Source organism: Melopsittacus undulatus, chromosome 2, assembly GCF_012275295.1.
Source record: "Melopsittacus undulatus isolate bMelUnd1 chromosome 2, bMelUnd1.mat.Z, whole genome shotgun sequence".
Classification (NCBI taxonomy): Eukaryota; Metazoa; Chordata; class Aves; order Psittaciformes; family Psittaculidae; genus Melopsittacus; species Melopsittacus undulatus.
In genome coordinates, this window is record NC_047528.1 from 7,063,608 (window position 1) to 7,126,265 (window position 62,658).

The window sequence follows — 62,658 nt, forward strand, 5'->3', positions numbered from 1 at the left end:
AACCAATGCTGTAATAAAGCCACGTCGGCTTTAACCCCTCGTTCTTTCTTTACCCAGTCATTCTTTCACCCACCACTAACCATTACCGAGTTTATGTCCCGGAGCTCGGGGACACCCACAACAAGGCCTTACAAACACCTCAATGTGAAGGACACCGGCGCTCCCCACACACACCTGCAGCTCCTCCTCTCCGCATGGCGGCGCAGCCTTCTCCTTGCTGCTGAAGGACTACAATACCCATCATGCCCCGCGGGAGGCTGACCGGAAAGGCGTCTCCGCTGCGCTTGCGCAGTGAAGGACGGTGGGTGGTGGTGCGTGCCGGAAGCGGAGTGTCCGTGCCGCAATGAGGGGAGCTCGGTGTGGGGCCTCGGTACTGGGCCGGGCCCTGCGGCCTCCGGGTGTGCGGAGAGGTGAGAGCCACCCCCCGGGGCACGGAGCCAGCCCCCGGGACACGGAGCCAGCCCCCGGGGCACGGAGCCAGAGCGGCAGAGCCGCCGGCTGCGGTAGGGGTAGCCTCAGCCTTGGTGGGGCTGTACTGGAGGCCGCGCGGGTGGTTGGTGGGCTGTGCGCTTGGGGCCGGTCCCTGAGGTGATGTGTGGCGGAGCGCACTGAAATAAGGCCCAGGCAGGGGTGAGGTGTATGGGCAAGAGCAGTGGGTTGAGTAGCTCATGGGGACTGAGCTATTTTGAACTAGTTAAGCTGGCAGAGAGTGGATTTAGATGAGATATTAAGAAGAGGATCTTCCCTGTGAGGGTGCTGAGGCGCTGGCACAGGGTGCACAGAGAAGCTGTGGCTGCCCCATCCCTGGCAGTGTTCAAGGCCAGGTTGGACACAGGGGCTTGGAGCACCCTGCTCTAGTGCAAGATGTCCCTGCCCGTGGCAGGGGATTGAACTGGATGAGCTTTAAGGTCCTTTCTAACCCAGACCATTCTGTGATTCTGTGAAGATAGATACATGAGTCCTAGTTGGTGTATATTTCCTATGGAAAAAGGGATTGGTGTTTTTTTACATAACCCAGCAATCAAAGGAACCCAGCTTTTTGTTGCAACATCGGTGCATCTTTGCTGTGATGCAAGGCATTAAAATGAGATATGCCATGATAACACAATCAGGCTAAGTTTAAGGTACATGTTGTCTCTCCCAGGTTTTGCTGCCACGCTGGTTAGGAACTCGTACGATGTCAGAAATGTTGAAATCACTCCCCCGGAGCAGAGGAAGGTGACTTTTGATACTCACGCTTTAGTGCAGGATCTGGAAGCCCATGGTAAGTGTTACCAGACAGATCATTCAATGGAAGACACTTAGGTTCAGTACTATAACTTTGAGTGCCTTGTTTTCCCAAAGTGCCAAACCTGATGTTATAAGATGGTTTGGCAGCCCATTGAGGAGGATGGTGAAGGAGGCACCTGACCCTGATGCCTCTGTAACCATACAAATAACTATTACATTCGATTTACCTTATCTGTAGGTATAGGCAAGTTTAGATAGTGTTTGCCAGCTGGAACATGATACACTTATCAAATGTAAAGTAACAATAACACTTACAAGAACTGTTTTCTCGCAAAAAAAATGAAGCTTTTTTGCAAGTGGAAAGAGATGATCCTACCCCTTTACTCTGCTCTTGTGAGACCCCACTTGCAGCACTGTGTACAATTCTGGTGTCCTCAATGTAAGGACATGGAGCTGTTGGAACAAGTCCTGAGGAGGCCACGAGGATGATCAGGGGCTGGAGCAGCTCCTGTATGAAGACAGTGGAAGTTCATTATAAAGTTAATTTTGGCTGAATTATTTTTATAGTGTATGAACAGTTCAGCATTATACAGAAACCCTGTCAGCTGCATGCACAGGGAACTTCAGTATGTTAAAAGTTAACATGCTTTTAGATGTTGGCAGCATTAGAACTGTGGGGTTTGTAGTTAAAAGTCACAGTGACTGGCTCCTCACTGTCATTTCTCAGTGATTGTGTGACTTCCCATTTACCACTGTAGTTGGGTACAGCACTTGAGTGTCCCTGTTCATTATGTACCACTTGCTCTTGTTCCCATCCAGCTTTCTAATACTACCTTAACTTGTCACCTTACAACTGTCTCCCAGGCTTTGGGAAGGAACAAGCAGAGACCATCTTGAGGACATTAGTAAACCTGTCGAATGTCAGCTTGGACACAGTCTATAAGGATATGGTTACTCAGACTCAGCAGGTAAAAGACACTCAATGGTGTACATGCACTTTTATAGAGGCACAGTGTTGTGTAAGGTCTCATGGCTGGATGTTTGAAAGGCAAGTGAGCATCTCTCTAGGACAATAAAGACTTCACTGAGGAAGGTTTTCCCAAGTTTCAGGGTGGTGGTAAGAAGAGTAATATCTCATAGAATATCAGATTGGAAGGGACCACAAGGATCATCTGGTCCAAAAGTCTTAAACCCTTTCATCTCACAGGAGTGTTTTCCAAATGCAACCACAAATAAGCAGTGTAATGCAGAGTTTGCTTCATTTGCTGCTGCAAAGCTCAGAGGTGAAGCCAAACTCTTCACTGGGCTTTCCAACAGGTTAGGGCAGAAGAAAGGCTCAAGAAGAGGTTCCAGAAGAGAACAGGAGAGAGAACAGCATTACCTAAAATAGCAGAAAATTGGCAGTTGGCTTTACTGAATGGCATGGCCTTGAGCTGTCTCCTTCCCTTAGATACTGGGGTTTGTGAGCATACCTGGAGGCAGTGAGTCAGTTCTGTAGCACAGCTGGTTTTCTGCTGATAACAGAGGTGGTGACAAGTTTGAGTTGAACAAATTGCCAGAATGAAAAGAACTTCAGTTTTTCTTGAGGGCTGCACATCTGGGCCAAGCTCTGATGCATGGTGATGGTTTTAATGACTGAGGAAGGCTGTGCCATTCTTCAGCGGCTTAATGCAGTTAAGCATTGCTGTTTCATTTAAACTGCTGAGCCATACATCCTAGAGTTTTATCTTGATAATCATTTTTAATACAAGTTATCTGACCTCATTTTTCTGTAACCCTGAGAAGACAACAAGAACTTTGTTCTTTGTCTATTTTGGTTTCGGTCATCAAAATGGAAGCTTTTGAGAAACCCTATTATATGTAGAAGTCAGGATGCTCAATATAACTTGCATGGAATTGTGTTATGCAGAAACACTTGATTTTTATAGTGCAGTCAGTGTTGAGACTGAATGTTTTAAGATGGGATGAAGCAAATGAGCTCCACTGTGTAAATGCAGCTGAAGTTTACCCAGGAAATGTAAAAACTTCCTTGTGTTCAAGTCAGATGTCAGTGGAAGCTGGATCAGGGAATACTTTCATACAATCACAAAATGGTTTTGGTTGGAAGGGGCCTTAAAGTTCATCCATTTCCAACCCCTGCCACATGCAGGGACATCTTCCACTAGACCAGGCTACTCCAAGCCCTGTCCAGCCTGGCCTTAAACAGTGCCAGGGATGGGGGAGCCACAGCTTCTCTAGGCAAAAACATGATAACGAATTTAGTTAAATGCAGGATCTGAGAAACGCTGTTTGCTTCAGGTCTGAGTGAGAGCTCTTCATTATTCTGGTGCTCAGCCTTAACAGCAGAATCCCACAGCAACGTGTTATTTTCCATGCTAAGTAGCAGGTAACTTCCTTACAGTAGCTAAAGGAATGTTGCTTTCAGGAGTCTCAATTATAAAGTTTATTTATCTTCACAGGGTTTTTTACTCTAGTTGATAAAGAGAAGTTGAATCTGAACTTGTTGGTCCAAACATTAGTAAGAGTTTTTTCTGTGACTTTTAGCAATGTTTAACTATTGGCTGTCAGGCTTTAAGGCTGGGTGGACAGCATGATACTTGGACTAATCATAGAATCACAGACTGGTTTGGATTGGAAAGGACCTTAAGATCATCCAATGCCAGCCCCCTGCCATGGGCAGGGACGCCTTCCACTAGAGCAGGTTGCTCCAAGCCCTCTCCAATCTGGCCTTGAACACCACCAGGATGGAGCATTCACAGCTTCCTTGGGCAACCCATTCCAGTGCCTCACCACCCTTTACAATAAGGAACTTCTTCCTTATATCCAATTTAAACTTCCCCTGTTTAAGTTTTAACCCATTATTCCCTCTGTTGTTTTTGCTTAAGTTCAGAGTCAGTGTAATAAAGCAACAGAAAAAAGTACAAATCCTCTGAAGTCTCTTTAACAAATTGCAGCTATGAAGTCCTGTGTTTCTGTCACTTCTTGGTGGAGTCTCCCCAGTTTTGTGCTTTAGAGCAGCTAGTTTCATCATTTCAGACCTCAAAGTCTTTACTTGGTAGAAAGTGTGCAACTTAATGATATGTTTTATTGTTTCTAAGGAAATAACTTTGAAGCAGATAATGGCACATTTGGACTCCATTCGAAAAGACATGGTCATCCTGGAGAAAAGTGAATTTGCAAACTTGAGAGCTGAGAATGAGGTACTAAATAATACTTTTAGTTAAGCAGTTAAATTGTAATGTTGGGTTGTACCTGTTGAATATGTTTGTGGAAAAAATATGAACATAAAAGTAATTTTGGATACTTCTATCATAGAATCAAAGAATGGTTTGGGTGGAAAGGGAACTTAAAGCTCACCCAGTTCCAGCCCCTGCCACAGGCAGGGACACCTTCCACTAGAGCAGGTTGCTCCAAGCCCCTGTGTCCAACCTGGCCTTGAACACTGACAGGGATGGGGCAGCCACAGCTTCTCTGGGCACCCTGTGCCAGCGCCTCAGCACCCTCACAGGGAAGAGCTTCTGCCTAAGAGCTCATCTCAGTCTCCCCTCTGTCAGGTTAAAGCATTTCCCTTTGTCCTGTTCCTACAGGCCCTTGTCCAAAGCCCCTCTCCAGGTTTCCTGTAGCCCCTTTAGGCACTGGAGCTGCTCTCAGGTCTCCCCTTAAGGAGCCTTCTCTTCTCCAGTCTGTACCAGCCCAGCTGTCTCCAGAACAGGGCTGCTCCAGCATCTCTGTGTTGAACTGTTGTAGATTACAGCTTCTGTGATCACATAAAACATATTTCATGTGATCAGGCTTGCTCAGTTTTCTTAGAATCATCTCCTGTAAGTTTATTTCAGGGTGATTCTGGTACAGTCTTGTCTCCATTAACCACACAATGCACAGCGAGTAGTTGGTCATTTCTCTGCAGGGTTTAATTAAACTGGTGATGGAGACATGTTCCAGTTCTGCTTGATGGCATTTTGGTATTTTCCTGCTATCTAGTCTCAATAACAAGATAATCATTGTTACAAAAGAATCCCTTTACTTTGATCACAATTCCCAGCAGATTATATACGGCTATAGGAATTGAATACACCAGTAAGGATGTTTAGGCAAGAACAAATGGTCCCATTGGGAGAAAACTGATGGCAGAGTAATTGCATGCACGTGGTGGCAGCGCTCCCATGAGTGATGGGCTTTTGTCAGCAGGGTTCTGGCCTTGTCAAATCATTTGTGTTCTTTTTTCTCTTCTGCACTTAGAAAATGAAAATCGAATTAGATCAAGTCAAACAGCAGCTGTTGGTAAGTAAACAGCAAGTACCTGCACACTCCTTTTAGGGAGAATAAATAGGGAGTTTCATAATCTTTATTTGCTTTCAAGAATGAAACGGGTAAGATCCGAACTGACAGCAAGCTGGACATTAACCTGGAAAGGAGCAGGGTGACAGATATGGTAAGCTGGTCTGTGAACATAGCCTGACCATTGCTGTGTGATGTTTTGTGTTGGTACAGTTGTAATTTCTCTGTTATCCCACAGTTCACAGACCAGGAGAGGAAATTGATGGAAGTGACTACAGAGTTTCATAAAAAAGTAAGTGTTGAACTAGGTTTGTTTTACCACAGAATCCCAGACTGGTTTTGGTTGGAAGGGACCTTAAAGATCATGGGCAGGGACACCTCCTACTAGAGCAAGTTGCTTCAAGCCCCATCCAACCTGCCCTTGAATACTTCCAGGCCTCTTAGGCTGAAGTCTGAGAGCAGATGTGTCCCTTCTTCAGCATCTCCTTTAATACCTGGATATGGCTTGTGAATGCTTAAACCTTTTTGTGCAAGACTTTAGTGATACTCTGTATGTGCTGTGGAATGCCTCCTTCAGGAGGCACTGGCATAGCAGAGATAAAAGTGTATCACCCAAGTTGGGGTCTTTTTTTGCTCTCTTCCCCTTCAATATTCTTCCTGGGTTGTACTAAACATTGTTCTGTGTTTTCTAAGGTCTTTTATCAGTTATGTATTTTACTCCAGTGATAGGCTGGAAGTTTATGTCTGTCTTGCCTGGAGCATGGTGCGCTTGTTTGGGATTACGAAGCTGAAAGAGCTAGAGATTGTTGTTAAACACAGGCTCTCTTTTCACGTTTCAGGATGCCAGTACCAACAGTGTTATCTCAGAAATCAGTAATAAGATTGACACTGAAATAGCTTCCTTAAAAACACTCATGGAATCGAATAAACTTGACACAATACGTTATTTGGCAGGTATGTGATGGGCAGGGGGCAAGTACCAGTAGTTTGGATGTATAAAATCTTAAGAGTATTTGCTAAGTGAACTGAAGGAGTCAGTTGTATAGCAGTAGACAGCTGGGATTGAGCTGGGGAGATCCTTCCAACTGGAAGAGACGGGACACAGCATAGAAGGGATGGGGGCATGCAGACTGCTGCTGCTTTGGACTGGGATTGTGCCCAGAGCTGGGATTAGGATGAATATGAACATGATTAACAAATAAAAGCCTGAATACCTTGTGTAGTCTGACAGTACCTCAGCTTGCTGCAGGGCTACAAAACTTCTCCTGAGGTGATGCAGGTTATGCTGGAAGTGAGCTGTCTTTTGGGGCTGAACTGGGAGTGACAGCTCTGCCTCCAGACCTGGAGTGCTTTCCCCTGCTAAGCAGAACAAACTTCTGTCAACATACACATAACCAGTGACATTTGTACTGTGTTGGAGATGGATTAAAAGGGGATAATGCTTTATATTTGGAATCGAGAACAAGTTCAAATGGAAACATAATTAGCTTTCCTCTAATGCTAACTGAAACAGCAGTTTAACAAATGTGAAAGACAAATCCTCAGGCTTCAGACATGCAGCCTGGGTATAATAGGATAGTTTGGGTTGGAAGGGACCTTAAAGCTCATCCAGTTTCAGCCCTGTGCCATGGACAGGGACACCTTCCACTAGAGCAGCTTGCTCCAAGCCCCATCAAACCTGGCCCTGAAAACTGCCAGGGCACCCTGTGGGGCAGCCACAGCTTCTCTGGGCACCCTGTGCCAGCGCCTCAGCACCCTCACAGGGAAGAACTTCTGCCTAATATATAACCTGAACTTCCCCTGTTTAAGATTAAACTGGCTGACAGAATCAAGCATCCAGCTAATTATTTCCTTCCTTTATTTTTTTAACAGCTTCAGTATTCACTTGCTTAGCGATAGCACTGGGATTTTACAGGTTCTGGAAATAGATCCACGTGGAATGACTGCATCACAGAGATGGAGAAAAGGCTACGCAGGCAGCATCAGTTGGACGATGGTGTTTGTGCTGTAGATAACCTTGGTACCTTTTTGTTTTGATACCCTTACTGTGCACTATTTGCTGAATATGTAATACTAAAGATCAAAGTAATTGGGAGGGAAGTAGCCAAACAGGAATACTACATTGTCCTTCATGGAATACTGTATTTATTTCCAAGGACGACTTATGCTAAAGCAGAAAGAGTTTCCTGATGTGTTTTAGGATTAATTTTGTTTTCTTTTTGGAACATTCTCAGTGGAACATTCTCATTCTCACCTCCTTTTGGAATGGAAATATTAAACATTTGATCTGCCCTTGAACTGAGAATACCTTTCCCATGTTAGTATTCCCAATATGGGAACACTAATGCCAGATTCCACAGATCTGCTCTGATCCAAGTATAAATTGGATTTTTGCCTTCAATCTGTTCCCCTCTTCTGACAGATTGAAGCCTGGCCCTTTGGGATTTTTAATGTATGTATATATATGTATATACAAACCCACACTGCAACGGCCTTTACTAGAGAATCCTTGGTTTTTTCCTGAGAACTGGTTTACATATATTTCAAATCTCATGTAGAACTAAAATGTCTTCTTAGACTGGGGGTTTCTTCAGCATCTCTTGCAATTTCCATAACCCTGGAGGTCAATGGAATGGGAGAACTTACCTGTGTCTTTCCAAGGGGAAACCCCTCTGCTCACAGCAGCCCCGGGGCAGATTAAGTGCTCTTAACTCCTCCCTTCAGGTAGCACAGAGTATTTCCAGTAAACCCTGGTGTATGTTCTGGGCGTAGGATATGGCTTGTAACATGGAAATACTCAGCATCCCAGTGGTGTCCTCCTCCTCCTCCCATCTCCTCCGGACTGTCCTGTGATCCTGTGGGATGTGTTACCTCTCCTCCCTCCTGGTGATGATTCCTCTGCCTCCTACAAGGACTTCACACCTCTCGCTGCAGAGCTGGGGCATAGCTGGTGACTGCTTCCAAAGCTGAAGCGCGGCATCTGGAGTGCAAATGCGTGGGTTTGGTTTGGGTCTGCTAATAAAATAGGATTGAAAAAACAGCCTCCCTGGATTGCACTTTGAGAGTAGTTCCTTTATGGGTTACACAGTGTGTAGTGCTGGTTAGTGGCAATTCATTTTTATTGCAGTATTAGTCTGTTTGCAGTTTAAGTCGCTGGTACGCTACCGAGGCTTCTCTGCTGTGCATTAAGTTATTTATCATCTTCAGTTAAGAAAATAAAATCAGTTTCTTATATTTGTTATCAGACTGGCTGAGACACCTGAACACAAATAAGCAGGCTGTGAAAATGGGCTTTTACAACAGGTGCAGTGCTCATACAGTGAGAGCTGAAGCTGCTTTTGTTGTCATCTTTGTGTTGGACAGGTAGGCAAATGTACAAATCCATCTTCTCAAAGCTATCAGCATTTCTGAGGTTTTCTGGATCACAGAATTGTTTCGATCGGAAAAGGGCTTTAAGATCATAAACCCAGCACTGCTAAGTCCAGCACTAAATTATGTCCCCAAGCACCACATCTACACATCTTTGAATACCTCAAGAGATGGTGACTCCATCACTGCCCTGGGCAGCCTGTTCCAATGCCTGACAACCCTTTCTGGGAAGAAGTTGTTCCAAATCTCCAATCTAAACCTCCCCTGGTGCAGCTTGAGGCTGTTTTCTTGTTACTTGAGAGAAGAGGCCAGTCCCTTCCTGGCTCCATCCTCCTATCAGGCAGCTGTAGAGAGCGATAGTGTCTGTCCTGTGTCCCCCCCCCTCCAGGTCCCTCAGCTGTTGTACATCATAGTTGCACTCCAGGCCCTGCACCAGCTCTATTGCCCTTTGGACACATAGTGACTCGGGTTGATCTGTTGCACTGTTCCTATCTGAGAGTTTAGCCCCAACAGACACATAGGAAATGGCTCATCTACTGCAGCTTCTCACTGCCCTCATCCCTCCACTGAAGTGGGCTCTAGAGCCTGAGTTTCTCCTCTAGCTCAGAAGCAAGGCCCGTGCTGTCAGTGGGCCTGTCCCTCAGCCTGTGTGCACAAAAGCACTGATTTCTTTTCAGCACCTTTGGAATTCTCAGAGATTAAGCTTCCTTTGGTAACTGAGGAGGGGGCAGAGCAGGATTCAAACACTAAAACAACTTTTAAGCGCATGGATTTCTTATGGAAATCAAAACTCAAAATATGCAAGGTTCCAAAGGGAAAAGAAATTTACAATAGCACAGAGGAAAACCTTTGTATGTGAAGTCACGAGCTGGTTTTAGGCCTGGAGGAGAGGTCAGGATTGCTGCTACTATGATGTGAACTCTTCAACCCTGATCCAGGCTCAAGTCACTGCTGCAGCTCAGCTGGCACCTTACAACAGAGCTGCTGCCTGGCTTATTTAGGAATGACCTGAAGAGCCATGTGTCTGCAGCCAAGAAGTACTTCTCACAGAGACTATTCTGATTCCACACTGAAGATCCTCTCTTTCAGGAGATAAGGTGTTGGTTTTTTGCTGCTCCTAATGCAGCAGTACAGGATAGACCAGGCAATAGGAATACCCGTCTCAGACCTGGGAGGACCGTGACATTGCTGCAGGTAACTCTTGAAATGTCCCCTTACAATTTGCAGCGTTGTTGCTGAACTGTTACCTGGACAGGAAGAGGAGTCTTGATGCCTTTTTTTTCTCTTAATAAAAAAATGATGATGCTGTGATTAAAGAGTATTTTCTATCCCAGAGAACTAACAGTTCAGAGAAGGCTCCAAGGAGATCTTAGAGCAGAAATCTGGAGAGGGACTTTTTACAAGGGCCTGCAGGGACAGGACAAAGAAGTGTTGCTTTAAACTGACAGGGGAGATTGAGATATAGGATGATATTCTTTACTAATGAGGGTGCTGAGGCGCTGGCACAGGGTGCCCAGAGAAGCTGTGGCTGCCCCATCCCTGGCAGTGTTCAAGGCCAGGTTGGATGGGGCTTGGAGCAACCTGCTCTAGTGGCAGGGGTTGCACCTGGATGAGCATTAAGGTCCCTTCCAACCCAAACCATTCCATGATTAAATGCAGAGAACCATGACTCCTCTGTGGAGCTGGGCTATGCAAACACTTCGTGTTGTCTGGAATATTGCCATTGTCCTTCCTCAGGCTGCCCCTACTTGGAGCTTCACCCCTCAGCGTAGTCTCACAAACACTCCCCCAGGGCTGCAGGCTGGTTTCTTCTTTACTTTCGTTTTCTCTTTGCAAGGCTTGGAGATGGTCTCAGGTTCCTGAAACAAATTACATCATTGCAGCCATTAAACAGCAATCATAGAGTCATAGAATGGTTTGGGTTGGATGTACCTGAGTAACCCTTTAGATGGTGACAAACACCTCCTGAAGCATGATCCAGCCTCAGATACCAGCCAGGATGAGCTGTCAGTCACTGCATATGCAGTGTGGATCAGTCCACTTCCTCCACTTAACAGGAAGATAAAGAATATTGGTGTTTCTTTGCCAGGGTACAAAGAGAAACTGATACCCCTTAATAGCAGAGACATTGTCAGGACACAAAAAGGGCTACTATCAACTCCTGTACCCCATGCTAATAGCTGCTGGCACATTTATTCCACTATTTGGAATACTCGCTCTGGAGCAAGTCCAGAAGAGACCACGAGGATGCTCCAAGGGCTGGAGCAGCTCTGCTCTGGAGCCAGGTTGAGACAGCTGAGCTGGTTCAGCCTGGAGAAGAGAAGGCTCCTTAAGCAGAGATCTTAGAGCAGCTCCAGTGCCTAAAGGGGCTACAGGAAACCTGCAGAGGGGCTTGGGACAAGGGCCTGTAGGGACAGGACAAGGGGAATGGCTTTAACCTAACAGAGGGGAGATTGAGATGAGCTCTTAGGCAGAAGCTCTTCCCTGTGAGGGTGCTGAGGCGCTGGCACAGGGTGCCCAGAGAAGCTGTGGCTGCCCCATCCCTGGCAGTGTTCAAGGCCAAGTTGGACACAGGGGCTTGGAGCAAGCTGCTCCAGTGGAAGGTGTCCGTGCCCATGGCAGGTGGTTGGAACTGGACGAGCTTCAAGGTCCCTTCCAACACAAACCATTCCATGATTTCCCAGCACAGTGCCTAACAATGGGCAGTAGCCTCTGTCCCACACACTGGAGGTGTTCATGTCACACTCACCATGGGGGGAGCAGGAGAGCTGTATTGTTTCTCTTGTTTCTCCAGGCTCACTCTCATGTGGTTTATCTTGGCATGGCACTCATCCAGCTGACTCTCCAGCTTCTCCCGCCTCACCCGCTCATATTCCAGCTGGGCCTCCAGCTCCCTCACAGCCCTGCCGAAAGCAAACGCAAGGAGTAGGGGGAGAAGTCCATCCCAACCTGCCCTGGCCACTCCACAGGGTCCTGTGCCTTTGCTGAGGAAGGGGTTGGTCACAGCAGAGAGCAGAACACCCCACAGCAGCCGTGCTGGGGTACGCTCCTGGCTCAAACCCTTAGTAACAGCTCTGAAGAGCCGGTTTCCTCCTCCGCTGCCAGCCGCGCTCAGCGCAGTGTGACCACGAGGTGGAGATGTCTTCCCGCACACCGAGCCCGTCAGCAGGGGCTTGGGCAGGCTGTAACCCGGGTCCCTCTCCAGCTGTGGGCGACGGAGAAGTGCCCAAGGAGCACGAAGGTTAGTGTGAAACAGCAAAAAGGCATTGAACTGGGATTCTGAAAGGGGCAGCTTTTCGTTTATGCCTTCCTAGTGATTGGCTTAGCCATAGATGAGGAATACTCAAATGATAGCCCGCATGGAGTCCTGCATTCTGCTCTGGGGCAGCAACACAAGAGGGACATGGAGCTGTTGGAGTGAGTCCAGAAGTGGCCACGAAGATGTTGCAAGGGCTGAAGCAGCTCTTCTCTGGACAGTCCAGGAGAGTTGGGCTGGTAAAGACTGGAGAAGAGAAGGCTCCTTAAGGGGAGACCTTAGAGCAGCTCCAGTGCCTAAAAGGGGTACAAGAAAACTGGAGAGGGGCTTTGGACAAGGGCCTGTAGGGACAGGACAAGGGGAATGGCTTTAAACAAAAAGAGGAGAGATTGAGGTTAAGTATTGAGAATAAAATCTTCCCTGTGAGGGTGCTGAGGTGCTGGCACAGGGTGCCCAGAGAAGCTGTGGCTGCCCCATCCCTGGCAGTGTTCAAGGCCAGGTTGGACACAGGGGCTTGGAGCAACCTGCTCCAGTGGAAGGTGTCTCTGCCCGTGGCAGGAGGTTATAATGCGATGAGCTTTAAGTTCTCTTCCAACTCAACCAATCTGTGATTCTGTGACACTGACTAAAGAGAAACTGAAGCACTGGCTGCTAAACAGTTGCACAAGATCATATCAGTCACACCCACCACAGCTCCTAAATTAACTGAGATTCCTGGAACTGTTTTGCTGAGACATAATTCACGCATATTTTTACTACATAAGCAACTGACCTCAGCAACTGAGTCATCTGGAGTCGAGCTGCTCTCCTCTGTATTGAAAAGAATTAGCACAGCTATGACAATAGGAGCTTGGTTAAAAGGAAAAGGGAAACATCTGTCCTGTGCATTCATAGAAACACAGACTGGTTTGGGTTGGAAAGGACCTTAAGATTATCCAGTTCCAACCCACTGCTATGGGAAGGGACACCTCACATTTTGCCCAAGGCTCTGTCCAACCTGGCCTTGACCACTGCCAGGGATGGAGCATTTAAGTATACTACAGTGGCCTTCCCAAGTGGCAGCTCCTGCTTTTCATCCAGCAAAATGGTGTTGTCACAGTTATTTTGAAGTAATGAGGTTTTCTGGCATATGACACATGCCTCTTGGGATTTATCCATATGTGGGTGCCCTGAGAAGGGGAGGTGGGTACACTGAGAGGTGCTATTCCCATTTCCAAAGGCCAGTGTGGAGCTAGGGATGTTTTTAGCCTCCACAGGTCAGAGACCCTTCAGAGAGCCCCACAGTTTTCCTAGTTTAGCCACACATGCCGCAGAAAGCAAAATCCCTTAAAGAGCCTTATCAGAGCCCTCTAACAGGTACTGACAGCTTCTGAGTAGCTGCTCTTTCCAAAATGAACTCTAACTACTGCCATTAGTCAACAGTGACCTTTTCTGTCACTGCAGACAGATTGTTCTGACCTTCTAATGCAACATCAACATCAACCTCCTTAAAGCCAGGAGAGACAAGCCTCAAGGAAGATGAAGGATCTCATCCTGAAGTACATGTCAAATTATGCCTGGAAGTGCCTGCATCTCTCCAAGAAGTCTAAAGAGGAGCTCAAGGTAACTAACTTGGATGCAGCTATCTACATTGCAGACATATCAAGTCATTTTTGACAGGTAGAGGTGGACACAGGCCTGTCCTGTGGATGCTGCATTGTTGCTAAAGCACTAAATCTTTGGTAGACAGAAGGGCTTTTCTTTGAAACCTAGTCTGCCCATCAAATCACCAGTCTGACAGGATGCTTTCATTTAATGGGAGACCCTGAGAATCAGACATTATGAAAAGTGCTTCATGTGCAAGAGCAGGTTTGCTGAGATTTCTATTTTCTGTGTTCTGGATATGAGCTAATGCTTTCTTGAGTGCAGATATATACAGCCCCTGCCACGAAAATGTAGCAGGTCACTGAATAATTTCTGCTGGGTATGCACTTCCATCCAAGCCATGCTATGACTAATGCCTTGTGTTAAAGTACACCCATGTATTTGGCATCCTCAGCGCAAACAGAACAGCCAGGACTTATCAGACCTACTGCACATATGCTGCAGGAGAGCCTGAAGGCAGAACAGGTGGTTTTGCACAAAAGGCGTGGGCCTATCAAACACTTGTGTTGTGTTGTGGGGCTGATCCTGGTGGCAGTAGTTTAGAAATGGTCAAATTGCTGAAGTTCATTTCTTTTTGGCCTTTTGGAAGTGGAAAAGGCAGAGTGGGCAAAGTAATCTGAGCGTAAGTTAGCCTTAAAGAAAGCTTTAAAATGGACCTCACAGAGTTAAACCTTAGCAGGGCAGATTAACCTTACTTCTCAGCTTCCTTTTCTTCTTTCTTTGTCTTCTTTTCCTCTTCAATTATTCCTCCCAGCTGCCTGTAGTTGCTGTAGGCAATTTCTAGCAGTTGCTGAAGTTCTTGAATCTTGTGATAGGCTCTCACTGTAAGACAGAGTTCTCCAGGTAGGTAAAATACATGGAGAAAAGTCATGCTGGAATCCTATCGTCTAGAACACAGTCTCAAAATCACAGTGCTCAGCAAACACTGAGCTACACCTGACACCTATACAGCAAACAGGTCTCAAAACCAAGCAGAATCCAACATGGTTTCACCAATATGGATTGAAACAGCGTGAAAATTGTGTTCTGATTGCTTTTACTGTGCTTTCTGATCTTCCAGTTTGCTGTGGTACAGATGTCCTGTCAACTGTCTCTCCTTACAAGAGAAAAGACACAGCAGTTGACAGAAACTGTGCAACTAGGGCTATAATGTCTCAAGACCAACTCTTTCAAACAAGGAGTGATGGAAAAAGTACTTACTGCGTGCATCCCTCTTCTCTGCTTTACCCAGTGTTACATCTGCTTTGCTATCTGTGCTCCCTTCCACACCATGGCTTTCAAAGAACTTTATGTTGTTTGCATCTAGTTCTTCATCACTTGAGTTACTGTCCCCAGCTCTCTGTGTCAGAAGTTCCACAGCTGCCAGCTGGGCAAATCTGCAGGGAGAACAGTGAATCTGCACTGAAATATCCCCATCGCCTGGAAAAGGCTTGTGAGAGAAACTCCCTGAAACTTCTCATGTTTCCATTTATCAGAGAGGGGGTCAGGATTAAAGGAAGCAGAAGCTATGAGCAGCTCATCTGCTTTTATAGCATTCTGATGGCATGAGCTCTGCCTCCATGGAATCTTAGGACAGTAACTCCAACATCAGAGGTATCTTTTCCTTTGCAGGGTTTTGTAATTGAATCCCATCAGAAAATGCATTCTTTTTATTCATGCAAAAACTTAGGTGGCCTGAGCTGCTTCTCATTTACTTTGTAGAGCAAACTGTGAGTATACTAGCTCACAACCTTTTGCAGGTCAGCTGGTTTCCATCTTTCATGTCTGACCTTGCTAAAATATCTAACTAAAGTGAAAATGAAATCCTTTTATAGCTAAGCACAGCTTTGCTTATCACTCAGAACTAGAATACATGGGCCTGATCTGTTCTTGCTTCATCACTGAAAATCAGGATTAATCCCAAGAAAGCTGACACGATATTGATATATAAATAGTAAGGAAATAAATGGCAGAGCTACAGGATATGGACTGCTACCTCTTGGCTACATCCTTTGGAGTCTCTCCAGCATCATTTGTAATGTCGCAGTCAGCTCCCATTTCAATCAACCACTGTAGGCACTGGATCTGCCCCTGTCCAGCAGCTAAGGGAAGGAAGGTGCCCACAAGTCAGGCATATGCAACTGAAGCATTCCAAATCTAAAACGTTCTCCTCTTGTCATTATCTGACATGCCAGAGGCTGGGATCACTAGAACACCACAGTGGAGATACTATTGCAAGGGAAGCCTCTATGTCAAGATGCTCAAGTCACACAGAACCATTGGGGAAGCCCATGCAGTGTGGTTCTGTGACTCTTTCTAGTTCTAGATATTTACTGGCAGCTCTTCCTGGACACAAGTTAAATTAAACTTCCCAATTTCATGCACTGAGCATGAGACACAGAAGTAACTGCTGCCTCACACTCTCTTGCAGTAAGGCCGGTGTGTCATAGACCTGCAGCAAAGCACTGTCACCTCTCTCCAGCTTTGCACTCCCATCTATCCGGGATGGACAGACTGTGTGTGATGCTGTCTTATGGAGGAGAGAGGCCAAGGCTTTGTGCTGCAGCTATAGGGACATCATTTCTTGGGCCAGATACTGAAGTCAAAACTTCTCAGCTTCAGCATAACACAACAGCTTGGCCTTTTCATATGACCTGGCATGACCGCTGCCCACACCACATGGTGCCAGGAATGGTGTCTCACATACAGAAGAAAGCATTTGGCATGTCTAGCTGGAACCTAGAAGCTGCTTTCACAAGCTTATTCTTTTCAAGGAAGAATAAATCCATTTCTTCATAACAGCCCCTTGCTATGTTTGTTTACTTCCTGAGAAAGAAAATGAAATTACAGTATCAACCATAGTACTTCCCCATAACACCAACACTGCATGCAAAGACTGGTGATGAAACAATGGGTTAGCATCCCTCCAAGAAAAGAGGGTGGGAAAGAATACAGAAATAACTTTTTAAATCACTACATATCCATTTATTTTAATGAGAACTTCAATTATGTTTTCCAAAATTCTACCATTTAGATCTAGACAAAAAGAAATAGTGTTAAAAGCATGTTACAGAAATACCTCCCTCTTTCTTTCCTCTTCTATTTCTCCTATTCTCCCTGGAGAAAAGAAGCTGCATGGAGATCTCAGAGCAGTTTCCAGTATCTAAAGGTGGCCTACAGGGATGCTGGAGAGGGATTCTTCATCAGGGACTATAGTGATAGGACAAGGGGTGATGGGTTTAAATTGAAACAGGGGAAGTTCAGGTTAGATATAGGGAAGAAGTTGTTTACTGTAAGGGTGGTGAGGTACTGGAATAGGTTGCCCAGGGAAGTGGTAAATGCTTCATCCCCAGCAGTTTTCAAGGGAAGGCTGGACAGAGCCTTGGGTGACACAGTTTAGTGTGAGGTGCCCCTGCCCATGGCAGGGGGTTGGAACTGGATGATCTTTAGGTCCTTTCCAAACCAAACCATTCTATGATTCTGTGTCTTTTTTCAGACATTATCATGAATCCCCCAGACACAAGAGGACCATTCTTCTGTAATGCTAGCATTCCACTACTTATCAAGGTGGTAGATACCAGAAGTTCACCTTCCTTCCCAGCTCCTACCAAATAACTTTGTTGTGGTTTCCACAGTACTGATATGTTCTGTAAATAAAGGCCCAGGCCACACCACAGACAACTCTCATACCCAGCTGGCCAGTGCTTCCAGAAGTCACATCTCTCCTGATTAAAAGAAACTATTTAGTTTTCATCTTAGATGTTGTTTTCTCTTTAACATAAACTCTTCTCTCTTGACTTCAGCTCAGGCATGTTGTTTTAGAAGTGACACTTACACACGCATGCATCACAAAATCTGTTTTGGGGTTGCCCTTTCGAGCCCTCAGGAAATGAGATGCTGTTTTCATGGAGTTATCTGAGGAGGAGCTGCTCGAAAACCTTCCCCATGCACAACAACAAACAGCAACAAGCTGAAACACAGATCGTAGTTACTGACCTTTGTGCATGAGAGTGGATCCCTCATCATCCCGCTCATTCATATTGATCACTCCACTTCCCACTAATCCTTTAAGTGTTAACAAGTCCCCTTGGGAAGCAGCACCATGAGCTGGGAAAGCTAAAACTGAAAATGAAATGCACATGTTTCCAAACAGATGCCAGTAATCCCACAAAACATGTTCCTGTTTGTCTCTCAGGCTTTGTCTCTCTCATGTCATATGCATGGGCACTCAGAGCTGGAGTTAGAAAGGTTAATACACCCTTAAGCAGTTAAAATGCACTGTTCATCAGAGACCTGACTAAACACGTCTTGGTTATGACTACAGGCATCTTTTACGGTTAAGAGATTCATCTGATAAACCTGAAATAACAAGTACACCTTTGGTTTAGAGTTGATGTTGTATTACTGGTGGTGACCTGAGTAAGTAACCTGCCCATTTTGAATTCCATGTCCTAATCAAATATATAAACATTTTTCCTTCTCCTTGCTTAAAAACTATTGAAATTTATAGCCAATTTATTTTTTCTGGTTATTTTTTACAAATCTCTCCTGGAGTTTAAGAAGAACATGGGTAACTTGGTATTCATAGTGCAACACAGTTTCATTCTGATCGTGGGTAAACCTAAGGCATTTATAAAATCCCATTGAGTATTCCAGTCTTTAGCCATCAGGAAGTGTAGGAAGCATTGAAAAGCACAAGGATTATCAATTTCAATGCCTGTTTTAACAGTACCTTGATCCATACTCACCTGCCTGTGTCTCTGGATGCTGCCTCTCTTTTTCCACACCATCAATATACTGCAGGATATTATCTTTATAGAACCGTTCAGCCAAGTCCCTTGGAGTCTCCCCTTGGTCATTCCTGGCTTTCAGTGTGTGCATCACAGTGGCCATTTTACTGACCAAGAACTTGAAGCAATGCAAGTGCCCTTCCACTGCTGCTAGATGAGCTGTAGAACAAGGTGAAATGAAGTATGTTAGAGCAGAGCACTGCTGCCCACCAAGAAAGCAGAGCTCTTGGTTAGATCCAGCTCATCTGCCAGCATTTGAGCCATCCAACACCACACAAGTAGGAGCAGCCTCAGTTGAACAGGGGATGTTCAGCTCCGATCCAGGAGAGAGTTCAGCCCAATGCAAAGGAGGTAAAAGAAAGTTGTCAAGGACAGGATCCACAAAGAAAATTCATGGTAGAGCTGATCCAGGACACAGTACAACACTGCCAAGAGACCACTGAGCACTTAGGAGAGCACTGCTGGGGCCTCACCTTCTCACCCCACTCTCCAGCAGCTATCTGCCTTGACTGTGTAGGGATACTCCATACAGAGGACCAGCAAGAGGTGTCCTTTATGAGGAGTTAAGGCCATTTTAGTCCCATCTCTACTGTGCCACCTCGAACAAGCTGCATCACCCCTTCAGTTACCCCGCCGATATAGTGAGGACTGCAACATTCACATCACTGGGTAAAGTATCTGAAGGTACATCCCATGACAGAGGTTCTTATTCACAGCACTTCTATTGTACATTTGTTTCCTTCAGCTGCTGCTGCATTGTAGAAACTGCTTCAACTCACCACAGCAGTGACTGCTTCCCAGGGGGGGTCAAGTGTTTCCTCTCCTGCCCTTTAGGCTATGTTGTGGTTTAGTATTTAATATTACTAGATTTTCTTTTTAACAAAAGAACACTGTACATCAGAAAATGGTTTGACAAGGGCCTGTAGTGACAGGACAAAGGGGAATGGCTTTAACCTGACAGAGAGGAGATTTGGATTAGACATTAGGAAGAAGTTCTTTCCTGTGAGGGTGCTGAGGTGCTGGCACAGGGTGCCCACAGAAGCTGTGGCTCCCCCATCCCTGGCAGTGTTCAAGGCCAGGTTGGACACAGGGGCCTGAAGCAAGCTGCTCTAGTGGAAGGTGTCCCTGCCCATGGCAGGGGGTTGGAACTGGATGAGCTTTAAGGTCCCTTCCAACATGAGCATGTGCCCAACACAGAACTGTGCCATACCATCCCTCAGGCATGCTGAGCACTTGCAGTTGAGACTAAAGCCAAAGGATACTGTGATGTTAACACAAAATATGCATCCTAGTGCTGAGAGCTTTCAAAACCCTTGTCCCATGTATCATGAATAGGCAGTGGGTACTTCGGTGTTGTTACCTCAACTTCTCTGTGTTCTATCTCACCTTTTATACAATCAGACTAACACTACTGGTTTTTCTCAAAGTCATGAGTGAAAAACAGCATCTGTGAAAAACACAGATGTTGTGCTATGATTAAATTAATATTGTAGTTAGAACTGGTTTAACTAGTGAGCCGAAAAAGCAGCATGGATGTGGCCCAAACCAAATACAGAGGGAAACCAAAATGTTGAATTAATTCTGTAGCTGAATGAGCCATACACTTCCCCAAAAAAAAACAGCATGCATAGGTAACTAAATGCTCTGCTGTAACACAGACGTGTAGAAAGTACAGGCAGTTTTTAAGCTTTAGGAATATGGCATTGCAAACTCAGTACATTTCTTTCAGTATTCTCTTAGGAAAGATGATAGCACTGTCTAGCTGAAGCTGAAGTATGTAAAGATGATTTAAATCCACTTTGCTGTTTCACAAGCTGAGGGAAAGGTGGTCCATACAGCACAGCACTCCAACTGATCTTTTACTAGCAATGTTCCAAAGCATCCTCCTTGCTCTGGATGATAACAGGATCAAATGAAACTGAACAAAGGCTGGAGGATCAAGCCTCTATAGGTGTCAAAATAACAACAAACGCAATTTTCTACTAACTGGTATATAGAGAGCATTGAAGTAGAACTGTGCTGGCATTTGCTGTCTCTCCATGAAAGTCTGTTATCAGGGAAGTGTTCCCAAATGCAAACAAAGCTGCCTTCCATGCTGCCACCAGGGTGCCTGACATCATGACCCCTTATAGCTAATGCACCAGATGTCCCACTGGGATGCAAGAGCTTCACATCCTTTAACAAGCCTCAGGTTTGCCAAACAGAACATAGAGGTTTACCAGGTATGTAGTGCTGAAGAGAGAAGAAAAGCTTTTAAGAAGGGATTTAAAATGATAAATCTATATAAGTTACAGAGAAAACAAAATATGCTATTTGGAACAAATAATGGGATAACCGTAAGAAAGAAAATTCTAAAAGGGAAAGGATAGAATGAGAACCCAGGATAGGAAGAATAGATTTCAACTTACAGAGGATAATAAGGCAGTGACATGGCAGGCAGAGGAACACTGAAGAAACTCTGAGGAGCAAGGAATAAACAGTGCACTTTCTTGTGCTAAAGCAACTACACTCATGATTATGAAAAGGGTAGAGATTACAGGCATTCCAGAAGTCAAGATGAAACACAGGTAAATATAAGAACAAGGTTTTTACCAAATCAGTTAAGAAAGAGTGGGAAACAAAAACCTACATATGAACATACCAGCACCTGATCACTCTGCACAGCCATTAAACCCCAGCACGTATGCAAGAAGGAGCATATAGCAGCTGAAAACTGCTTCCTGCTCCACCTACCCTTCTCCTCCTATGACCTCCACTGGCACACATGTTCCACCACAGGTGCAGGAATGCTGCCCACCCACACAGCCTGCTCCCCATTCCAGCACCAGGAGCTCTGATCCTTGCAAGCCACAGCAGGAGGTGAACAGGATAGTCACCAACAGATAAATGCTTGGGATCCTATGAATCCCCCCCACCCTTATAAAAATTGAGTAATGGCATGGAATCATACAACAAATGCTGCCGGTGTGCATTGCATAGGATTTGCTACAATTATCACATAACACAACTGTAAACCAAAGGTTAGACCCCATATGAATTCTCCTGCTATACCTGGAAGGTTTCCATTGTTATCCACATCATCAATACATGCTCCCCATCTAAGGAGAAGCTGCAAACAGCCCAAGCGGCCATGGAAAGCAGCATAATGAACAGGCTTCCAGTCCTTCCTGTCTGAAACATTCACATTCTAAAACGAAAGCAGCAACAGGTTCATTTGTTAATTTATGAATCTTAGTCACAAGACACATTCTATAAATAGGAATGAGCTGTTCATTGTGTTAAATTATGTAAAGCCAATCACATAGTGTTTTGCAAAGTTAAAGGCCGTGAATGCAGTTCCCACTCGAAGAGAAGCACTTTTCACGGGTTCTTGGGTTTATTTAAATAAGACATACATAAAAGGTGCATTTTTAGACATGCTTCTATCACTGCATTGGTCCTTATTCCTTAAATATGGGTCTTGATGTCTCCTTTACTATAGATCTGTATAACTGCAAAATAACACAACCACCACAGCACTGATCTTCATTTAATGACATTCTCAGTGGAATGTGGTTTAATCACATTATTGATTCTTGCTAGATTTTTAGATATGAAGGGATAGGACAAATAGGAATGGCTTTAAACTAACAGAGGGGAGACTGGGATGAGCTCTTAGGCACAAATTCTTCCCTGTGACGGTGCCAAGGCACTGGCCCAGGGTGTCCACAGAAGCTGTGGCTGCCCCATCCCTGGCAGTGTTCAAGGCCAGGTTGAACATGCTTGGAGCAACCTGCTCTAGTGGAAGGTGTCCCTGTCTGTGACGGGGGGTTGGAACTGGATGAGCTTTAAGGTCCCTTCCAACCCAAACCACTCTATGATTCGATGATAATTTCCCTAATGTGCCTTACAATAAAAAGTGGAAATTTATCATAAAAATAAATTCACTGACAGTAAATAATCTACAGTCCTAAATCTCAGTTTAAGCTAGGGAGAGTTTTGTTTGGAAAGAGATACCAAACTTTGGCTGTGTGGTAGGGAACTGCAGGTAAAGATCTCTCACCACTCCATGTCGCAGTAAGGTTTGCAAGGTGTATGAGTGCCCATGAGCTGCAGCCAAGTGTGAGGGTGTGCACCCACGGTCATCCTGAGCTTCTGCATTTGCTCCATTCACTAACAAAGCCTGAAAGAAATGCAGAGCAGAAGCTCAGTTCCCAAAGTAAACACTGCCTTGCAGGATGACTTGAGATGATCAGCAGGATAACTCTGGACTGACCTCAAGGTCCCAATAATGCACAGAATAAATTTGTTTGCAATTATAGCACATATGAGTGCGCTGGTTTTAACAAGGGTGAGTTGATTCCAGATGTAAAGACAGCAAGATCATAGAATCACAGAATGGTTTGGGTTGGAAAGGATCTTAAGCTCATCAAGATCCAACCCCGCTGCCATGGGCAGGGACACCTTGCACTAGACCATGCCACCCAAGGCTCTGTCCACCCTGGCCTTGAAAACCACCAGGGATGGAGCATTCACAACTTCATTGGGCAACCTGTTCCAGTGCCTCAGCACCCTAACAGTAAAGAATTTATTCCTTATATCCCACCTGAACTTCCCCTGTTCAAGTTTGAACCTGTTATTCCTTGTCCTGTTGCCACATTCCCTAATGAAGAGTCCCTCCCCAGCATCCCTATAGGCCCCCTTCAGATACTGGAAGGCTGCTGTGAGGTCTCCATGCAGCCTTCTCTTCTCCAGGCTGAACAGCCCCAACTTTCTCAGCCTGTCTTCATATGGGAGGTGCTCCAGGCCCTGATCACCCTCATGGCTTCCTCAGGACTTGTTCCAACAGTTCCATGTCCTTTTTATGTTGAGGACACCAGAGCTGCACACACTGCTTCAAGTGGGATCTCATGCAAGCAGAGTAGAGGGGCAGGATCACCTCTCTCAGCCTGCAGGTCATGCTCCTTTTGATGCAGCCCAATATATTTATGGCTCTATTAGAGCTCTCTCAGTTGATCTACATAATGAATTTGTCTAAATGGCAGCTCTGCCCTACTTAATTGAGAGTATTTACACATACCTGCATGCAAGCATCCTGACCCCGGATAGCCGCAAGGTGAGCTGCTGTCCAGCCTCCCACAGTCACACGTGTTGTATCAGCTCCATGCCAGAGCAACCAGTGAAGGCACTGCTCAACCCAAACCAAAAGCTTCTACTTAACTATTCTTATCATGCATCTGAAACACACTTTGACTATAATTATCAGTTGATGCTACATTTCAAAACAGTATCACACTACTTCATTATAGAAACATGACACCCCAGAGCATCCTTTAGCCAGATACTTGTGCATTAGGAAGTTAGAGGCAAGTTACACTTGGCTTTCACCCAAGAGTACAAAATGTGCAAACAATCTACTAATTCAGACCCTAGCATCGATTTTACTTCTTAAATTTACTCTTCCAGATTTAAAATATAATCTGTGAGAGTATTCCCATGGTAAAAGTGTTGGGAAATAAACAATGCTCACATGCATTCCAGCTAAAATTACTGGCAAGAAAAACACCATGAGCCAAATTTAAAGCCTCACTTAACTTATTAGGCTCATTCAGTGTACATAATCCCACTCTCTTCTCATCCTTCTACAGCCTAGTTTTGTTTTATTCACTTTTTTTCCAGCAGACACTATTGCTTGCAACTGAAAGCTATCCAAATAGACTATCCGAAATGAGATAGAGGACCAATAAGCTTTTTATTACATATTATGAAGATTTATTATCTTCTTCAAAGTCAGCCTATAGCTGATTCCTCCACTGTGTCCACCAAGCAGCTTAGCAACAAATAGATGACAGATAATTTGATAAAATCTAATACACTGTCTGCAAAGTAGGAGAATCAGATGAAAAATGACAGTTTACAGAGGCAGAAAAGGGTGGGTAAGCAATATATTCTGGGGGATGACAACAAGATAATCAGCATTTTCTTGTCAGTTTCTGTAAATTCCATAAACAGCCCTGCACTTATTCCTTGAGTTTAGCAAGAACTTTATGTTCTTTGCTCTGGGACATGAATGTTTACATGGCTCTTCCTGTTGCATCAAGGTTAGATTTCTATACAGAATATACAAGGAGGCTGCAACAAGAGAGTGAATGTTGTGCTCAATACAGCAGTTCAGTCCTTCTGGATGTTCAAATCACTCATTCAAGCACCTGCTGATTTCCCCATCAATATTCAAACATTGCATTTATGAAAGTAAAATGTATTAAGAGTATTTCTATAGAGAATGAGGCACGTTGATAAACAGAACAAACATGTTTTCATGTCACTTCTCAGCTGTTTCAATCACCTTCAGAACATTTAACACACACTACAGGACCTCCTCAGTGTCCCAAGAGAAGGGGAAAACACAACAGGGGCAGAAGAAGCTCATGAGCCTGGAACTGAGGCCATAAGGCACATTTTGCTCACAGTAAGAAAATCACTGATTTTGTAAAATCTGGCAATGCCTACTACATAAACTGCCTGAGGCTTCAGAAAGGGAAAATGAAAACCTAAAATGCTGTATTTCTCTTCTTTCATGAGAAAAACAGGCAGAGGTTATTGATTCGACTCGATCAAAGCTAGCAGCCCTGTGTCCAGCCTCCCCCAAAGAAGGAAAACAGTAACTTGCAGTGTCTGAACACTAAGGTCATGTTTTACCTCCAGGCTTCCAGAGTGTGCAGCACAGTGCAGTGGTGTGAATTTGTGGACTAAATCCACCTCATTAATACCAGCTCCACTTCTTATCATTGACGCAAGCTGTTCCACATCCCCAGCTTTCACTGCCTCATGCACACTACTGTAGTTTGTCTTCTTGGCAGCCACTGAGGAATAATAAAAGGGCATTAGTCAGTTAAGCAACATTTAAGAGGTAGGAAGTAAGTGATGACTCAAAGAAACATCAGGGTGTCAGCTTCAGCATTCAGAGTAACATATAAGATTGAGATTCATGTCAGCAGGAATACAAAGTCATTCCTTTTTGTCGGAAACAGAGCAGTGTGCAAACCCCTGAGACAGACATGCCTCCTTCAGCCCCAAAAAGGGCCCAAAAGAGTAAGAACCAGTGAAAAGATGACAAGAAGCACAGCAAGAGCAGGAAGCAGAGCTACTCCACCTATGGACACAAACACTGGAGCAGGTCCACCCCAACACTGTCTCTCTTCCCAAACTGTGGGCATCAGACTCTGGCATTAATCACATTTTCAAGTACAACACCAGGCAGGCTTCTCACTTGGGCAAATAAGCTCTCAGCTTTCATTTCCCAGGTGTTCCTCATGGCCATGTCACTGCTGCTGCCTGCCTAAGGACTTGGCACAGCATGGAATGTCACAAGGGAGGCTTCACCAAGTGAGCAGACCACATAACTGCTACATGGGTCAGGTTCAGGACAACCTGAGGTCAGAACTGAAGCTGCTGTAGAAAAGCAGATCTTTTATGCAATGTGTTAGTCACCCTGTGCTGCTCCCTTGCTGAACTACAGCACTGCTCTGCCACTGCTCACTGTGTCAGCAGCTCCTACCAAAGTCAGTAACATTTTCACTGACCTCAGTGGCACAGAGTCAAACTCTAAATGTAGAAGCAAAGGGGTCAAAGGAACGCCAAATAATCTATCACCAAGACATGGGATTAAACAAGCTGTGCTCTCCTTCAGGCTTTTCCACTAATTAACTATGTGACTGGAAACAATGGGAGTTACATATCCAAGACCCCTTGCAATAACTTGATATCTTGCCAAAACTTGTAAAGAGGAATATGGGATGTAAGTTGATCTGATGGCTGAGGAGGCTAACTTCAGATAGCCAAGCATGAGAGAGAAGAACCTAAAAGTTAGTGTTCACCTTCTACAGTAGCCATCGTTACAGGATGAAAATGCACTGATTGGATTTCTCACTGTTAGAAGTCTTGAAGAGGTGGGCTACTGTCTGCAAGTCAAGCAAGCATAAAAATGTAGGTCTCAAGAAGTATCTGTGCCTCGGTTTCTCTGCCTGTGGAGAAGAAATTGTGGTAGTAGTTAAAATTGTTATGCAGTTTGACATAAAAATATTAAAGAATATAAATGAGATCCTGCATGGACATGGATTCATAGAATGGTGTGGGTTGGAAGAGACCTTAAAGCTCATCCAGTTCCAGCCCCCTGCCATGGACAGGAACACCTTTCACTAGACCAGGCTGCTCCAAGCTGCATCCAACCTGGCATGTTCATGATATATGTAGAATAGAAATTTAATACAATTAAAACCAGCATTTGCCATTTACCAGTGCCTGTTTTCATTTAATCTATAGTGTGACAGCAGTGCTCAGTGACAGCAGTGCTCAGTGACAGCAATGCTCAGTGACAGCAGTGCTCAGGTAGATCTGGGGTTGCCACAGAGAGGCAGAGAGGTCTGAAGCTGTTTCATCAGCCCGGGCTGACAGGAACACACTGCTCGATCTAGTGGCTGTGTATGGCTGCACTTCCACCTCCCCCTGCTCAGCAGGCTCTGCTTCCGCTGGGAACCAGGATCCCATCCTGCAAAACACTGTCTGGACAAACAGCACCAGCATAGAAACACTGGATAATTCAGGTTGGAAGCGACCTCGGGAGGTCACCGAGTTCATGTTTATGAATAATATGAAAGCATATTTTGTAGTTGGAGTTGTTTTTAAAAGAGGCAACGCCACCAGGACGTAAGTTCCCCACAAGGGAGCAATTTCTCTTCATGTCAAGGGAGGGCTACAGGCTTCAGTGCAACGACACAGACTTGCATCAGGGCAGGATATGGCCAATTCCACCACTTGCCAAAGTACCGATGTTTAACACAATGTTCCAGCACAAGTTCAAGGTTATCCTCTGTGTTTCCAAACCCAGAACAAAAGCCAAGGAGGAGCCCTGCCAGCAGAGTGAACCTTGTCTCCCTTCCTCCTCTGGACACATACAGCGTGTGGAGATGGATGCCAAGCGCTGCTGCGTGGCTCTTGGCACAGCCCAAGGGAAGCTCCACTGGGACTGAGGTTCAGCAAACAGCTGCTAACATGAATTCTGTGAGAAATGTGTTCATTTTGAAAGCGAAATTATTGGTTCCATAATTTTAGTGCAACTTCTCATCAAAACTGTTATCAGATGCTCAATGGAGAAAACTCTGTAGAATGAAGGACCCATTCTGAGATGATCGCTACCCAAAACTCAACTAAAGAGATTGAGTGAAGGAGAACATGGCTCAGAAGAGGGGAAAGAGGCAGCTTCGTGTTTTCCAGTGTTTCTGAGCACACAAACCCACCCTGTGCAGCCCAGGGGATGAGGGGGACTGGCTGCAGGCAAAGCCCACTGCTACACTACCGCTGCACCACCGTTACCCCGCTCTTCCTCACCTGCCCGGCCAATATTGAGCAATCCCGGTGTTCTGGGGGGGATCCCGGCGGAGCACCGGGTCAATGGGGTGGGTTTCGGCCGAGGGAGCGCAGGGCCGCGTCCCGCGGGGCGGTCCCCTCATGGCTGCCCGCAGCCCTCAGGGAAGGGAAGCGGGGAAGAGGCTCACCGGGCGGGGGCCATGGCGGCTCCTCACAGCAGAAGCGGCCGCATTCTCCTTACCCTCCTCCTCGCAGCGCCAGACGCCGCTGAGGGGTTGCTATGGGCACGGCCATGGGCACGGCCATGGGCACGGCGATGGGCACAGCGGGAGGAAAATGGCGGGCGGTGCGGCCATGGCGGCTGAGGGGAGACGGGAGCCCGTGAGTGTGAGCAGCCATGGGGGTGACTGCGGGCGGAGGCAGCGCATGAGGGGAGGACTTGCACTGCCGGGGGGTGCCGGCATCTTGCCGGCAGAGCCAGTGTTTTCATGGCACTCACCAGAGGGAAGTGTAAAGGTAAAGCTCCATTCTTACCTCAGAACCAAGAGGTATTTAACCTGTTCATGCAGGATAATCAGACCCGGTCACGGTATGTACACGTTTAACCTTCTCTCTCTGCACTGACACAGGGTACAAGGGGATGGTCTTTTTTCCTTGCATTTCCAGAGTCCTGCTTCCAGGCAGGATGAACCCTTCCCAATCGGATTTACAGTACACATTGTTAATTACATGGACCAAGTAAAATCCAGTTAGAGCTTAATTATCCTTATTGTGAAGTTGCCATAAATCCTCTTGCTGCAACTTAGATGTCCCTCTTCTATCCCTAGCAGACCGAGTAATTTGTTCCCATTTTCTAACAGCCTTCAACATCTCTGCTCAGTCTCCTCTGAGTTTGTGGGACTTCCAAGTTCCAGGACATGAAGTGTTGGAGTAAGTAATAGAGGAGTAACTCACAGCCCACAGCCTACCAGGACTGACTTACCTCTATCAATCCCATGGAAGTATTCTTGCTCCTCTAGCTTTACAGCTATTTTTAAGGTTGACATCTAACAGGGCACTCACAAATATAGCTCCAGCCTTAATATGAGTCAAGGAATTACTCACATCTTAAACTGCTTGATGGGAAGTTGTGAAGATGGGAAGAAGTCGCAGCCAACAGCAAAACCACCTTCGCAGCCAGTACATCATACAGCGAGTTCTGATCTCCCAACCACCCTCACTGCAACAGTAATACCCTTAGACTGTGGTACTGCTCTTATTGCTTATGTCTTGCTCCCAGCACTCAAGTACACACATGGCAGAGTGAATACAACATTAAACGCACATTGTCCAAGACAACACAGCTGTGTGGTTATTTCCACTCCCACACAAACCCAGTTTTGAAAGGAAGAGACTTACACTCAAATATATGCTTAATTATATTTATTACATTTAAGAAATATTAACATCTCAGGATATCTGGTTTACCATCTAAGTCCAGTCATAAGCAACAAAAAGAAAAGTGTTAACCATGTTTCAAATGAGCATTCTTACATTCATTCCCCCCACCCCGTAACGTAAAGAAAAGTGTTCAGCTGTATTAAATTCTTAGGTGGTTGACTAATGGAAGAAAAAAAGAATCATTAAAAGTGTCTTAACTACCAGGCATCCTGGTTTGTTAAGTGGGTGTTGGCACTTGTGTTCACAATCAAGCACTCCGGTTGCTTTGTTATATTCTCCCCTTCTACCCAAAACTGTGTTTTTTTGGTAATTTTTTAGGGTTTTTTATTTTTTTTTATTTCTATCTGGATATGTTAAGTTTGTTCAAATCAGTTTAGAAAGAAAAGAAACCTCGGGTTGCCTGTGAGACGTTCCTGCACTGTGTCCCCACCTCTGTGAGAAATTCCTATTGCCTGTGGCGTAACTGAAGGAAGATGATTTGCTTTCTGAATCTTACTGAGCCAAAAGTTCTTGTGTAAGTTCATTTCAACTGAAAAAAGTACAGAAACGCTGTCTCCGTTTGATGGTGTGCATAAACGTTACACTCCCATATATAGCAAAAATAGCTTTTATTTATAATTTACATTTCCACAAGTGAAAATTGTACATTTTTTTACATAGACCATTTCATTCCATTTCATTTTCCACGCATCTACAGAACTTTCACACAATGACACCTGAAACTGTGCAGGCAAGAAATTCAAATACAAAAATGTATTTATTAACCACACAGTAGTTTGAGGCCCTGCCTCAGTTGAACATTTTTATTTCATATAAAAAGTATTTGCCTTCCAGAGATAACACAGCAGCTCTTCTGTAAAAAAAAGTTCATATCTCAAGTTAGTTTAAACAGACTCATCAGGTTCTGTCTTTATGTCTGTAGAGGCAGGTGTGCTGCTCTCTTCTGCACAGGCAGGAGGGGTGTCATCAGGTTCTTCTTTGACTTTAGGTGACTCACAGGGCTCTTCTGTTTCTTGCTTAACAATGTCCAACATCATATTTAATGGGTTTTCTACAGGAGTCTTGCTGGGAGAGGGTGTGCAATCGAAGGATGATGTCTGCAAAGCCAAGTCAAAGCAGCATTAACACACATTAAAGGAAGAATTTTTAGCTCCTTATCCCTTTCACTCTTTCACAACACAAACACGTTGATGGTCAGGCACTGAAAACCCAAGCTTCTATTTTATCAAGATCCTAAGAAAACAAATTTACCTTTTTAATGGCATTACTTGTCACAATTCCTCTGAAACGGTGTCATCCAAGCAGTGGTGAAATGCTTAAAACACTACCATGAACTACTCCTTGCCTCCCCAAGGGAACTCTGACTCCCAAAACACAACACACCCTAATGCCCATCTATTCCATTTTTGCAAATTCCTCAGATGTGTTACTCAACAAATCCAGGATGTGGTTTCAAACCATGGTTTCACTTCAGTCCTGTACAACACAAGCTTGTCACGGCACACTGCAACACAAAATACATCCTGGCCAATTCTGTATTACAAACTTGCCGTGCGAGCCTTGGACAAGAGAAATGGGTAGCTCTGAGCACATCTGCTCCCTGCAAAGGCAGAGCTTCAGCAAACAAAGTGAAAGCCAAATGCTTCAAAACACATGAAGGATTCACTTACGTTTTGGTAGTCTTCATAGCAAGATGGATGGTAAATCTGAAACAGAATGTTTATATATTTAGTTACATTAAATGACAGCAGGATCGTTGGTTACAAACAGAGCAATGTCAGTTACACATCTTAACACAAGGGTAGGAGCAGGCAAAGTATGGCATCAAACATGACTGGGAAATGATTCTGTATTTATTTAGGGCAGATTATAATACAGGAGCCTGATTAAGTGATGGGAATTATCTTATACAGCTGCATACAGAAAAATGAACCAGCATCTACACCTATATAGAAAGATGATTATTTTCCCTTCAGCACAGCAGTGTAAGGAAAGGCCAATAAGGCTACACTAATGCCACCAGGACTTCTGGCACTTCCAAGGGCTGAGATATTTATGTACTTGGAAGCATGGAAAACTATGACAGGAACCCCCAGGAGAAACAGAGCCATTAGAATCACAGGATCACAGAATGGTTTGGGTTGGAAAGGACCTCAAGATCATCTAGTTCCAAGGCCTTGCCATGGGCAAGGATGCCTCAAATTAGACCATGTCACCCAAGGCTCCATCCAACCTGGCCTTGAACACTAACAGGGATGGAACATTTAGTACTAAAACCCTTAGCTTTCTCTTTCTTTGCTGTAATTCTGTGGGGTTTTACTATAAATATCGCACGTAAGTACAATCAGATTACCTTCTCATCTACTCTAATAGCATTCTTCAGGTGCCACTCTTCCTCTTCCTCATCCCAGTACTGTTCAAACTGCTCTTGGCAAATTTCACAGCTCTGAAAAGTTATTAGAATAACAGAAACAAATGTGATTATTCCAACACCTTACTGAACACATGAACTTCAGAAACCTAGTGACAGGCAAATAAGGGTCTTTAAATACATTCAGACTACAACATGATCTGTCTTCCATACTTCAGAAAACATTAGTTAGAAGTTATTAAGAGTATAGTTTACACATCAGCGTGCTGTCACTTGAGAAACAGAAGTTTTGCCCTTTGAAGCCAGGAAGCCTAAAGCACAACATTTCATAACAATATAATGCTGGTTTACTGACACATAAAGACAACCTAGCACAGGGATTTAATACTATTTATAGCATTATCTTCACTCTTCTTAACCTGGAGCCTCAGGCTGAAAAAAGCAGACTATTTAAATGAAGTATTAACATTTTTCATACTTCCATACAAAATAATCAAACTGGAGAACAAAGCACAGAAGCTACTTTTAAAACTCAGAACAAAGGCCTTCATTGCCTGACAGCTACCTATAACAGCATTTGCACTTGATTCACCTACCAAATTTGTACAAATTCACCTACCAAAATACAGCTCTACAGGGGATACTGAGATGTTTCTTTGTCCTAATGCTTATTTTCAACCAAAACAAATTCTGCGTAAAAGTATCAAAACCCAGTAAGTCCAATTTGAATGGCAAAGGACCACTTCCAATTCACTTGCTCTAGATTCTCTACAGAAACATTCAGCAAATTACCAATCTGCCCATTTCAATGGAATGCTAACGGGTGTAGATTTTATTGAACTACAGGTGATTTACACTGCTATGTATGCCCGGGAAACAACCATTACACACACAAATACACCACCTGTGGTGTGGCTGCACAGAGATCCAAGAACAAGACTTCAGTGTATACACTGTATGAAACAATGTTGTTATCTGAGCTAAGGCAAGCTGAAACTTACCTCGACTGCTCCAGCAGGTCCTGCAGGAACACTCTGGAATTCCTTCTCTTTAGCAGCTTCTTGTGTCTTCAGCACAACCTCTTCATGAGCTTTTTCAAAGAACTGGCTCTTTGCACGCTCCTCGAGGTCAGCTATTTCCTCAAATTCAATCCAATCCTAAGGAAGAAGGTTTCATTTACAGTCAGACTCTGACAAATGGCCAGAAATGGTTAAACAATAATGGGATAAAAAGAGAGCAACAACCAAAAGACATCCCCAAGTACCATAATTCGGTGAATTCTCTTAAGAGCTGCAGTACTCCCCACATGCAGCACCAGCACAGTGGGTGCTTTCTCACAATGCTACACTTCAATGCTACATTCTCAATGCGATGAAAACAGCACCACTGGCCTCAAACTGGTTACTGTTCATCACACAATTCCCTGTTGTATTTCAACAGGCATTTGAGAACTACTTGAAGTATCTAAGACGTTGTTTACCACAGGCCAACTTTTGTGATGATGCAGATTTCAACTGCAACACTACAGCCCATACATAAGTAAAACCCAGAATCCAGCCTCTAATTTTATCAAGCCACACATTGCACTACTTACAGTTAAACTGTAGTACCATCTTCTGTGTGTGATTTTTCTGCTAACATCTTTTTCTGTCCGGTTCTGACGATAATGCCAATCCAAATGATCTGCGTAAACATCTGTCTGTGAAGTGGTGAATCTCATTCCACACGAGTAACACTGAATTCCAGTGTACAGACGATTTATAACACTATCGTAGCGTCTATAAAAAAGAGGGGGAAAAGAATTCTTAACATTTCTTTGAAAAGAAGCAGGTAAGAAGTTGCTCAGTAAGTTGCTCATATGTCCACAAGAGGATAAACATGAATCTACAGCACAGCCAAAGCACACATGTAGATAAATTCTTCCTTATGTTCATAGCACAATCAATTGGAACATTCAAATAAACAAAGAAGGGCCTCATATTAACCCCTTGTTATCACATAAGCTTTCTAGTGTTGTGTTTCATGTCTACTAGTTTCATCAGCTAATAAGTGCATAAAATCCCTAAAGCCTACGTTTGGCTCAGCTTTGCAAACTACTGCAGAAGTGGTAAAATTAACAGTCATGCGAGAAGGTAAAGTGAGATGAGAGGAGGGCCACAAAAATGCTCTGCAGACTGGAGCACCTCCGCTCTGGACAGCCTAGGAGAGCTGGGCTGGTTCAGCCTGGAGAAGGCTCCAGGGAGACCTCAGAGCAGCTTCAGGGACTACAGGAACCTGGAGAGGGGCTTTGGACAAGGGCCTGTAGGGACAGGACAAGGGGAATGGCTTTAACCTGCCAGAGGGGAGACTGAGATGAGCTCTTAGGCAGAAGCTCTTCCCTGTGAGGGTGCTGAGGCGCTGGCACAGGGTGCCCAGGGAAGCTGCAGCTGCGCCATCCCTGGTTCAAGACCAGGTTGGATGGGGCTTGGAGCAAGCTGCTCTAGTGGAAGGTGTCCCTGCTCGTGGCAGGGGGTTAGATGAACTCTAAGGTCTTTTCCAACTCTAGCCGTTGTATGATTCTCTGACTTCAATATATATCACAACCTTACAAAGTAACAACATGCAACATGTGTGAAGATAGCTTTCCCAGGTTAATTTTCCCTTTTTCCTCTCTCAAATTCTCTAAGGCCAACATTAAAACCTGCAAGTCCTCTCAGTCACAAAATGACACAGAATCTTTCAAAAGCTCTCAGCTGTCTTGGATTAACTATCCTACATATCCTAGATATGCCTATGCCTTGTTACTGCACTGTAATCTCATTGTACTATACTCACTGTCTTAGTTCTTCAACAGTGAAGTTTGTGAGGTCTGGGACATTTTGGTCTTCGTTCTGGTCATCATCTTCCTCTTCAGCAGCAGGCTGGGCTGACCCTTCATTCACTTCTAGAAAGCATAAAAGGTATTTTACCAAATTTTCAGTACATCATCAGAAAGAAGTGACGTGCTCCTGACAGTTATTTTTACTATTAACAAATACAATGTGACTATGCTAAAATACAAGTGTGCAACAGCCAAGTCAATCATCTTCTAACATCACTAACATAAATAAAGCATATGAGAAACTATAAGCTGCTCAGAATTTCAATTCAGAAAAACAGGTACTGGGCATTTACTCTATCACCCACTCTAAATTCCTTCCCAAAACCAAAGTTCAGTTTTAAAAACTATGCAGGAGTTCACAACAGCTCTAATACTTCGCTTTACACTTCAGTGGTGGATAAGCTGAGTAATTAGAACATAATGGATCTACATACGTGCTGAAGTGGAGTCAGTTTTTGACAGTTTGAGGATCCCTGTTTTCAGCAGTTTAGCAAACAGCTCATTGACATCAACTTGCCCAAGGTGGTTATCAGGGTATGAATGTGGAACGGCTCCTGGGGAAAAACATCAACGTTCAAGGAGACAAGAAGTTGCATCAGAAATTCACTTTCAGCTGCATGTGTCAAAACACACTTTTCCTTCAGCCCCTTGTTTCTTCCTTTTTTATTCCAAATTATTTAACAACTCTCTTTGCTTTATCCCTAATCCTTGGCTGATTCCTTCCCCCACAACAGAAGTGCCATCTAAGCTGGTTGCCCATACACAGATTCCTACTGGACAGTGCTTACTGAAATGCAGCATTTTCTTTATTTAATGCTTAAATATTTCACCAATACCAATCTACTTCATCCTCTACTTGAACTATTTCTGACTTTTTAAAAGCTTTTCATTACTAACCACTCACACACCCATACAGATTGGGGCTTTCCAGAAATGCAGACCAAAATGTATTCATTTTCTCTTTTTCTTCAAGCACAACTACATACCAAACCCACACAGTGAATGAGAATTAGTGAAAGCCTTCACTGTTTTGAGGGAAACCCCTGAAAAGATGAAGGTACTACAGAAACCACATCCACAGACACCTCAGTGAGGAGTCTTCCCTTAGTCCATGCAGACCTTGTACAGTGGGACATTACCAAAGGATCATTTTTGTGGCCATCAACACAGCAATCCAAGAGGAAGAAAAGGAAGATCACTGGTTTTGTTACGCACCTGCAGGGTTCTGAACAAAACCTCCAGGATTTGGCAAATACTGTTGACCTTGGCCATAAGGCCCTCCTTGAGCAGACATGAGAGAAACCTGTGAAAGGCAACATTGAAGTATTTTGTGTACAATAATGTCATTTTAAGTTTCCTTTTTATAATTTTATCATTAACATCTCAATATTTCTCAGGATTTTCATACACATTAAATTCCTTCCAGAAGTCACTTTGGTATCGGAAGGTCCACAAATGACAACATAACCTTTTCCTTATTTTCACTTCCCACTAGAGAAGTATAAGGAACACTTACTCACTTTGCCAAACATTTACATTAGAACAAACGAAACCCCCACTCAAACCAAACAAGAAGTCCAAACAAAGCCCAAACCAAAAACCCTTAAACACCATTTCTTGTAGAGCCATGAGCCTTCAATCCCATTTTCCAAACAGTTCTTCCTTTTAAATTGCTCCTGTTCACCAAAAGAGAGCTCATCACAAAGAAATTAAAGAAACCAGTAAGGGTCTATGCCAATATCAGTTCTAAGAACGGAAACATCATCCACTATAAGACACACATACAAAAGCAGGATTCTTTCAGCAAACCAGCCACAGTGAGCTTCAGATAGAAAACCAGGTTTTATAACATGCCTGTAATAAAAACTGGGTGTTTTCCCCCCAGCTGGGTCCTTTCTGGATTTACAAGTTCTTTGAAACACATTGCATTAGAGGTTAGCAGGACACATCACCTATTTTCACACAGTAACTCGACTTTCCATCTTCCATTATTATCCCCAAAAGAAAAATGCTTTAAAATCTCTCCTCTCCTGAAACATTGTTTTCACCTAAGTATTATTTTCCTCTTTTGAAGAGAGCATTTCAAACAGGGGGCTCAGCAAAGACACCTGAGCTTTTAAAGCATGCTGGTGCCAAGTGAGTTTTACCAAGACTGTAGTTCAACAATCACAGAATCATCGAATGAACTGGGTTGGAAAAGGACTTTAAAGCTCATCCAGTTCCAATCCCCTCCCATGGACAGGGACATCTTCCACTAGAGCAGGTTGCTCCAAGCCCTGTTCAACGTGGCCTTGAACACTGCCAGGGACGGGGCAGCCACAGCTTCTCTGGGCACCCTGTGCCAGTGCCTCAGCACCCTCACAAGAAAGAACTTCTTCCTTATATATAACCTGAACTTCTGTTTCAGTTTAAACCCATCACCCCTTGGTCCTATGTCTACAGTCCCTGATGAAGAGGCCCACTTCAGCATCCTTGTAGGCCTCCTTCAGATACTGGAAGCTGCTCTGATGTCTCAAGCAGCTTCTCTTCTCCAAGCTGAACAGAACAATGTCTGTTTTTTCTTAATTCACCCCACCCATAGTATCTCTTTAAACCTGCTTGTCACCAGTACCAACAACTGCAAAGAGACCACATAATTTTGTCCTTTCCAATTCTATACCTCTTAGAAAATTGTGTATATTCACTTACATTATAGCATATTCCAATGCCTAAAGGGTGATGGAACAAGAAAGTTGGACAGGGACTGGACAAGGGAGAATGGCTTTCAGCTGACAGAGGGGAGACTGAGATGAGACATTAGAAAGAAGTTCTTCCCTGTGAGGGTGCTGAGGCACTGGCACAGGGTGCCCAGAGAAGCTGTGGCTGCCCCATCCCTGGCAGTGTTCAAGGCCAGGTTGGACAGGGGTTGGTGCAAGCCGCTCTAGTGGAAGGTGTCCCTGCCCACAGCAGGGGCTTGGAACTGGATGAGCTTTAAGGTCCTTTCCAACCCAACCAGTTCTATAATTCCATTGCTATTCTTTTAATGCTTTATACAGAATTCACTTTTGTGCAAGTATAATAAGACAACATAGGCCTCTAATTACCTCGTTTTCCCATTTAAAAATACTAATTTCACTGCCATATTCTGAGCTATGAAGTGATTGTAAAGATCCAGTATTTGCTTTAATTCTTAAAAATAGATTATTCAAAAATAGCACCGCATGTCCTCCTTAAATTATCTAGAACCTGCTGAAGCAGGATGACTCTTTTAGCTTTAAACTAGCTCTCATTCTGCCAGCTTTTTAGGAAAACCTTCCAATTTTTGAAGAAAAACCTGCTAATTCTCTACACAGGAATAGTCCACAAGCAAACCATCAGCTCTTACCTGGCTACTTCCCATTGGCATGTTATTGAAGTTTCCATACTGAGGGCCTTGAAGCCCTTTTTCTTCAAAGTAATGACCAGCTGCTCGCAGTGGGAAGTTTTGTGCTCCAGGCCCAGCTGGCCCATTGAAATTTGGTCCAGGTGAACCATCAAACAGATCAGGTCTCTGGAATTGCATCCCATGAGATGGTCCATTGTAGCCATGGCCAGGATGGTCAACAAATGGACCACCCTGTCCGTATGGTGACAGTTCTAGTCTTGAGGCAGGATGGTTAGCTACATTTTCAAAGCGTGCACCTTGAAGGCCAAGTGGCAAATCAAACCTAGAGGCTGGCTGGTGAGGTCCATCAAATCTTTGAGGTATGGCTGTATCAAAACGTGCTTGTGCCTGTTGGCCAGGAGCCCTTTCAAATCTTGGACCTGGTGTTCCATGGATTCCATCAAATCTTTGTAACAAAGACAACTGACCAGGCTGACCATCGAATCCAGCTGCGTGACAACCATCAAACCTCGGGCCAGCCCGACCCAAAGGACCATCAAATCTAAGTCCAGCTCCCTGGGGTATTGGTCCATCAATCAACCTAGGACCTACACCTGGTCCTTCCAATCGGAGCCCACCACCTGATGGTCCATGGGGCCCATCAAATCTGAGCCCACCGCCTGATGGTCCATGGGGCCCCATGGGCCCCTCAAATCTGAGGCCACCTCCAGGTTGACCATGGGGCCCCAATGGTAAATGTGGCCCCTCAAACCTGAGGCCACCCCCTGGTTGACGATGAGGCCCCAAGGGCTGACCATGGGGTCCCTCAAACCTGAGACCACCCCCTGGTTGACCTCGAGGCCCCATAGGTTGACCATGAGGTCCCTCAAACCTGAGACCACCTGAAGGCTGACCACGGGGACCCTCAAACCTGAGGCCAACTCCTGGTCCTTCAAATCTAGGACCACCGGCAGGCCCCTCGAAGCGCAATGGCCCACCTATCTGCCCAAGAGGGCCCTCAAATCTCAATGGACCTCCTCCACTACCCTGTCCTGGAGGTCCTTCAAACCTCAGGGCCCCTGCCAGCTGCCCTGGCGGCCCATCAAATCTTAGGGCTCCAGCTCCCCCTGCTCCTGCCAGCGGTCCATCAAACTGAGATGCACCCGCTCCCACCAAAGGCCCTTCAAATCTCAGAGCAGCCTGTCCGGGTGGCCCATCAATTCTGGAGCTCGACCCAGCAGCAGGAGCATCAGCAAAAGGGCTTCCTTGTCCATCTACTGCAACCCTTGCAGCAGCTTGTCTAGGTGAGCCATCAAATAGAGGTCTCTCTTCCATCAGTGCACTTATCCTCTGCTTTGCTTCAATGCCTCCAAATCTTGATCCTGGGCTTTCTGGAAATGGTGCTTTCTCTGGATCTTCATACCTAGTTCTTTTGAAACGTTCACTGAATGGTGATCGTGGTTCCTCTCGAACACCTAAAAACCCCAGAGCAAACTATGTAAGCAACTAGCAACATGTTAGTGAGCATTTAAGCAATGTAAAATAAAGGAAAAGCACACACCAGCTTGCCCAAGAAGTTGTCTTTCCTCACGGTTATCGAATCTGCAGACTGCATCACCATCTATTTTCTGGAACTCTGTTGATGTGCTTTTCCCCTGTCTCAGAGCATCTCTGAATTCCTCTGATTCTCCCCAACTATCATAAGGATCGAAGTTCTTAGAACCTCTTGCTCCCTTAGTAGCATTCTGTTCCTCAAGTCTTCGTCGACCCTCAAGTGGCGAGAGGTTATCAGCAAAAGGCCTTTTAGTGCCACTTACAGGAGAGTGTCTCCTTGCTCTCTCCCCAAATGGCTCTTTCCTATCAAACTGTACTCCACGCTTGGCTTTTGCCTGGTCACACTCTATTTCAGAAAGCAATGCGTCAGGTAAATGATAATCCAGAATATCATCAGGATCCAATAGATCCAGCCTTGACAATGAATGCTGAACTTGTGTTCTTTTTAGTTTAGCTTTATGTTCATAATATGTCAACTCTGCATCTGACAGAAGAGGTTTCTTTTTCAAACCACATTTTTCCTCTGTAGGGCTATCCCAGACATTGCATCTGTGCTTTCCTTCTTGATACTGGAACAGCTGTCGGATCTGATGAGCCACCATGAGGAACTCATCCTGTGTTATTTCACCCGATGTCAACCGTTCATTGGCCTAGAATATAAAGTTAAAAGTTTAGACTTCCAAAAAACAAAGCGAACTATATATATCCAGGACACTTCTATGAAGACAGACTTATGGGTACTACCTTCTTAAGTAATTCTCTCTTGCTTGCAGATGTCAATTCTTTGGGAATCTGTAAATTGGCATCCACGCTTAACCGGTGCTGCTGCTTTGGTGCTCGGGGTGATAGAATTCCTTTGCCAGCAGGCCAGTTTTCCCGGTGTCTTTGGTGAGGAGATTTACCAAGTGCTTGGTGCTCTTCATTCTGCTGTGTGCTGAAAGCGAGAATACATTTAAAATATAGGTTACTTCTTTATTCAGGACATGACTGTTACATTCCTATTAGAACTGATGATGGCAAAACAACACTACCACCTTATAATCCAAGTACACACCATTTCCATATTTCACCAGTAGAAATACACTACACTGATCAATTTCAACCATCTGAACATTGCCTCCCACAGGTGCCTACACTGAAGTCAGCAGCAGAATTTCCACTGACTTCCAACAGAAGTTGTTTTAAAGATAGTAACTTACTTTTTATTTTCTTCCCAACCAGATTTCCACCTCTTGCCTGATTTGGATCCTTGCCAGTTCTCTGCATTCTCCTTTGGATCAGGAGAAGCTTTAGTAGAATGCTGGCTTGCTGTCTCTTGGGGCCTGTCTTCTTGGGCTTTTTTCACTCTCCGTGGATCTCGCACCTCTTGTTTAGCATTCCTCTTAGTCGAATTTCTTTCATCTCTTGCTGCTTGTGTGCTTTCTTCAGCATGAGACTGCTTAGCACTTATCTGACGGATCTTTCCAATTTTTGGAGTTGATGAAGTAGGAGATAAACTCCTAAGTCTTCTTTTTGGTGACCTCCTCTCCCGTCTTTTTGGAGAATGTGTAGATGGTGACCGTGCCTTAGGAGAGCGTGATCGTGACCGTTTCCTATTACTTGATCTCCCTTGTTTCCCACTCTGTTTCTCTGTCTCCTCTGTACTTGTGTCTTGCTTCTGAACAGCACCATTGATGACTTTATTTCTGCTGCCTGCTGGTCTGTGTTCACCTGTCTTATGTTCCTCTTTTTCTTTTTTCTCCGTATTTCTCCTCTTTTCCTTCCCCACGTCCTCCTCTTTGCCCTCTTTATCTTGAAGATGTCTTTTCAGTCTTGGATCCCGCTTACTAATATCAGATACTTTCGTGCTTTCACATTCCTGGCTCTTAGTATCTTTAGTACTGGGCTGCTTATTTTTCAAAGGGGATGGTGATTTAGATTTGGCTTCTGATTGCTCAAGTTCCTTCTTCTGTGTTTTTTCACTTGCTTTCGATTTCTCCTGCTTTGTTGAGCTCTGTTTTTCAGACTGTGTTGTTTTACTTGTCTTGGTATCAGACTGACTGGTTGTGCTTGGTGGAAACTCTTTCCTATGAGACTGGTCTTTACCATGAGAAGAATGTTGACTCATCCTATTAAGCCGAGGATCCCTGTTTGCTATTTTGACATCATGAAGTGGAGGACTTGGGGATGGCTTGCTTTTTTCAGATTGCACAGCAGTCTGATGAGGTGCTTTAACTGTCATATGAGGTGTGGAAGACATGTGTTGCTTAGAAGGTGCTGGAACTGAAGCTACAGATGATGATCCTTGCTGAACACTAAGAGATACAGCCTGAAACAGGGAAAAATCCTGCATTAATCTGCATGACACAACTACCTTGAGATGTTCATGTTCTTATCTCAAACCCAAAACTATAAATGGAAACATGCTGAAAGTTCTGAGTCACCCGTTTAACTGAAAATGACCCACTGTTAATTGCAAGTGTTTAACTAAAGCAGTGCCATTACAAAAGATTAAATTCAAATATAATATAAACCAGTACTACAAAGTCAATACTGTAAGATCTGTACTTTAGGCACATGTTCTCATTACAGTGTTAGCTTTCTATATATTCCACACATTCAGGGCAACTAAGCTGCCAAGGAGCAGGTTTCTATGCCTCAAAGATGCTTTATTATGCTGTCATCAACTGCCACCGCAGCAAGACTTTCAGTTACGAATGTAAACCTATAGAGCTTAACCACCATCTTCAGATGGTGGCATCAAACCATCTTGACCTAATGAGGAGGGTGACTTTGTTTCCAACAATCAAATACATTTGAAAAAGCCTTGCTTGATATAAGCCACAAGAAGAGGTGGAAGAAGAGGATCAGAGGCAAGCATCATTTTGGAGAGAAGTTAAAACACGAAACACCAAGAACTTCACCTTTTTTTAACCTTTGAGTGGAATTCTTTAGGATTTTAGGTAATAAGTAACTGTTCAGGAACCCCAGATCAACTTGCACTGCTCTAGTCCTAAAACTGCTACAGGCAGAAGCGAAAAGCAACATTGTAGTTACTGGCACACCTAAGCACTGTCCAGGAGAAAGTGAGACCCAACTACACACAAGTTTCACCAACTCCCCTACTTACCAACTGTGCTTTCGTCTGTTCCAGCTCCAGCTCTAATTTCTTTTGCTGAAGTTCTAACAACTGCTTTTGCTTTGCAAGCAATTGCTGCCTTATTAGTTGCTCCTGTGTCAAATTCTTTTGTATTTCGGGAACAGCAGGAGGAGTAGAGGCACCAGAAGTTATAGCAGAGGTAGGCGTAGCAGATTCCTCTGGCTAGAAACACAATAAACAAAGTTACATTTAAAATCCTGGTGGCATCCAACAACTCCATCTCCTTTAAGTGCTAGCACGATCTAGTACTGGCACTCAGGTTTGTACAGCAGTTAGACACTGCATTTTTAATGCAAAATGTAATTAAAACAATATAAAACTTTTGCTCCACTCTAACTTCCTGCTGCGACAAACCTATCATTTATTATAAATTCACCATGTTCCAAAATCAAGAATAGTTTTGAAATACACAAACCAAACCCATCAAATACTCTCAATTCAGAAATGCCTCTTACCTGGCAACAAAGCTTACTTCATTCACAACCAATTGTCAAAAAGCAGCATACAAACAACGAAAATGACACGTTTTACCATCTGTTCATAGAAGAGGCAGAAACACTTACCGATTTGTTTAAAAACTTAGGATTCACATGGATGCTAGAAGTATTCACATTTGGGGGTAGAGGCTTAATTGGCCATGCTGGATCTAATGAGTTGACTCTGACATCAAGTGCATACAGTTTCTTCAAAGGAAAAATATCATCCCATGTGGAGCGTAATTTAAATAAACTTTTCCTAGTATTCTCATCCACCTAAAACAATAAAACAATTCTATGGCTTGTTAAGTTAATATAAAACGATTTCTTAAACTTTTCTGTAGAACTTAGTTCATTCATTCCCTAGTTCTAGCAACAGTTTGCTGGTTTAAACAAAGAATTAAAGCAGGGCAGATCGTACATCTATACCAACAGAATCAGTAACAGCAGCTCAAATGTGGGATTGTTGTTTCAAGGTTTTATTGTGTATTCCCATTCTCTGGGAATTTTCTTTCAACTTTTCCATTACCAAAATTCTCATTTTACTTGCCCAATTTCTGTGGAAAAAATACAGTAACAAAAATACTGAAAGGCAACAGCCTCTGAGACAATACATTGTTCTGGTGTTTGTGCTAACTGGAGTACAATGACAAACGGATCAGGAAACCACAAACTCTGTGCACAGGAAAGGTGTTTTGCTCAGCCGTCCAGCCACTGAAGGACTTTTTTTCCCCAACAAATGCCACAAAAGGACTATTTTTAAGTTAACTGCATTTCAGTTCAGCTGCAAAATTAGACCCATCTCTTCACAATTTGTTTGGATCATCACGACTGGTAAAAGTTGGAAATTTGCAGAAAAGCAAAATACCATTCATCTCATAACTTGAGTAGTTCACTGAACAATACATGAAAAATACTTGAGGACAAATATATGCAGCTGTCCTAATGTCAATGTCCCAATTTAACAATTAAGTATTGACTTTGTGGGTGGGTTTTGCTGCAGTTTAGTCTTTAATATGTTACAGCAAGACAGAATAGTCTGGGAAGGTCAGAGGTTCATTCAGGGAGGAGCAGGAGCTTCAACAAAAGGAATTCCCATTCAGTTACTGGGGGAGTTCCCTGTAAAATTTTCAATGAGAGGGTTTGGAGTTCCCTGCAAAAGGTGCAAAAATGCCTGAGCAAAAGTTTCTGCCTTCATCAAGTGTCCACTGACTGATAAAACAGAACTTGTAATAATGTCAGTGCTGAAATTCTACTTGCATCTTTCAACACACACAGTTCAGCTATCAGAAGTGATTATTTTACACAATTCATTAATACACGTGAAGTAAATAGTTCTAGTTAGTTTAGCAGTTAACCTATAAAAATCTGAAAATCAGTTATTAGCCAGAGCTTCAGCTGCAACATTAAATGCAACTCAGGAAAAAAATACATTCACAATACTGAAAAAACAGAGTATCTACCTATCTACATACCAGAGCTTAAGTGTTCTATGATCGTTATTACCATCTATTCCTTATTTCATTAGTGTATTACATCTGAAAACCATAGACAAAGCATAGTGGGATCTCAGATCCACACTGATATGTAATGACAGGTAAATACACAAACATCTCATTCATACGAGATGCAACTCTTAAATCACACAGGAAACCACAGAAGCTAACCCTTCATTTCTGATCCAGCTTAAACCCATTCAAGTCCAGCCTTCCAAAAACTGGACTTCGATTTGCCTTTCTTATTGGAAAATATGCAGAATTACTTCCTGGGTTTAAAGATCAAGAGCAAAAATTAAGATATGGCAACAGTTCTCAAGGTTAAATGAAATTAAACCATATTTGTCATGTAAAAGAGCAATACATTCTAACACCCTTCTCCCCTAGCATTTTTTTCCCCTCAAATCACAGACCACCGAGCAAGAATCAGGTATCAGTGCTATTCACTCTTTGCAGTGTAAGCACTCATTCTGCATATCAGATCAAGTAAATCAGACAAATCTAACTACAGCAGAGAGAGGCTCTGAGGAAACCCACCAGAAACTGATTCTCAGTCTGTTCTTTGCATAAAGATTATTTACGATCTTAAAACTAAACCAACAATTCGTAATTAATTGGTCTATACATGACAGAAGGTCCATCCAGGTAAATAAAATCCTATTAGTAAAATCTTGCCTGGATATAGGAAAATTATAGATGGCTATAAACCAAATTAATAAAGACTCTGCTAACATGTAACTCACATGCTTGATATTTCACAGTCTAGACACAGTACTGAGATTGACATAAACCAACCAATCTGTATAGTTCAGCACCCAAGAAAACCCAAAACTGAAAGTATTTATTTTACCAGGAACACGTATTTTCTTAGAATACAGAACTTTTCTGAAAGTGTATATACCTTTTCAAATACACAAATAAATGTTGCAACTAGGTTTTTAGTAAATGCAGTAAGATACTCTCTTCCGACGTTCTTGACAATGGAATCCATAAGGTACATAACAGGAAGCTTCTCTGATGCAGGAGCCTGGAGTAATAAGAAGAAACTGAGAAGTTTAGTACAACAAAAACATACATTAAGCTTTTTAAATAGAGGGATTACCAATCCCAGAAATACAGACCTCTCTTTTTGGTTGCCACTATAAACACCAAGGGAATTGCCTTGGGAATTTTTCTGTTTATACAAAAACTTAATCTGGAAAATCGGTAACTCAGTTCAAAGTATAGCACGGTGGGTCTATCGCACAAAAAAGGAACACCTCAGGTTATTCTGTCTGTGTACCAAAGCTTGGGAAAAGGCAAAAAGAAAAACAAAAAAAAAGAAGAAAAAAAGAAGCCCACAAGACAGTATTGCTGCTATGTACTGCTGGAACCTTTGAAAAGCCACTTGAGAAAGCAGGTTTTTAAGTTAGCAGGAGTCAATCGGTAGCACCTCAAGGAACAGCTAAAAAAAGGTTTCTAATTCAAACCTCCTGAATGCTCAGTTTTTTCTGGGTTTCACAGAACTCAAGTCAGACTTCTGGCAAATAGCCCCAATCAGGGAACTTCTGTAGCTCTTGAGTATCAGTCATTTCATAAACCACACGTAGAACAGGTCACAGTTATCTCAGCATAATCCACACGGACAGAGGGAGTCCCATTCTCTGCAGGCACTTGCAGGCAGTGACAGTTCAACTTCCAGAGTGCATGCAAAAACGCACAGTCACAAGGTTCAAAATCCAGAGAGAACTCAAGTATCTGGTCAACCAGGTAAAGGCACAGGCAAGCTCAGGAACTGCAACCAGGGAGTAGCACAGGAGTCTTCATGGACACAGCTGTTACAACAGGAGGCTGGGGTTTTGTTATTTGGGTTTGGTTGTCTGGTTTATATCCAGTTTCAAAACTTGCAGTAAGTTTGTGCAAAGGTGTGGTGATGCTGGACCACTACTGCAACTTCTAATGTACACAAAGCACTACCAGCGCAATCGAGGTGATTTTAATGCCCACCACCGGCTTTCACAAAGCAGAAGGCACAACAAAGTTCCAGAACACGTCAGCAAATACACAGACTTGTGGAAAAGGACACGGAAGACAACACCACAAGCTGTGTGTTGACCATGACCCCCAAGAGCATCCACTTGTAATACTTTAAGTCCCATTCACCACGCAGTGAGATCAGGATAAAACCAGAGTAACTCTACTCACTGCTCCTTTTAAACAGGACAGGCTACTGGGTTCATTAAGGACACCATACATTGCAGCCCCTCATCCAGACACGTGTGTGGAAGTGTTCTTGCTTTACAATTTTAGATTTAATTCCCCTTTTAGGTGGTTCACAGAAGGGCACCAGGTCTACACTACTTTTATATGGGTAAACCACAATGTTTCCTCACCCCTAAATGTGTATTTATTTATGATGACCTGAAACTTAACACTGAAGAGGGCAGAATTCCTTGTTAGTTGGGGACAGGGAGGGAAGTGCCTTTGAGCATACTGAAAAAAGTAAAAACAGGCAGGTGCTGTATTTTGTCCGTAAAAAGACAGGAAAATGCAGTAAAGTTAACCAAACTAAGTTAAATGCAGCACGCTAAAAGCCTATCTTACACTACAATGTATTCAATTTGTAAACAAGCTGATATGCAAGTGTTAGAATAAAGGCATCTCTCTAGTGCCAGAAATCAAAGCCCCCTGGGTCTACAGCTACTTAGTATCAGAATGTCTGTGGAATACAGGTTTCTTCTTTCAAGCAGTCTACACAGTGGCATATTAAAAACACGAAGTTCTTAATGTCTGCCTTTAGAAAAAAAAATGAGTGCACTATTTCTGACTTTTCAAGTCAGCTGTTAGAGAAACAAAGAGCTGCCTCAGAAGTGCCTATGCCCAAGAGCTACTAACACAGTATGTTAGACTCATTCCATCTCACCAATGTATGGAAGTAGCTCACTATATGCAGCCAAAGTTTAAGTCTGAGACACTGGGGAATCATTTAGTAGCAAAAGCAATGTAACATTTAACTGTCACTTTCATTACGCATCAGACTGTTAGAAGTAATCATACACGGAAGCACTGTCGCCTCCTAAGGAAGCCTACTTCAAACTATGGCACAGATTAGCATCTTAGCAGCGCACCCTGCTTCAAAGGTAAGCTATTCAGGTGTCACATTTTAAGAACCATGACTTAAATATGGTCAGAATATTTAAGTCTTCCCTCCTGGAAATGTTTATTAGGTATCTAGCCCATACTCCAGTAACCACTCAAGGGAACCCCAGACTGGAAGGGAGTGTTTTCAGGCAGTCTATACAATACCCTCTAGCAAGAAAGATGCCCACACAGCAAGAACGATGCCCGCTAACCGAAAGGCGCCGCATCACCACCAGAACACAGACCACCACTAACTGAACTCATCCGCTTTAAAGACTTCATTACAGAATTCCCACTCTTCCTTCGAATAATGTTGGAAAGCTATTGTTGGAAATGTGTGGCTCTTTTTTATTAGTTTCCTAAACGATTTCAAGTTTCAAATCGGACCCCAAGTCACAAACTTGTGCAAAAATTGTTTTTTAAAAAAAGAACCTTGTATACAAAATGGGTCTTGGAAAACAAATTCTGCACTATACAGTGGTAAATAAAAAGACAAATACATATTTCACACTTTTTATTTACAAATAGTATCATACCAGTCACACATTTCAGAACCATTTATTCAATTGCAAAGCAGACCACTCCAGTTTTACACTAAACAAACTGTCTCCAAGGCAACACTTTTTAAAAGTGGCTTAGCAAAGGAGATCACTTTCCCAGAAACGACTAAAAACTCGCCTTCGACAAAACCACAGTCACAAACAGTAACTAGGCAAAACTAACCATTGATACAGGAGTTTAGACATCTTGGAAAAAAAAAAGAGGAAAAAAATAGAAATCACACTTCAGGGCAGGCTCTAAATCACCCAGAAATGAAGAAGAAAAAAAAAATTGACAGCATTGATTATTTATCACAAATCATTTAATACACATCCACTGCCCTTTAGGAGATATAATGGTGAGATCTATTCGATTATTAGGTCACCTCCCCATGGAACGGCAAAACTCAGCCACTGGCAGCATTTAGAAGCAGACTGGAAGAGGTCTGTGGAACACTAAAAAGCCACCCTGCGTTCATAAAAGGGTAAGAGCAACTTCTTAAAGAGATCCTTCCCTCCCCATCATTAGATAGTACAATTCTCACCATTATAAACCACGATTTCAAGCCAAAGGGAAAAAAGCCTTTGAACACGTTAGATCAGAGGGAGCAAGGGAAACAACGGGGGAGGGGTAACTGGCACGAGTAGGGGAGGAGGAATTGAAAGAAGAACCCTTTTCTTACAAAAAGCTGCTGTTAAAAAGGTGCTGTAAACCCCCATCCATGTGCTGTGGCTGACTGATGTCAGCAACTGCCTGGGTTGGGCTCAGAGGGAGCCTCCTCTTTCCCTTCTTTTTATATCATGTGCCTTTCAGACGCCATGTTAGGATCCTACAGGCTGCTGCAGTTTCTACTGTCGGGGAGAATGTCTTCTTCCCCCATCCTGAACCGATACACTTCTCTAACCAAGATAAACACGCACACAAACACTGCCGTTAATCGGGGCACAGAGCACCTGAAATCCAAACGGATTACCCCAAACCCCACAGAATTTTCTCTATGATCAGGCAGAACAAAACAACCTCCCCCCCTCCATTACCACCACACACACTTGTCTATCCGGAGCGGATCATCACCTTTCAAACTTTTCTATAAGATAAGGGTGCCCACCCCACCAAAATTTGTATCTCACTGGGAAAATCGCCTTAACTGATACTTAAAAGTCATATTTAGCCCTTCAGAAGTGGACACTTGGAGTGCTATGAACTTAAATCTCTTTAAACTACACGCCCCCCCCCCCCAAATAAAAGTAAAAAATTAAAAGGCCTTCCACAAACTCTCCCCATCGGCCCCTCTCTACCGATCGCAATGTATCGAAACCACTAAATTCAAGGGTTTAGACACCAGACTAACTGCACGCTGGCTCCATGGAGGGGGCAAACCCAGCTCCAAGGGCGAGGTGCCGCTGCCCAGTCACTGCCAGGCCGCCATGTTGTGCCTGCTATTTACACGGGGCTTCAAACGCGAGCTTGCATTTGGCGGTGGGGCGAATCCCAAACCCTCCCCTTTAGTGCCAACAGGGTGGCGTGGGGCCGGTGCCCTCCCCCGAGTCCCCTGCTCCCTACGGGGTGAAGGGCAGAAGAAGCAGCAGCCTTAAGCTTAGCGATTAAAGGAGAATCCCTCCCTCCCTCCCCCCCCGTGCTCCCTGGCCCCAGCTGAGGCACTCTGCCTGCTTCCCCACAGCCACTCCGGCCTCCTGCTCCCCTCCTCCTCAGCCCAAACCCTGCTCTCCCTACTCGCCCCCTCCACTACCTCATGTCCCCTTGTTCCCCTGCCTCGCCTTTTCCCCGTCTATACCCGCCCCGCCGCTGGCCTCCTCGCCCCATCCGGCCCTCGGCTTCCCCTCTGCCTCTCCCATCCGCCCGCTGAAGCCGGCTCCTCCCGCACCCCTCCTCACTCAGCTCTCCCCCACACGCCCTTTCCTCCTAGCCCCGAGGCCGCCCTAGCCCGCTGCCCCGGCCGGTCCCCCAGCAGTATAGGTAGGAGTAGTAGTCGGTGGAATATAAAAACCTTGGCGATTTGCGCCTCGATCAGGGAGACGATGTCCTTGGCGAAGGGCACGTTCTCCTCGGCCAGGATGGTCAGCATGTTGATGTGCGGCTTGCTGTTGAACGTCAGGTCTTCCAGCGACGACTGGTAGTCGCGGCACGCGTCCTCCCGGGCCTCGCTGCTACCAGCGTTACTTTCCGGGGCCGACATTGCTTTCTCCGACCGGGGGCCCGCACCAGGACCCGACACCCAACCGAGCGACAAGCCTCCCTCCCCGCGATTCCCCCCTTGCCGCCGAGCGCCGCCGAGCGATGCCGCCCCCCCCCGGGCCGCTGCCGCTGGGCTCCTCTACCGCATCCTCCGTGCTGCGGCTCCCGAGGGCTGTGGCGATGCCGCGTGTGCTGCCGCTGCCGTCGGCCGCCGCCGGCTCAGTCTCAGCGCGCACAAAATGGCGGCGGCGGCTCTGGAGCCTCTTCCTCCAACCGTTGCGTCATGTGAAATTGTTCTACGGGGAAAGGGCCGGAGGCTTGGAATGCCCCTTTTGTTCGCTAGCTGCTCTCCGATTGGCTGGCGATCCCGCAGCTCACACGGCGATTGGCTCTTCCATCGCTACCGCCGCTTCTGATTGGTTTCCGCGCTAAAGCTCCGCTCTCGCCCTGCCGTCCTGACTTGCGATTGGCTGCGGTTCCCTCACCCCCTCCCCCCCGTGACATCAGGCTCTGCCTCTTCCTACCGCCTTCCGTGGCTGTTCTGAGCGTTGATTGGTCCCCTCTGTGCCCCCGCCTTTCCGCTCAACCCGCCAATGGAACTGCGCGGCGCGGACCTATCGTCCCGCCCCCGGCTCGCTATTGGGCCAGGCGTTGCCGTGGTAGCGCCGTTACCCACCGCCCCCGGGTGGGCCTGGGGCCTAGGGGTGGACCGTGACCGGCCATGGGGGCGGTGGCGTCCCCGGGGAGCGGCCCCTGCACCGGGGAAGCCGCGGGCGGGGGCTGCCGGCAGCCCCGTACCGGACGGATCGCTCGCTGCAGCGAAGGGAGCTGTGCCGGGCCACAGCACTGGCTTAGGCTTGTCAGCGGGGCGCGGCCTTGTCCTCCTCAAGGATGGCGGTGCCCCAGGAGCTGAGGCCTGCAGTGACCGGCGGTGCCCGGTTAATGCGGGTGTGTTCATGCTTGATGTGTGTTATGGGGCTCCACAAGTGTCTGTGGGCTCCGGGTTTCACAGAATCACAGAGTGCTTGGGTTGAAAGGGACCTTAAAGCTCATCCAGTTCCAACCCCCTGCCATGGGCAAGGACCCCTTCCACTGGAGCAGCTGCTCCAAGTCCCTGTGTCCAACCTGGCCTTGAGCACTGCCAGGGATGGGGCAGCCACAGCTTCTCTGGGCACCCTGTGCCAGCGCCTCAGCACCCTCACAGGGAACAGCTTCTGCCTAAGAGCTCATCTCAGTCTCTCCTCTGGCAGGTTAAAGCCATTCCCCTTGGCCTGTCAGCACTTGAACCTTTTAATTGGCCACACCACTGTCCATAGGTCTCAGCAGAGCCCTTTCACTTCACTAATAGAACTACTGCAGTCAAAAGTAGCAAAACCTGCCCTTGATCACCAGATTTGCTCAAATGAAGTTAACTTGCTTGCAAAGCACCTTAAGGTATAGCTGTTCCCTTCCCACACTGCATATTACTTGCTAACTGTGGAGAAGTGTTGGCATTTGAAAGTAGGTCATTGGCAAACGCTTCTTTGAGATACACTTTGGAAAACACTTTCTATGAAGACGTTTAAAATGAAAAATACATATGTATAATATATATGTATAAGTATGAATATAAATATGTATGTATATAAATATAAATGTAAATGTAAACATAGATATAGATACGTATAGATATGTGTGTATATATATACATCTGCAAGTACAGGAGAAATATAGCAAAAATGGAGACCTAGTAAATTTCTAGTAAAAACTGCTGTTTGCTATTTTATCTGGATAAAAACGTTCATTTCTGTGTCTCTATTTATATTCTCCTTCTGAAAAACAGGTGACGTTCAGACCAGCTAAGAGGGGACAGGAAGCTCAACAGCATATTTTGTACACCCATTGAATTGTGTGTTCATGTTTGCTCCTGCAAGCCTCAACTTTGTACACACCACTTCGCCTTTCCAGTGTGTCACCACAAGATAAGCAAATGGAACTCAGGTTTGTGCCTGGGACTGCACTTCTCCTCAGTGTAAATATCTGCCTGCTATTTGCAGACATGCTGTCAAGGAGGAATATCATGTACCAGGAATCGTGCCATCGTGTAAATGCAGTTCAGTTGGCAAAACCAGCACATATGGTTCTGCTCCAAGGGGAAGAATGTGAGGGTGGGGGAACGTAGCTCCTCCTCCAATGACTATATTTGTAAGTTGGAATGCTTATTCATACTAATTACAGGAGCAAACCCAATAATACGAGCAAAACTGCCTGGAGAGGATGTCATGTGGTCCAAGGCCACCCTCAAAACCAGATTTGCTGTTTACTAATCAGCAAAGGAACAAGCCTGATGCGAGGTGAAGCAGTCTGCAACCCTCCAGAGCATACCCGGCTCCCTGACACTGAGCACACCCTACATGCCTGAGCAGATCCAGTGTTTTAGCATGTTATTAGTTCATCTTCACTAGCCTTCATATGTAGGCAAGGTCCAAAGGCTGTTAGAAGTTGCCTGTGTAGCCCCCGGGCTGGTGAGTTTTAGGAACACTCCATGAACAGCTCAGCTAGATGATCTTAAGGTCTTTTCCAACCCTAACTGTTCTATGATTCTATGATTCTGTTAGGAGTGGCACAGAAATTACTGTTGGGCCTGCCCCTGGGCTCTCTAATGAAAAGTTGCTTTATTATTACAGGACTTGGAAGAGCAATATGTGCAGAGGATGGAGTTACCAGCTCTGCAGACCTAACATAAGCAGCATGGCCATCAGGTCAAGGGAGAGGATTCTCCCCCTCTGATCTCATGCAACCCTCCCTGCAGTCCTGCATCCAGATCTGGGGCAGCAGCACAAGAGGGATGTGGAGCTGCTGGAGTGAGTCCAGAGGAGGCCATGGAGATGCTGCCAGGGTTGGAGCAGCTCTGCTCTGGAGCCAGGCTGAGAGAGCTGGGCTGGGGCAGCCTGGAGAAGAGAAGACTCCTGAAGGGGAGACCTGAGAGCAGCTCCAATGCCTAAAGGGGCTGCAGGAAACCTGGAGAGGGGCTTTGGACAAGGGCCTGTAGGGACAGGACAAGGGGAATGACTTTAAACAAAAAGAGGGGAGATTGAGATTAGATATAAGAAAGAAAGTTCTTCCCTGTGAGGGTGCTGAGGCACTGGCACAGGGTGCCCAGAGAAGCTGTGGCTGCCCCATCCCTGGCAGTGTTCAAGGCCAGGTTGGACACAGGGGTTTGGAGCAAGCTGCTCTAATGGGAGGTGTCCTTGCCCGTGGCAGGGGTTTGAACTGGATGAGCTCTAAGGTCCTTTCCAACCCACACCATTCTGTGATTCTATAGTTCTATGACCTGTGCCTGCAGAAGCCAACTTCTTACATGTGCTCTTGAAACCACCTCTTATCAAAAGCATAGCTTGGCTGAAATCATTACTTAGAGATGATTCTGGGACAGCTGTGTCCCACTGCTTCTTATCCCAGTTAACATAGCTCTCAGTTTTGTTTTCTTTCTAGATGCAGCCAGGGGTGTTGCTGGATAAAAGCCACTAAAAAGCTGCTAGACCAGACACACATGAAGCACACTTGACTTGAGAATCACCAGCAACTGATCATTAGTTTTTCTGAAGGGCTATGAAATTATATACTACATGAGAAGATATATCGAGATAAGAAGTCTTTAAGGAATTTATTACATTCCAAAGCATTTGTAGTAGTACTTGAGAATACTCATGTTTATGCTTGAACTGAATTTTCCTGGAGAGTTCAGTAATATTCCTTTAAACTGTTTTATAGCTGGGCCAGGATAGAAAAAACCCAGGATCTCTCCACACCCAGCAACGTTCTTGCTGCTTTTCATTCTGGAAAGATCAACAATGAATTGGAAATGCATCCTCTTTGACACATTTGGAGAAGAAAAACAGACACTAAAGAAACAATCACAGTGTAGATATTTAACTATTGGTTTAATGAGATGTAAATTACCCCTCTGTATGTGAGCTGAAGTCCTTTGTTCTCCTGCAGAGATTCACTTCAGGAAGCAGACAGTGTTTCGCTGTGGGCCGCCCAAAGATGAAAAGCTTTATACTCCCATCAAGCCTCCAGAGCAGCTCTGCTGTCATCAGCCTCGCACTCCTCAGTAGCTGATATGTAGAGCAGCCTCGATGAGAAAGTTTGCCAAGGTAGCTACAGAAGAGCTGGTAACCCCTGCCTAGAGATGGGATCCCATTTAAATCACTTTAATAACTAAGTATTGCTTATATCAGAACAGAGAAAGATGTTTTGCTGTTGAAACTACACCTGCAGGTTTCATCAGCAAAGCTGTATTGATGGTGAATGTTGTAGTCTTGGTATTGCTAAATCAAGCCAACTTTTAGGTATAAACCAAGACTCCATTGCCCACGAGTCAGCTTACTCCTTGTGCAGGTTGCACAGGTCTCATGCAGTTTCCCTCACTCCTATTCACATTTAGATCTGTACCTTGGTGACCTCTGAGCAAATAAGCATAAGCCTTTTCTAACTGGATTATCTCCTGTTTCTAGCTAAGCACCCAGGTTACTCTGAATGTGGAGAGCCTGGTCTTGTTCCTCAGGTCACAGTGTAGGAAACACTGGAATTACAGACTTGGGAAAGCACAAAAAGTTCAGTTTACTCTTCCAGTGCCTGATGGTAAATAGAGCATGAGGAAAAAGCCATCTACTAACATTTCTGTAATTACTAAATTCTGCATATCGTATCTTTTCCCAATATGGTTTGGGTTTCACAGCCTCAGAAATTCTTAAGCTGAATATGTTTAGTAAAAGATCATTTAATAATTGGGAATAATTGAACCACTGACACACTGAAAAGTATGTTGAGCATGTCTAGACAAATGTACAAACCTATATTGCCCTGCAAGAGAGTCTGACAGCTTGTAATTTGTGTAGCATTTTAATTGTGATGGCTTCATCCTTACAAGAAGGCAGACTACAAACAGCAGCGAGCCAGGATCAAAGGCTGAGGATAGATAGGGAAGAAAGTGTTGAATTCACATATTCTTGCCTTTGTCAATCTACACCAAATACCGTGGCATAAACCCAGATCTCTTCAGTATTTTGGACAACATGATCAAATCATTTGGTCTGTAGATACAACACCCAAAGATGTGACAGTAGGGAGCCACATCTTTGTTTATACTGACTGTGAATAGCTGGGCTGACTGCAGCAGCTGGTATTCCTGGTGCTAAAGACTTGCTGAGTTCCCACAAAGGCTTCTGTAATCCTTCAAACCCCTTTGGTATCACAGCGAGATTGTTACAGGTACCTGAGCTGATGTGCCACCAGCTCACCTTCTGAAGTGACATCTTGGTGGGCCTTGGAGACTACAGGACTCAAAGCCCAGATATGTTTTGCTCTGGCACTTGTGTGTCATCTTCAGCTCCCCAGCAGGTATCTGTTACTGTTCTGTGTTACCTGTGCCTGGGCGATGTTTTACTGGTCAAGGTTCTGGGTTGCTACAGAAACTGTCTCTGCAGAGCCATTCAATGAGTCCTGCATTCATTGAATAGCTTGGGTTGGAAAAGGCCTTAAAGTTCATCCAGCTCCAAGCCCCTGCCATGGGCAGGGACACCTCACACTAAACCATATCACCCAAGGCTCTGTCCAAACTGGCCTTGAACACCACCAGGGATGGAGCATTCACAACCTCCCTGGGCAACCCATTCCAGTGCCTCACCACCCTTACAGTAAAGAACTTCTTCCCTATATCTTACCTGAACTTCCCCTGTTTGAGTTTGAACCCATCACCCTTGTCCTGTCACTACAGTCCCTAATGAAGAGTCCCTCCCCAGCATCCCTGTAGCCCCCTTCAGATACTGGAAGGCTGCTCTGAGGTCTCCATGCAGCCTTCTCTTCTCCAGGCTGAACAGCCCCAACTTTCTCAGCCTGTCTTCATACGGGAGGTGCTCCAGGCCCCTGATCATCCTCATGTTCTCCTCTGGACTTGCTCCAGCAGCTCCATGTCCAGCCAGGCTCTAGTGACAAGACTCACGCTCTCAGCAGGAACATAAATAATTCACATTCCTGCTGGCCTGCTCTGTGCCTTCCCTACCAGCAGGCTGGCAGCTTGAAGAAAAGCAGCTGTGATGAGCTGCAACTCTTACCTAGAGAGTTAAAGGTGGGTTTACTGAAGTAGATTGTGTTTTCAACATGTTCTGCTTCAGAACCCTGTTCTTCTTGAGAGGGACAACACCAGCAGCCTCTGACAACTGCTTTTAACAAAGATAACAGAGTCTTCACTGAGCTAAACCCACTCACATCACATCACACTTCACCAGTTGTCCCTTGCTGCAGTGCAGCCACCAAGCAGGCACCTGGCTTTCTGACTGATAAAACACACAGTCACATAGCACCATGGAATTAACCTGGAAAACATCCCCTGGTGCTTTGGATTTGCCTGGATGTCCCTACCTCTGGGTAGCAGCAGATGTTGGCACAGGTCACTGGGTAACCATAAGTGAAGGACTCACAACACTTAGGCTCTATTTATGATGGTGCTGGAACTGTTGTTAACTTCATGTTAAACTGTGTGACTACTAAAATACTTCTTCTTTATTGTGAGGGTGGTGAAGCCCTGGCACAGGCTGCCCAAAGAAGTGGTAAATGCTCCATCCCTGGCAGTGTTCAAGACCAGGTTGGACACAGGGGCCTGAAGCAGCCTGCTCTAGTGGAAGGTATCCCTGCCCATGGCAGGGGTTGGAAGTGGATGAGCTTTGAGGTCCCTTCCAACGCAAACCAGTCTGGGATTCTATGATTCTACACACAAATTCAAGAGGATTCCCTCTGTACATGTTGTAACCCCTTCTCACTCTTGACTTTTCCTGTCTATGTGAACTGTCAGTCCAGTATTTAGTGTATCCCACTCTCAACCACCCTTTTGCTGTTCAGATCTGGGAGTTCAACTCTTCCTTCTGCAAGAACAACATCCTCTTTTGCAAGTATTTTCAATGGATATGGGATGGATGTCAATAAACATGGGATAGACATCAATGAATATGGAATGGAAGAGAGTCCACAGGAGTGTTTGGGTGAGCCAAGTTCTCGTCCACCTTTAGCAAGTCTATCACCCAAGAACTTTATGAGTAAATTCCATGTAGTTAAATAGTATTTAGGTTGTGTTTAGTGTGACTGCAGCTATCCTGGCCTCTGCTCAAGTCATGGACTGACCTTTCTGCTATGTTACAGGGCAGACTGGTAAGAAGCACACTGTAGGGTATGTAACCCATACAAAAATAAAGAAGTCCTTCAGCACCTACATGTCATTTGTCTTCTTTGGTCGTCAGCTGCATCTGCTGGAGGTGCCAGATCGCTGTGCTGGGAGCTGCCACATGCATTCCAGCCCCTCCTGCCTCCCCTGCCTGGTTTGGGACATCCCTGCCCATAGCAGGTGGGTTGGAACTGAGTGATCTTAAGGTTCCTTCCAACCCAAACCATTCTGTGATTCTATTGTAACTGTGACCTTCACAGTTTTGCTGTGTCAGCACATTTCATCCATGTATTTTCTATCCCATCATCCACATCGTTAGTGAAAGCACTGAACAAATGAGGATAGACCCATGTAGCTGCTCTTCTGGGCTGAAAATCTATGAAACAGGATTTGTGCTGACCCTGTTGGAATTTCAGCTCCTTTGTTAGTGAGACTGCACCACGAGACACAAATTACACTGATTTTTGTCAATGCAGGGATCTGATACCTACAGCTTTTGCTTATTGATGAGTCATTAGCCTACCATAGGAAGAACTCTGATTGCTGTTTCTACCTGATGGACCCGCTCCTCTCCTTGTTATTTTCCTAATGCTTACAAATAACTTTTTATCTCCTCCAGATTGAAGGACCTGACAGTGGCTGGTCTTTAATTTAATAAAGACCAAACCCACCAGATGCTACTTCTTACTGAGGGTATTAAAGTCAACCACCTTACATTGACCCACTAGAGAAGCAGGAAGTGATGTACATAAGGAGTTTGCAGTTTATGCAACTCCTGACAGTGATCCAGGATCTGACTTGCAGAGTAGCATCTGATCCTTGCTCTAACACTTGAAAATCAACTGCAGAGGAAGGCAAGGGGAACACAGGAAAGGAGAAGCTGTTCCTTCACGTCTTTTGGATGCAGCCTGAGAGGAAGCCCTCCCTGCAGGTGCATTGTTCTCTTCTGCCACTGCATCACTGATAAGTATTCTCTGAGTACAGTTACACAACCAGTTTTGCACCAGCCCTGTAGAAGTTTCAGCTGCTTTGCTTATGGGACTGTTATGGGAGGCAAAAGCCCTGCCAAAGGGGACATTGTGAGTGCTTTTTTTCCTTTCCAAGTACCTTCATACCCATATAAGAACATGGTCCATCAGAAAATGGTTTGACAAGGGCCTGTAGGGACAGGCCAAGGGGAATGGCTTTAACCTGACAGGGGGGAGATTGAGATGAGCTCTTAGGCAGAAGCTCTTCCCTGTGAGGGTGCTGAGGCGCTGGCACAGGGTGCCCAGAGAAGCTGTGGCTGCCCCATCCCTGGCAGTGTTCAAGGCCAGGTTGGACACAGGGGCTTGGAGCAGCTGCTCCAGTGGAAGGGGTCCCTGCCCATGGCAAGGGGTTGGAACTGGGTGAGCTTTAAGGTCCCTTCCAGCCCAATCCACTCTGTGATTGTATGAATGAAATGCAAGATGGTTTTCCCTGAAGCCAGTAGATAAGGTGGGTGGTGTTCTTTCTTTCTAGCTCTTCACTTAGGTTAGAGGGAATCTCCATTAATTGAATTTGGTGCTTTCCCTCAAGGCATTTTTCTGGGATGAAATGTGATTATTGGCTAAAAGTCTTTTTCACTTTCCTGAAAGTGTTAATTTTGGGGGTTCAGCTCACACTAACAAGCTTGAGAGCCTCATATCGTGGTGAAAAGTTCTTTGTGTGTGTATTGGATTGCTACAGGTTTCCAGCATTTCCCTTGAGAAGGGCAAATCTGGTCTCAGGATGGTGTTTTAATGCTTAACATCACTGTGTTCCAGCAGCGTTAACAGTCATGGGACTCTGAGTAGAGGCAAAGCAGAGCCGCTCTCTTTTCCCATTGCCATGAGGGAGATGCTTGCACTGCTCAGCATCTCCCTCCCAACACAACTCATCTCTCCTCATTCCGCCCTGCACAGCCCTCCTGTATAAGATAATGTAAGTATCAAGCCACATTGGGCCAGGCTCTGAGGCCACATACACTGAGTAACTGTACAGAGAGCGGGGGCACAGCAGCACTATCAGCACATCACCTCTTGCTATCCAGAACAGCCTCTTCCCTGATTCCTCAAACAGGATTTTCCTGTTGCTGTGGGTGGGCTGGATGGTTTAACTGCAGCCTGACTCTTCCTCCTGCTATGATTGTAATTGTCTCCCAGAGATATTTATGGATATTGAGTAAGGAGGCACAAACCTGCTCAGCCAAGCGAGCAACCACCCCCCTCAACCCTTTGTAGTAAGGAACAGTTTTTGACTTAAGCCTATTTTGTATCATGGAAGAAGATTAAAGAGAAACCAAGTGACCGGTTTACTCCATTTCATGTCAGGCATATTACACATAGCTTCACCTCATACAGAGCCAGAGCAAGCAGAAGGATGATTATGCAGCTTTTATGCTGCTCTTGAGGACTTCCAAGCTGGAATGCTCTGCCAGCATCCCTCTCCAGAGGATTCCCAAAGCTTCATAGCTGCATACACATGCCACCAGCCACAGTTCTTGGGGAAAAAACACCCTATTTTGGTTGTAGCAGGATAATTACTTCAACATAAGAAGAGGAAAGCTACCTTGGCTGTGCTGCAAAGGGTTTGAGGAGGTGGAAGGTGCCCGAGTGTGATGGGACATGTGAAGCCATAGCATCACTGCAGACCCTGCCTGAGGGCCGGATGAACTAACCCTTCCTTCATCCATGGCCTGAGTGGGTCCTGCTCATCACATCAGTGCAACAGTGGCACATTGGAGGACACAGAGAGTATGGCTTTAAAAAAGGGGCCCTACAATAGATCTGTGCCTGACAGCCACTCTACAAGGCAAAGGGATAAAAGCACAGTGATTTCTTCATGTACTACTGGTGCCTAAAGCCCTCACCTTCCCAGCAGAGCCCCAGGAGTGCTGAAGTGTAATCATAGTAAGGATTCCAGAGACACAACAGTAAATCAGTTCTCTGGCTGACCTATTCAGAGAAGCACTCACAGTGTTCCTCCTCAAGACCATCATGAGGTCCTGGACTAATTCCCAAGTGCTTTCACAATCCATTTGCCTGAGCTGTTAGTAGGGAGCAGACTCCAGCTCCAGTCTATCTGCATGCTGTATGGAGGTACAGCTGCCTAATAGCCCTGTCTTTGCAGCACTGTTTGTCCAAAAAGTACTTCCAGGGAATATTGTTCATCACAAACCATCCACAATGAATTAACAAACTGTTCCCTTCACATTGGGAGCAGCTGGTGTGTTGGGATATAGCGTGAGAATCACCATTTGGAGATGTGCTGAGTGAGGCAGGAACTGGGACAGGTTACTGGCCCGGTCATGGTCAGTTCTTGGTTTGAGTTGGGTTTATATGAGACAAGAATGTCTTTGGGCAGCTTGGTATAATTGTAAGCATGTTTAGGCAAAGGGTGAAAGTCTTTGATTTCTGTGTCTAATAAGGACAGTGAAAGGAGATAGAATCTAGCCCCATAATAAACCTGACCCAATTATCCATATATATATATATTCATCATATATATATCGATATATATATCATAAGTATGATATATAATCTATATTTTATATGATACAGGCTGCAATTTCAGTTAAGTGAGTAAATTAGCAGATTCACATTATCCATCACCAAGTTAATACAGCAGATAACCAGAATACACACTTACTGGTGAGCTGGTGAACTGCAGCAGAGCCAGCACTAAGTGGGCATATACTAAGGTTGCTCAAATAAACCCTTTCTTAGACTTTATCTGCTGTTTCTTCCTGGTAACAGAAGTTCTTGTTTCTGCTTTTGCCCTTTCCCTGCTCACTGCTTCCATTGCAGGAATAAGGAAGAACACAGGTCCTTTTTGTTTCCCTTGTACTACATATAACATTGCAAAAACAACACACTAGCACATATATAAGTAAAGGAGTAGCAAATACACTTTGTTCAAGCTGTGCATCTGTTATAATGGGCCTTGTGCTGCAAACTGTGCCAAGACAAGAGCATTTAAAGGGCACAAATCAGACTGGTTACTACAGCCCAAGTTAGCTCTGCTGAGGTGCTTTATGAGCTTTTCTCCTTTGCCATGCCCTTTTATTGCTCTCTGTACTCGGCTTGGGTGTAAACGCGAGTGATCAGGAGAGCAACCTGATGCTTCCAGGCCAATGTTTAGCAATGGGTTGATATTCAGATCACTGTGGTATGCAATCTACTCTTGCCTTGTGAGTGTGCTCTACGGATAGGGCAAGGAGCACCGTTTTCAGCAGTTAAGTAAGGAATTCACATTACGCCAGATACCTGCAGGCAGACACCTCCTCATTTTGAAGGTAATAAATGTATGTAATGAAATTAGCACTCTGGTAGAGTCAGCAGAGCTCTGAGGTGCACCTACCTCCAGCTTTCCCTTGAAACCAGTGTCCCAAAACACAAAGCTCTCAACTTCAGAAACCAGATTCTGTTCAAACCTAACGGAATGCTTAAAACTAAGAGAGAGAACACTTCAAGTGAGGCAGAACAGAAACAGAGTGTTTTTAAATTAACTCCTTGTAGGGCAGGTTCTTTCTTTCAGATACTTCTCTTGGTCCCATCCTACTCTGAGGATGGTTCACAACTCATTGTGCTTCACTGCACCAATGAAAAGCATCTCACCCCCTTCCCACGGATCCAGCCATGGCTGCAGCATCCAGCACAGACAGAGGCATCCTTCTTCCCTGGTGCCACAACAACACCCTATGTGCTTTATTACATCCCATGTTCCAGGAACAGGCACTGCTCCTTCAGGCTGAGAAGGAGGCAGCTCTTTGGCCCTGCAGCAGCTGGGGAGATGTTCTGTGTGATCATCTGCTTTGTCCTGTTTCAAACTGCTTGTGGGTATTCATTACAGGGGAAGATATCTGGCACTTTTGTGTCTCGTGTTGACTTATGTGGGTAAATGAAGGCACGCCAGCAAGCCCATAACTCATCTTTATAGACAGCCACAATGCCATTGGTGCAAGATAGCAATCTACCAGTCATTTTATCAGGGATGGGTAATGTAAGGGATGCACGCAGTCCCTTTAGAGAC

General features: G+C 44.9%; 3 protein-coding genes across 5 annotated transcripts; 1 reads left to right on the forward strand and 2 right to left on the reverse strand.

Moving 5' to 3' along the window:
* Positions 1 to 310: 310 nt before the first annotated feature.
* Positions 311 to 8,749, forward strand: CCDC90B (coiled-coil domain containing 90B). Of its 2 annotated transcripts, XR_004549418.1 has the most exons (10): positions 311 to 410; positions 1,145 to 1,264; positions 2,095 to 2,198; positions 4,329 to 4,430; positions 5,470 to 5,511; positions 5,591 to 5,662; positions 5,747 to 5,800; positions 6,348 to 6,462; positions 7,381 to 7,528; positions 8,281 to 8,749. XR_004549418.1 is itself a non-coding variant. In XM_034060092.1 (9 exons), the coding sequence occupies exons 1-9, from the start codon at positions 344 to 346 to the stop codon at positions 7,434 to 7,436; spliced, it is 732 nt and encodes a 243-aa protein (XP_033915983.1). In that variant the 5' UTR covers positions 311 to 343; the 3' UTR covers positions 7,437 to 8,749. The 2 variants fall into 2 exon arrangements, 1 of the variants encoding a protein (XP_033915983.1); XM_034060092.1 differs by having other exon boundaries at positions 7,381 to 8,749.
* Positions 8,750 to 10,273: 1,524 nt separating this feature from the next.
* Positions 10,274 to 26,530, reverse strand: ANKRD42 (ankyrin repeat domain 42). The gene is made up of 12 exons (XM_034074551.1): positions 26,403 to 26,530; positions 25,225 to 25,388; positions 23,606 to 23,713; positions 22,589 to 22,708; positions 21,598 to 21,733; positions 18,505 to 18,705; positions 17,753 to 17,878; positions 15,753 to 15,858; positions 14,978 to 15,153; positions 14,473 to 14,599; positions 11,627 to 11,780; positions 10,274 to 10,736 (listed from the first exon to the last, which is right to left on the reverse strand). Exons 1-12 carry the CDS (start codon positions 26,416 to 26,418, stop codon positions 10,641 to 10,643), a joined length of 1,530 nt encoding a protein of 509 aa, XP_033930442.1. The 5' UTR covers positions 26,419 to 26,530; the 3' UTR covers positions 10,274 to 10,640.
* Positions 26,531 to 29,922: 3,392 nt separating this feature from the next.
* On the reverse strand, positions 29,923 to 50,716 carry PCF11 (PCF11 cleavage and polyadenylation factor subunit). Of its 2 annotated transcripts, none has more exons than XM_031049608.2 (16): positions 50,239 to 50,716; positions 45,472 to 45,597; positions 43,162 to 43,350; positions 42,569 to 42,760; positions 40,659 to 41,767; positions 40,204 to 40,393; positions 39,467 to 40,109; positions 37,927 to 39,380; positions 35,778 to 35,865; positions 34,997 to 35,116; positions 34,517 to 34,622; positions 33,297 to 33,480; positions 32,704 to 32,859; positions 31,685 to 31,777; positions 31,002 to 31,037; positions 29,923 to 30,428 (listed from the first exon to the last, which is right to left on the reverse strand). In XM_031049608.2, exons 1-16 carry the CDS (start codon positions 50,425 to 50,427, stop codon positions 30,216 to 30,218), a joined length of 5,088 nt encoding a protein of 1,695 aa, XP_030905468.1. In that variant the 5' UTR covers positions 50,428 to 50,716; the 3' UTR covers positions 29,923 to 30,215. The 2 variants fall into 2 exon arrangements, with proteins under 2 accessions (XP_030905468.1, XP_030905467.1); XM_031049607.2 differs by having other exon boundaries at positions 34,517 to 34,625.
* Between the last annotated feature and the right edge of the window lie 11,942 nt (positions 50,717 to 62,658).

What these genes read in the sequence shown, in the direction of transcription:
- PCF11 (XM_031049607.2), bottom strand. Translation starts at nt 50,427, where the DNA reads ATGTCGGCCCCGGAAAGTAACGCTGGTAGCAGCGAGGCCCGGGAGGAC. An exon ending in TTATTTGTGTATTTGAAAAG is followed by an intron (nt 43,351 to 45,471) that starts GTATATACACTT and finishes TTATTGTTTTAG; the next exon opens with GTGGATGAGAATACTAGGAA. An exon ending in GCTATGAAGACTACCAAAAC is followed by an intron (nt 30,429 to 31,001) that starts GTAAGTGAATCC and finishes TTGGCTTTGCAG; the next exon opens with ACATCATCCTTCGATTGCAC.
- ANKRD42 (XM_034074551.1), bottom strand. An exon ending in TAACAATGGAAACCTTCCAG is followed by an intron (nt 18,706 to 21,597) that starts GTATAGCAGGAG and finishes CTTGTTCTACAG; the next exon opens with CTCATCTAGCAGCAGTGGAA. An exon ending in GCATCCAGAGACACAGGCAG is followed by an intron (nt 17,879 to 18,504) that starts GTGAGTATGGAT and finishes TTTCATTTTCAG; the next exon opens with TTTTAGCTTTCCCAGCTCAT.
- CCDC90B (XM_034060092.1), top strand. Translation starts at nt 344, where the DNA reads ATGAGGGGAGCTCGGTGTGGGGCCTCGGTACTGGGCCGGGCCCTGCGG. An exon ending in GCAGGATCTGGAAGCCCATG is followed by an intron (nt 1,265 to 2,094) that starts GTAAGTGTTACC and finishes ACTGTCTCCCAG; the next exon opens with GCTTTGGGAAGGAACAAGCA. An exon ending in TGGTTACTCAGACTCAGCAG is followed by an intron (nt 2,199 to 4,328) that starts GTAAAAGACACT and finishes ATTGTTTCTAAG; the next exon opens with GAAATAACTTTGAAGCAGAT.